We start from the raw sequence: 63,807 nt of genomic DNA, 5'->3' as shown, positions 1-63,807 counted from the left end.
AGCGATAACATCCCTTATGCCTTTTAAAGACTATAGCGGTGTTTGCACTTTACCAAGGACAATCTTTATTTCGAGCAATGTATTTTTATTTTATTAAAACATAAGCAACAACAAAACAGAAAGAAAATCACCATAATAAGTAAGATAACTGAAATTAATCTTGGTTAAAGATTACTTTTAGCAAAGATTGCTTTCTAGAGTGTCATAAACTTTTTCTTTCTTTCCCATTTCTTTTCCTATATCATTGTCATTGTTTAGCACATTCTCAAAATGTTCTCCCCATCTCTCTTAAATTATTTTCTTATCACTATTTAGGGCCCCGTTCCTATATTTAAATATGTAAAAAGCTTTTTCAACTGAAAGTAAGAAGAAGGGTTAAAACTAAAATCGGAGAGAAATTATTCTGGATATAAAAGAGCCCCCTCCCCCACTTTAATACTCCACTCTTTACGCTAAAGTTTTTCAGTACTTTTAGAAAAGCTTCTCATTCTAGTTAAACGGCCCTTGTGTTTCATGAGTCGCTCTTAAAAAATTGGGACAAAAGGTCCAACTTTAGCATTCAGAGCAAGTTGTTGAAGAAGGGACATCCCCTTTTATATCTGGAATATATTGTGTTCGTTTTAAGTTTTAACGTTGCTCCTTACTTTCAAGTGAAAATAACACGTTTTTTCTAATTTAATTTTTGAGTGTTTTTCAAATAATACCAGGAAATCTGCCTCCCTCTACACGGAAAATCCTCTCCCCGAAAGAAAAATCTTTCGAAAGTCCTCATTCCCAGGAAGTTACTCCTGGACAATTCCATCCGCGCCAAAAATTCCCCTGGGAAAACTTTTTCCCGGGAATATTTTTCAATACGATTCCGCCTGAAAAATTCTCCTTCGCATCCTTACCTTTCAAAGATATAAGTTTTTATTTTATTTCTGAATGTTTTTTTTCAAGTAATTCCAGTGCTCCCCACCCTTATGTACAACGTTTTCCTGGAAATCCTCCCCCCCCTTCCCAATGGGAAGTTTCTCCCGCAAAAATTTTTCCAATTCCCTGGTGATAACTCCTCAATGGAAAATTTATGTCGCAGAATACCCCCCCACAACAAGTCCCCAAGAAAATTAAAATCCTGCTATAAATTTCCCCGGGTAATTCCCCCAGAACCATGTAATCTTAAGATCCCCTGAACCCTGTAATCATGTAATCTTCCACATGTAATATTAAGTCACCGAAGAGAAAATAAAACAAATAAAGCGAATCTTGTATATCAATTCAAGGAAATCACCCGAGTCTGAATTTTCTCATTGAAAGTCCACCCCCGGAAACTATCCCCCCAACGATTAATTCTTCCTGTAGGAAGTTGCACCGATGTAATCTATATATATATATATATATATATATATATATATATATATATATATATATATATATATATATATATATATATATATATATATATATATATATATATATATATATATATATATATATATATGTATTCTATTGTATTTTATCTATATATAGTATATGTATTATATAAACAAATAGGCTACTATTTATAAACAATCGGGCGATTTTCCTAACTTGCAGCCTCTTTTTTGGGCTGTGAGGGGTTTTGTTATCCCCAAAGGCATAGTTATTGGACCTTTCAAGTGTGTTGAAATAAAATGGATATTTCAAAGTTTTGATCAGACAACTTTAGGGGATAAAGAGGCGTAAGAGGGTGGCTAGTTTCCCTCCTATCTTATTGGTCATTTAAAAAGGGCAATATAATTTTTAACTTCCGTTCAAATGAGCTCTCTTCCGATCTTCTAGGGCAATTGGTTTGATAATTTTTTGAAAATCAAGCAATTTTTCTCAGGCTTGTAGTTTTGAAGGGTAACAATAAACTTACTACTACTACTACTAATAACAACTCACCATAGCCTCATGCCCCTGAGGCCAACACAGCCACGCGTGTTCCTCCTCCATCCCAATCTATTCAAAAACTCCCTCTTTACTCCCTCCCAGGATATTCCCATTTCCTTTAAATATTTCTTTATAGTATGCTCCCATCCCAACTGCAGATGACCTGATTTCCATTTAGCCCAAGGCGGTTGGCCGAAATGGACAATCTTCGCCAATATGTCTTTCTTCATCCACAAAACGTGCCCTAGCCATTTCAACCTTTCTCTCATTATAGCCCTAAAAAGCGGGATAGAACCACACTTCTTGTGCAGCCTACTGTTTGAAATAGGGTCAGTCAGCCAGGTCCCCAGAACAATCCATAAGTAATTTTTCTGGAAAACATCTAGCAAATCTTCATCCGCTTTTCAGAGCGCCCATGCTACAGAGCCATGTTTGTCCACTGCCATCAACAAAGCTTCAATATTCTTGGTTTGCATAATTAGCTTCTAATCTTCCACACTTTTTACTGCGAAAAAACTTTCTGAGCCTTGGCTATTCTAGTTTCAGCGTCTTCACTGCTCCCACCGTCTTTATTAATAACACTACCAAGAAAAGTGAAGCTGTCCACCTAATTAATCTTTTTGTTACCCAAAGTCACCTTTTCATCTTCAATTATTCCTAGCTTTAGCAACTTATTCTTCTTAATATTGATTTTCCAACCTATTCTAGCACCCAGAACTTGCAAAACCTCCAAAAATTTATTCATTGTGTTGCGGAGCAACACTACTGCTTTCGTAGTTTGTTTTTTTTTTCACCGTGATCAGCGGCCTGTAGCTCCGAAGTGGTAAGAGTTAAAAATTTGAGATTTTTCAGAGGGAAGGGAAACGTGAAACAGAGTAAAAAAGTTCCAGATAAGTTCCTAAAATTTCTAACAGTTTTCCATAAAAAAAATAAAACCGTTTTTTTCTTAGAAACTCTGCGTTCGATGTTTGGCGTCAAGTTAAGACGACCCTAGCTTCGGAAATAAACTTGTTAGAAATACAGTTATACTGAACTCATGTAGAACTTTCATTTGTCTCTTCGAGAACCGGAGCACAAAATTCCGTAGCTCTTACAGATTTCCCGGAAATAATTCCGGAAAAGTCCATCTCGTTCCGATTTTTTTTGGAATTTTCTCAAATTTTCGATTTTGATGTTTCTTATATTTTTATCGAGTAGTGCTATGAAAAGTATGCAAGAAGAAGTGAAGTGTTCTATATACCAAGTTGCTTCGTTCTCTAAGAAATAATTTCCGAAGTTTCGACGTTCTAGAAGTAACTTTTGTTCTGGACCAGCTAGAATTTTTTTTCCAACGCGGTTCGACAGGTCTCGATCTCCTAACAACTGGAGCTTACAATAATTTCTCCGAAATAAAATTCCTTCTTTGGGTTTTTCTATTTGGAAGTTTTGTCATGCCCTCGGGGCAATTTAAATTTTTGGTGAATTCGGTTTGTTTTATATTTTCCTAGTTTAGACCATCAAAAGTTAAGCCGAAAACTATAAGACGTTATTTCCGTATCTTTTTCAGATTTCCCGGAAATAATTCCCGAAATGTGCGTCTCGAAACATAATACTTCGAATTGGTGTCAAGTTAAGACGGCCCTAGTTTCGGAAGTAAACGTTTTAGAGATAAAATAATTATGAACTCATATAGAACTTTTATTGATGTTTCCGAGAACTGAAGCACGAAATTCCGTAGCTCTTACAGATTTCCTGGAAATAATTCCGGAAAAGTCAATCTCGTTCCGATTTTTTGAAATTTTCTTAAATTTTCGATTTTGATGTCTATTTTATTTTTATCGAGTAGTGCTATGAAAGTTATGCAAGAAGAAGGGAAGTGTTCTTTATACCAAGTTGCTTCGTTCTCTTAGAAATAATTTCCGAAGTTTCGACGTTCTAGAGGTAACTTCGGTTCTGGGCCAGCTAGAATTTTTTTTCCAACGCGGTTCGACAGATCTCGATCCCATAAGACTGGAACTTGCAATAGTTTTCCGGATATAAAATTCCTTCTGTAGGTTTTCTATTTAGAAGTGTTGTCATGTCCTCGGAGCAATTTAAAAATTTGAAATTTTTCTGAGAGACGGGAGACGTGAAATGGATTAAAAAGTTCCGCAGAAAGTGTGTAAAAATTCCTAATAGTTTTCCAGATAAAAAATAAAAACCTTTTTTTTTTCGCATATCATTTCCAATGCACTCCAGAAGTACCAGTACGAGTTGTCGGATCTCAATCAAACTTCACAGAAAGTAAGTCTGACGGGCCTAGTTATCCTTTTGGAGTCCAAACTTGACCTTATCTCTGTGGGCGGAGGGGGGTCCAGTTATATGATATCGACATTAGTTGAACCGCGGTATTTTAGTTGTTACCGTTATAACTCTAATGAATTAAGTGTGATTTTTGATGTCATGGCCATATATGAAGCTTTTAGCCAGTAAATCGAGGTTCGGTGAAAACGGCAGAATAAACTTCTTATTGGAAAGACTCAAAAATAGTAAGCTGTTACTGAAATATTAGGAGTCCTTTTTACTACATACTCCTTCATTATGAATTTTTCACAGAAAAATATCTTCTGATGTTTGTTGCCAAGTAGTTTGCAATTATGCTATGCGTAGATAGTTATACCGACAGATAAATTGGCGCTTGGCAACATGCAAGGTGCCTTGTTATTTTAGAATTCGAAATACGGTGACAAATGTACTGCGTCATTCTGAGTCACAGGAACCAATCAGCTTCTTCCTTTCGCAGGGATTTTCCAAATCACAAAATTGGTTCAAACAAGTTTGAAACGAAGCAATCTTAGTTAATCAACTAAGACAACTAGACTAAGACAACAGCTAGACAACTAGAAACGTTTAGATTATCTTTTGCAAAAACTGTGAAAACCTATCATCATAGAAAAGATGGGGCGCGTACGCCGGGATCATATAAAGAAAAAAGATGATATGTAGTGCAAACTGTGGTTTAATTTGTATCGTATTATTCTGTTGTACAGGACAAATTCTAAAAGTTAAATTTGATTTCTAGTTTCAATTATTTAAAGAAATTCTGGTTTATCTTGAAATTGTAATTATCCATCCTATAAATATTCAGAATTGTCAACTGTGTTATTGTGTTATTCTCGTTTATTTCTGGACCAGCTAAACATTTTACCAAACTCAGTTTAGTAGGAGCTCGAAATAAAACCATATCAAAGATGCTTCAAGATAACAATCGAAGCCGCATTAGAAAAATGTCGTCTGAAGGACATAATGGAGACTGTTGCTCCGCAACTGTGTCCCATAGGGCACAGTTGCACGTGTTGCTCCACAACTGTGCCCTAAGGAACAGGGCACAGTTGCTGCAACACTTCCCGTTGCACAGGCAACGGAGGTCTAGTTTTGCTCTAATTTTCATTTAGGATGCTTAAACCGCACCGTTCTTCTCCCGTAAAGTTGACTACAGTATCTCTCGGTCTAAAAAGTATCACATTTACTACCTACAGAGGCCTTGATGCCTCGATAATTACTAAACTCACTCTTATCACCTTTGTTATAGAGTGTTTTAATAATGGTTTTCCTAAAATAGCTAGGTACTTCCCCTTTTTCAAAAATTATATTCGTTTTCTTCAGTAGCTTATTTTTAACCTCAGAGCCACCATATTTGAGAAACTTATTTATCACACCATCAGCACCTAGAACCTTTTTTTATCCTTCTAGTACTAACACTGATTCTTCCTCACAAAACAAATATCCCTTCACATCCAAGGTACAACAAACTTTTCTTCACTTTCCTCTATATCTTTTCCTGCAACTCTGTTGTTTTCACCCATTCTCAAAAGGTTCTACCCATTTCTCTTTAACTCTTTCCCTATCACTAATTTTGGTCCCGTTCCTATCTTTAACTGGGATATGTCCGGATTGACTACTCCCTTTCAATTTATTAAATAAAAAATAAGTTTTTTTTACTGCAAGTAAGGAGCGACACTAAAACTTAAAGAGAACAGAAATTATTCCGCATATGAAAGGGGTTGTCCCCTCCTCAACATTTCGCTCTTTACGCTAAAGTTTGACACTTTCCCACAACTCTACTTTTCAAAACAATAAAAAAAACTTTAGCGCAAAGAGCGAGGTGTTGAGGAGGCGACAATCCCTTTTATATGTGGGATAATTTCTGTTCGTTTTAAGTTTTAGTATCGCTCCTTACTTGCTGTTAAAAAAACTTGTTTTTTTTTAATTTCTGAACGTTTTGAATTAATACATTTTTTTTTTGGCTCATCGCGCATGAATATTTAAAACGAGATTTGCATATTAATATATATATTTTTTTTTTTGGCTGAATGGCTTTCTTATAGTTTCGATCGGACGATTTTGAAAAAAAGGGGTAGGAGAGGAGGCCTAGTTGCCCTCCAATTTTTGGTTACTTAAAAGTACAACTAGTACTTTTTATTTTTTTTAAGAACATTTTCATTACTAATAAATATACGTAACTTACGAATTAACTAACGCAACGAACTTCTATATTTGTATATTTTTATTGTGTATATGAGGAGGTCCCCCCCCCCGTCAATACCTCGCTCTTTACACTAAAGCGTGAATTTCATGCCAATTTTGTAAGAATGACCCCTGAATCACAAAGGCCGTAGAATAAATAGTTGAAATTGCTAAAAATACTTTGGCATAAAGAGCAAGGTATTGTGGAGGAGACGAACCCCCTTATATATGTAAACAATGGTCAAAGTTTGTAACTTGCAGCACCTCCCCCAGGGCCTGTGGATGATTAAGTCTCCCCAAAGACATAGTAATTAGGTTTGTCGACTATGTTGAACAGAATGGCTATTTCAAAATGTTGATCCGGTGATTTTGGGAAAAATTGAGCGTTGGAGGGGGTCTAGGTGCCCTCCGATTTTTGGTCACTTAAAAAGGGCACTAGAACTTATAATTTCCGTTAGAATGAGCCCTCTCGCGACATTCTAGGACCACTGGGTCGATACGATCACCCCTGGAAAAAAAAAACAAATAAACAAGCATCCGTGATCTGTCTTCTGGCAAAAAACACGAAATTCCACATTTTTGTAGATAGGAGCTTGAAACTTCTACACAAGAGTTATCGAATACGCTGAATCTGATGGTGTGATTTTTGTTAGTATTCTCTTACTCTTAGGGGTGGTCCCCTTATTTTCTAAAATGAGGAAAATTTTCTCAGGCTCTTAACTTTTGATGAGTAAGACTAAACTTGATGAAACTTGTATGTTTTAAATCAACATTAAAATTCGATTCTTTTGATGTAACTATTAGTATCAAAATTCCGATGTTTAGTGTTTCGGTTACTATTGGGCCGGGTCGCTCCTTAGTTTGTTACCACGAACTGTTTGATTAGCATACAAGTACAATATTTTACGATTATGCCGTCTAACTGTATCTTCTAGATCCTCAGCAAATTTTATTCATGGCCTCAAATTCACACTTTCTTAGTTCATATTTTAATGTTTTATCCACTTTTTTTACGTTCTTTCTGTTTTCATAAGATCTATCACTCAGGTAATTTTTGTACAAGCCCCTTCTCTTCTCTATTAAAATAAATCTTTATTATTAATATTCCTAGCTGCGCACCTATTTTTCTTCTTTGATGCAGCATCAGCAACTTCACAAATTGTTTTCTTAAAATTATTCCATCCATCTTCCAAACCACATAATTTTTATCTCTCGAGTTAAGAATTCAACTGGTCCAGAAAATTTCTCTCAAATTCTCATCCTGGAGTCAATCAACATCATAACTTCCCAGGAGGTGGTTACCTATCCGAAAATTTCAGCTTTGAATAGCCCTAGACACTACTAGATGGTGATTTTTTACTTTATACATCAATAACAGCACTCCTATATATCCTAGTATCTTGTATTGATCCTGTCAATCTTCGGTTTACTATGACATGAACAAAAAGGTTTGTTGTCTTACCATCATCTGAATACCATGTTAACTTAAAGGCTATTTTATGACCAAACACCGTATTCACTTTAACTAGATTGTTATACCTACAAAACCGCACTAGTCTGTTGCCATTACTGTTTTCTCTGAGGTTAGGATTCCATCTATTCCTGTTTCTACCGACCCGGGCATTAAAATTTCTTCATAAAAAATACCATATTTCTACTTGGGACCCTGTCTATTTGCTCCTGTAACTGTATACAAAATTCGTCTGAGTCACCAGGATCTCCGTCAGTCAGTGCTCCTGGGGCATATACTACTATAACTGATACTCTGAACTCTCTGTTAATAAAATGAGCAATTAGCATTTTATTATTAATATAATAAAGCCTATACCTGGCAAATTTTTTGCCAGGGGTAATCGTATCAACCAAGTGGTCCTAGAATATCGCAAAATGGCTCATTCTAACGGAAATGAAAAGTTCAAGTTTGACTCTTTGCCACAATTCTGCTTTTTAAAACAATTAGAAGCTTTAGCGTAAAGAGCGGGGGATTGCGGAGGGGACAACCCATTTCATATACGGAGTAATTTCTGTTCGTTTTAAGTTTTAATGTCACTCCTTACTTTCAGTTAAAAAAAACTAGTTTTTTTATGTAATCCTACAAGGAAGTATGCAAAGGCAAGACGTCCACATATTGGACTGGGAAGAGATTAGAAGAACAGATTGAAATTCTAGGTGGGTGGAAAAATCAGAAGCTTAAAACAGAGCGGTGGGAATATGTTAGAAAACTCGAGACTGAGACTTACCTCTCTTCAAGATCAGATAAACTGGTTTCATGTTTATCTTTCAGCTCTGCCAAATGTTTTGATTCGGCTACTAAAGACTCCATATCAGTCTGCATGCGAACCAGTCTATCTTGAACCTCTGAACGTGCACCCTCAGATTCTTGAAGGCGACTGGTGAGCTCTGACACCTAAAGAAGATATATTGAATTAATTTAGGGCCCTGTAAGGGAGGGAGGGTGCCCAAATTTATATGTATTATCACGACAAACTCAGTCCAAATCTCTACAAAAAAAAAGAAAAAACAAACGCATCTAGCACTGCATTTGCAATTATAAAATATAAAATTATTAAACCAAGTTTTTATTGACTTAAACTACATACTAACATGAAAATTTTTTCCCCGATTCTAAAGCAACAAATCTTTTGTACTAGTTTACACGATAATTTTGGAGCTTACCCACCGATCATTAGTTCCATTTTCAGGTTGCTTTACAGTAAAATATAGGTATATGTACATCCTTCTAGCATTGTAAAAGGGTGTGGAGATCCCACATTAGGCAGAGTTAATATCAGACTATGAACCAGGTCGGCTTTCTACACATTCATACAAATCCATATATAAAAAAAAACATTTAAAACTTATTAATGGAAAAGCAGATGGAGCACAAAAAAAGTACAAGACACTGATTCATAATTAATTGGCCTGTCAAATAAAAATGAGTACAATGGATAAAATTAATAAAAATGAGTACATAAGTACAGAGTCACAAGTACATAAGTAAAATGTAAGTAACACAAGTAAAAGTAAAAAGTAAGTAACATAAGTAGCATAAGTAAAATGAATAAAAATGATTACATAAGTAAATTATAAAAACATACAGCGATGAACCCAACTAGCCTGTCAAATAAAAATGAAACAAAATATACATTAGCAATACACATGACACATTAACATGATACACTGTAATTTCAATTTATTTATGATTTCAACGAACGCTGGCATATAGCTTTTTTTGTAGCGCTCAGTTCTTGCATTAATAGGATTTAGAACGAGGATTTTTTGTGCTTTTGATCGGGGTAAATACAAATTTGGAGGCAATAAGGAGCTAGGCGTACACATTGAAAGCTGGGGTTACAACGCAGATTATTTCCGAAATTAGAAACATTTTTTTACTCAACAAATTGACTCCTATTTGACAAAAAAGATGCAACAATATTAACTATGAAATGAGGTACATTAAAGTCATTCAGTAAATTTTCAACTAAAACATTGTGACTAACCAGATCAAAAGCCTTTTGGAGGTCAATAAAAAAGAGACCGAGCCATGTATCTGGATCGTCCAATAATTTATACAGAGTATCGAGGAGACTGACCAGATAATGTGTCGGTGATAAACCTTTCATGTTTCCGAATTGTTGTTTATCAATAAGTTCAAGGATCGTTTTTTGAGAACATCTGCTGTGAATTTCTCATAGAGTTAGAGAATATTGGTGTTAAGGTAATTGTTGGGACTCCATAAAAATCCAAACTAACACCTTTCTCCTGTATGGGTGCATTGTATCTTTTTTCCAACATTTAGGAATTAAACCACTTCTAGTTATTATATTAAAAATATTTGACAAAGGTTTTGATAACTTATCAGGAAACGCTTTTAATAAAAAAAAAATTGGAATATCAAGGTGACACATTGAAGTTCTCTTTAATTTAAGTATTTTCACCTCAACATCAACAGGGATATCCTGGTCTGGTGCTGGGGGCAGGAAATATTCCACGATAGAGGAGAGAGGGTTTTTACAACAGCGGCAATGTGTTAATTTAATGAATTAGCTATGGTTTCAGGGGAATATCATTATTAAAGTCAACATTTTTGATTGTTTTACCACTGATTTTCTTGACTGTAATAAAGCACTACTTTGACTGTGCTTTAAAGAGTTAATTTACTCAATTACAGTAGTGTTGGGCTGAAGCAGGGCCGGGTAAAGGGCGATTGGAACTATATATATATATATATATATATATATATATATATATATATATATATATATATATATATATATATATATATATATATATATATATATATATATATATATATCTATATATATAAAAATAAGTTGTCTGTGGATCTGTGGATCGTGGATCAGGTGACGTCACCTGAAAAAACTGGATCAGGTGACGTCAAAACTGAAAAAACTAAAAAAAGGCAAAAACTACAAAAAAAAACTAAAAACTAATAAAAAAAATAAAAAAGCTAAAAAACTAAAAAAACTAAAAAAAAGGCAAAAACTACAAAAAAAACTAAAAACTAATAAAAATGCTAAAAAACTAAAAAAACTAAAAAAAGGCAAAAACTACAAAAAAAACTAAAAACTAATAAAAAAAAATAAAAAAGCTAAAAAACTAAAAAAACTAAAAAAACTAAAAAAAAGGTAAAAAAAACTAAAAAAACTAACTACAAAAAAAACTAAAAACTAATAAAAAAAATAAAAAAGCTAAAAAAATAAAAAAAACTAAAAAAAGGCAAAAACTACCAAAAAAACTAAAAACTAATAAAAAAGCTAAAAAACTAAAAAAACTAAAAAAAGGCAAAAACTACAAAAAAAACTAAAAAACTAATTAAAAAAATAAAAAAGCTAAAAAACTAAAAAAACTAAAAAAACTAAAAAAAGGTAAAAAACTAAAAAAACTAAAAACTAAAAAAAAACTAAAAAAAAGGAAAAAACTGAAAAATAAGCTAAAATAAAGGTAAAAACCAATAAAAAACTAAAAAAAAAACTGAAAAAACTAAAAAAAGGCAAAAACTACAAAAAAAACTAAAAACTAATAAAAAAAAGTAAAAAAGCTAAAAAACTAAAAAAAGGTAAAAAACTAAAAAAAATAAAAAATAAAAAAAAACTAAAAAAAAGGAAAAAACTGAAAAATAAGCTAAAATAAAGGTAAAAACCAATAAAAAACTAAAAAGAAAAAAAGGAAAAAACTAAAAAAAATTTTCATCTAAAAAACTAAAAAAAAACTAAAAAAGGTAAAAACTAAAAGAACTAAAAAAGAAAAAAATAAATGACGACACTCAAAGAGAAAGCGACCAGGACAAAAGGAATGTTCGATTAGCAATCAACAAAGCACCGGGACACAGGGAGTATAAATGACGACCTGGACATAAGTAAAAAAAAAACTAACAAAACTAAAAAGAAGGTAAAAACTACAAAAAAACTAAAAAGAAAAAAAACTAAAAACTAATAAAAAAACTAAAAAATCTAAAAATCTAAATAAACTAAAAAAGAAAAAAAAAGGAAAAAAGGCAAAAACTACAAAAAAAACTAAAAACTAATAAAAAAAGTAAAAAAGCTAAAAAACTAAAAAAACTAAAAAAAACTAAAAAAGGTAAAAAAATAAAAAAAATAAAAAATAAAAAAAAACTAAAAAAAAGGAAAAAACTGAAAAATAAGCTAAAATAAAGGTAAAAACCAATAAAAAACTAAAAAGAAAAAAAGGAAAAAACTAAAAAAAATTTTCATCTAAAAAACTAAAAAAAACTAAAAAAGGTAAAAACTAAAAGAACTAAAAAAGAAAAAAATAAATGACGACACTCAAAGAGAAAGCGACCAGGACAAAAGGAATGTTCGATTAGCAATCAACAAAGCACCGGGACACAGGGAGTATAAATGACGACCAGGACATAAGTAAAAAAAAAAACTAACAAAACTAAAAAGAAGGTAAAAACTACAAAAAAACTAAAAAGAAAAAAAAACTAAAAACTAATAAAAAAAACTAAAAAATCTAAAAATCTAAATAAACTAAAAAAGAAAAAAAAAGGAAAAAAATAAAGGAGAAAAACAAAACTAAAAAACGAATGTATATACAGACCGGGACACCGGGATACAAATGACGACCGGGACACAGGGAATATAAATGACGACCGGGACACAGGGACACAACTACAACGGGGACACCGGGGGAAACAGGGGGATATAAATGACGACCGGGACACCGGGGCAGGGAATGGTCGATTAGCAATCACCATCAACAAAGCTCAAGGGCAATCATTAGAATCATGAGGTATAGATCTGAATACAGATTGTTTTCCCATGGACCATTATATGTTGCATGTTCAAGAGTCGGTAAACCTGACAATCTATTTATATGCAAAGACAATGGGACAGCAAAGAATGTTGTATATTCGCAAGTTTTACGTAGTTAAAACCATATATATATATATATATATATATATATATATATATATATATATATATATATATATATATATATATATATATCTATATTCACAGGTGGGACATAGGGACACAACTACAATGGCGCGTAACTATTATGGTGCGTAACGACTTACGCGCGCGGGGGGGCTTGGGGGGGGGGGGGCGAAGCGCCCCCACCAACTAGGTGTTGGGGTGGCGCGAAGCGCCACCCCAACAGCTAGTATTTATATATATATATATACTAAATTTGAATTTTACTTAAAAATTTAATATATAGAGAGAGCCCCGCAAAAAAATTCCAATAAGTCCCCACACCTACTCGATCAGGCCCTGGGCTAAAGCTTTCCGAGTCAGCTTTCCTTTTTGATTACATCTTCCAAATCTTCACGAGATCTATTTATGACCTTCATTTTGCACCTCTTTAATTGACAATTTAATTGTTTTCTCCACTTTCCTTAGATTACTTTCATTTTCATACAAATCAATCAGTTAAACAGTTCTTTAAACAAGCTTAGTTGCTAATTTCTTCATTGAGGAATGAATAGAGGTCAAATCGTTTCAACTGTCTTTTGCCCAACAAAAGTCTTTGTCTTTGCCAATTGTTAGTAAGCACCAAAATCAGTGTTTCTTACCATATTTTATTAAATGAAAATATCCGTAAGATCCAACCTGTCCTTATCCAAAAAACATTTCGACACCATTCTTGACTTTCAGAAGACTACAACGGGGTGTCTGGAGTCTCTTCCAAAACAAATTGTTCCAGCAATAGTTCTAGTCTTGGACTTAACGGTATTATAAACACAGAAGTATATTGCTAATCAAGGACATTACTTAACAAGAGATTAAAACAGTTTTCATTTGCTCTTATTTCTTTCTTTCTAATATTTTTTTTATTATAACTCGCATGCACTTAATGAAAACAAGCTTTTTTTGATTATGACTGGCATGTATTTACCAATGTAGCATACATCAGAGCAAAGCATTGTTTAGGTTAGGTTTAAAAGTTATATCTGTTATCTTTATTACTCGATGCTGCTTATAAATTGAGTTTATATGAATGTTTCCTACTTTTGATATCATCATATTATTTGGGTTAAGTATCTTTATTGAATTGGCACCACCTCTGAGGAAATTTTAGCCATAAGCGCCATTTTGTATATGCCCAAAGCTAGGAGATACGCGCACAAATGGAGCTTTTTGGCCGAAAAAGTAACGATTTTTGTAAAGAATACGAGGCAGCGTCGAACTTGCTATATTTATGGAAGAATCTATTCAATTTTAGAATCACATTGTTCAAAATGGATAGCATAAGTCAAAATAAGAATGCTGCCAAAGACTTTTTGTCCATCCGCACAGTTGGAGGAACCCAAAAAGAAAAAGAAACGATGTCAAAAATGCTGAAAGATGTTCGAGAAAAGCTTCAGAAGGTAAGCTAATCAAATTCCATGAAGGGTAGCAAGTGATGAAGATATTGCTGACTCCCACAAATCTGTTTACATAATCTTAAAGGTTTAGAGTAGTGGCCCTTCAGAAGGAAATATACCAATACAAAGAAGAACACCCTAAATTAGGCTACTTGTTTTATCTTCATTTTAAGGTTTGGTTTTGTTTTTGACTGTTTATCCCCCCCCCCCCCTATTGGTCTCATATGTTCCTAGGCTATGTAAAAAACCGACATAACAATTAATGAAAATTGATTAAAAAATAACAAAAGAAAGGAAAAATGATTTGCTGATACTTGCCAGCCCAGCCTACATACTATAAAGTAGGAATTCCATCTTTTTTGTCAGTACTTTTTTTATAGTATAGGTCTAAAAAAGACCATTGGAGGGGTTAAAGGATAAATTGTCAAAATGTAAATAAAACCATACAATGAACATAAAGTTATCAATTTAAAATGTCTCCCTTTTGTTCTAACATGATTTCTTGTAGAGAGTGACTATTCTTATACCTTTACCTCCATAATCATGTAGACATTTGTTTAGTGGCTTTAAAGTAAATTATAATAAAGTAACTTGAGTGACAATCTTAGGGTGAAAAGTGACAATCTTAAAAAATACCCAGAGTTGTCATCATTCTGGAAGTTCAATGATCACAAGATGCTTGTGTACTAAATGCCTAGTTTCTTTCTGTTAACTAGGAACAGGAACTGATTGGTAAATTTATAGTAAACAGTATTACTAGCTTTTGTATAAAGTGAATATACCACTTGATGCCTTTTTTATGCTCTTTACAAATATAATAATTGCTTCTACCAGAAATTCAGATTTAAGCACTTTTTGACCTCTTAAAAATGACCTAAATATGGGGTATAAAAGAGGCTTAAAACATTGGTCTCAAACTTTATAACATTGGACTCAAACTTACCATTTCATTATAAATCTATTTTTTCAATGTTATATTATCCACAAGCACTGATTTTCCATGATTAAATTGGATAAATAAATTTTACCAATGTTATGGCTTTTTCTTCTTCCTTGTTGCCAAAATTTCAATTAAAGCATGTGTTTTCCATCTTTTTTTTTACAAAATAATAGGATATTTGAAATTGCAAATCTGTAATAGTTTAGAAACAAATTTGGGCTATATATTTGTACATCAGGGGGGTGGGGGTAAAGCATAGCATATATTAAATAGGTAAACTAACCATTGCTGTATTTAATATAGTTAAATTTATAGCAAACAGTATAACTGGCATTTGTAATAGCCGGCTTTCATATTTTTGATCAAAAACACATGCTTTTGTTTAAAATTTGATGTCAAGGAAGAAGAAAAAGCCATAACATCAGAAAAATTAATTTATCAAAATTAATATTGGAAAATCAGTGCTTGTGGATTATATAACATTAAAAAAATGAATTTATAATAGACAGTAAGTTTGAGATCAATGTTATAAGGTATTTGAGGTTTGAGACCAATTTTCTTAGCCTTTTTTATACCCCATATTTAGGTCATTTTTAAGAGGTCAAAAAGTGCTTAATTCTGAATTTCTGGTAGAAGCAATTATTATATTTTGTAAAGAGCATAAAAAAAAGGCATTGAGTGGTATATTCACTTTATACAAATGCCAGTAATACTGTTTGCTATAAATTAACCAACTGATTTGGTAAAATTCTAGGCTAATTGAGTGACTTCTTGCTATCTCAGAAAGGTGTTAGGTTAGGAAAATAAAACTTTCAGGAATGAGTCTACAGGCTAAAGCATATCCTGGTAAGGTATTTTAAAGTATCAACCTCCACTCCTTCTCCCTCTAGAGAGCCCTAAGATTTGCCTACATGACAGGTCTATACCTATTGAAATTTTGAAAAAACAACATTTAACCTTAATTTTCAGTTACCAGTTGCTTTTTCTCTGCCTTTAGTTCTGAAAATGTAATTTCTATTATTTGAGTAGAATTCAGAGCCATATCAATGTTCTTCTTCAAAATTTAGGAAATGCATTTGTATATCTTCAAACCTTATAAATTGGGATTGAGCAAACTTGTGAAGCTGAAAACAATTTTGTTGGCATTCAAGCAGAAGATTTATATTGCATGGTTTCACTTTTATAGCTCACATATTTTTGAAGGTCATCAAAGGTCAGGGCCCTCTAGAGGGAGAAGGAGTAGAGGTAGGTACTTCAAAATACCTTCCCAGGACATACTTTAGCCTGTAGACCCATCCCTGAAAGTTTCCTTTTCCTAACCTAACCCATTTCTGAGATAGCAAGAAGTCACTCAACTAAAATTTTACCACTGATTTTTGTTATTTTACAAACAGGTTTGTTATTCATTATCTTTTAAATTGACATCTCTGTCTGCTTTATTTGGTTAACAGTCAATGTGAACAAGGGTAAACTTTCAGCTTTTTGGAGAGGGAGGGTCTGTTTTTTATGTTTTTCTTTTTTTGCTACCATATTTAGATTTTCCATATATTTTCATGCATGAGACATAAAATTTGCAAATATTAATCAGCCTTTTGCTGTCTTTGAAGCAAAATTAGCACAGAGAATCTATACCAACCAACATGCAAGCAATCAAACAAACCCTGCCAAACCTTTCACTCAAAGTACATCAAATTTGCCCTTCCTCAAAGCTACAAGCACCCCTTGGAGGATACCATACTCAAAGAAACTTATCCCACAGTTGCACATCAGAGAGCCCTTATGCATTATCAATAAACCTCTTCCTCATAGTTAGAGACATTTACTTTCCTACAACACAAAAGTAGGTCAGCATTTTTACCAAGAATTGATACAACAAAGAAGGCATGTCTGACCACCACTTGAATGAATTGATACCTAATGCATGCCTTTTTATCATATGTTCCTGCACTCTAGACAATGCATATCCAATATCTGCCTAAAATAACAACCATTTATGAAATGGCCAATACCCAAACTAAGCAGGATCTTGCCCTATTTCTAGCAAACTCAACAATCAACATCTGATCTAATAAACACTGAAGCTACTCATCTATGAAATGCTCTATAATAGAGCACCTGGTCAGTTTATGAATACAAATTAAAGGAGATCTTTCATAATGTTAAATAAACTTTAGATAAATAAAACTATTTTCATCTGGAAGTAAGGGGTTATATTAAAACTAAAAATGAACAGAAATTATTCTGTGTAATGGGGGGGAGGCTGCCCTCTCCTGGATATCTTACTCTTCATACTAAAATTGTTTAGTGCTTAAAAAATGTTTCTTATTCTAATTACATTTAGAATAAGTTGCTCTTAAAAGAATTGGGACTAAAAGTCATATTTTAGTATAAAGAGTGAGGTATTGAGAAAGGAGTAGCCCCCTCATATACAGAATAATTTCTTTTTTTTTGGTTCTAATATTAATCCCCGCTTTCAGGTGCAGAAATCTGTTTTTCTTAATTTAATTTCTGATCATTTTGCAAATAATGCTGAGAAATTTGCCTTTATGGAATAATAGAGGGAAATCATCCCTCTATTGAAAGATCCTCCTGCTTAAAATCCTCCCCCCCCCCAGAAAAAAATCTTGGATAATTCCATCCTTGCTGAAAATTCCCCTTGGAAAATTCTCCTTAGCCTAACTTCATTTGTAAAAATGACTGTTCTCTGCAGAAAACTTCCCCCCCCCCCCCCGAAAAAAAGGGAAAGTTTTCCTTCCAAAACCCCTCTGTAGAGAATTTATCCTGCAGAAATCCTCTCCCCTCCCAAAGAAAAATCCCACAGACAATTCTAAACCTACAAAAAAAATTCCCCTCAAACATCTCCATATGAAAAATTGAGGTCCCAAAGCAAAAGAAAGACAAATAAAACATTTTTTGTATAAGAATTATGGCAAATTCCCCTATGTAAGGTTTTCCCAGGAAAGTCCAACCCTAGAAACTCCATCCACATAAAAAATTTTCACATGGAAAAACCTGCCTCAGATCCACCCCCCCCCCCCAAAAAAAAAATGCTTGTAAGTTTTGCAATAAGAAATACTATGTGTCAGCAGTGGGCAAATTCCATAACTTACAGCCCTTTTCCAGGGGCTGTGGGGGGTCATAACATCCCCAGAGGCATAGTTATTGAATCTTTCAACCAGTGCTGTCACTTACTTGAAGTACTTTTACTTGAAGTACTACTTAAGTAAAATTTTCCATTACTTGTACTTAAGTAAAAACTCTAGGCTGTACTTATTACTTAATACTTAAGTAAGATTACAAAATACTTATTACTTAAGATACTTTTAATGTACTTGTTTTTCAAATACTTTACCTTTGACACAAAAATTTTGTGTGTGTGTGCTTTGGCAATCTGCAAGTAAACATCACCTTTAGATTTAGAGTAAACTCAGATACAGCTCCATGCCCTATTTTTGGATATGAAATAAGGTATTTGTTTTTGACAAAAACAAAATTATAGTATGATTAACACTTGGTTTAATTTTTGTTTAAAAGTTATATAACAAAGAAAATTGAAATTATTTCACAGTTCACTGGTCAACAGTGAGCTAAAATCCCTTGTTTTTTGCTAAATGTTGCATACTGTAGTCCATTTGGGCTTATATTTCTGACATTAGTGTTTAAGTTTTGTCACCTCGTCAACTGGACCAGATTTCTACCGTTTCATCATCTTCAGAACCATATTATTGGTAAAACTACTGAAGCTATGAATCTTTGCCCATCTAAATGTTGTCTGCAATAAACAAGTCTAGGGAATTCTAGCTGGATCCAATGCAGTGGTATTTTGACAAATTCGTTCCAGCAAATTCAGGTATTCAGACGAATCTGACTTCAGATTTGTCCCTCCATTCATAAGTTATAGGCCCTACTAAATTAAAGGAAAACTCAACTTTCTTAAGACTTGAAACTCTCTCCCCCTTGCCCTATTTGAGATGGGATTTGTGATACCAGAACTTGATATGAGCCCTGATCTTAGGCATCTTTGGCCTAGTTTTCATTTGGATCTGTTACTCCATTTGCAAGTTATACTAAATTAAACAGAAAACTTAAATTTTTCAGGAATTAAAACCCACTCCTCCTTGTTAAATTTGAGCTAGGGTCTTTATCTCAAAACTTGATATGCGTCATGGTCTTAGGCCTCTTTGGCTCAATTTTCATTCAGATCCATCACTCCAGTTGCAAGTTACTCTGAATTAAACAAAAATTTTTTTTTAGCAGGTAAAGCCCTCTCCCCCTTGTTTTATTTGAGCTAGGGTCTTCATCTTTCAACTTGATGTGTGTCATGATCCTTGGCACCAAATCTGGCCATCAAAGTTTTCATCCAAATCCAACCAGCGTTTCTCCGCCTATACATGATTACACAGACGGATGGATAGACAGACAGACAGACGGATTTTGCAACTTCTTAGGTAGCCATATTGGCTAATTGGATCCAAAAAAAGGAAAACAATGGCATATCAGCATCCAGGTAATCACCTATTTGGATAGTGGAAAAATATCCATCAAGATAGGTTTTTGAGATCTGTCTGTCTGTCCGCCTGTCTGTGCAATCAAGTATAGCGGGAGAACCGCCAGTCAGATTTGTATTGAAATTGAACTATTTGGATTAAAATTGAGCTTAATTAGGGCAATGGGGCTTTAAATGTTAAAACAAATTCGAGTTTTTCATTTAATTCACTGTAACTTGCATATGGAGATGAATTTTTATGAAAATTGAATAAAGATGCCTAAGAGTATGATATGCATTGAGTTCTGGGATGGAGACCCAAGCCTAATTAAAAGTTGAATTTTTCATTTAATTCAGTGTAGCTTGCGAGAGATTGATGGATCTCTTGTCCTTCTTCAGCAGACAGGGCTTTTCAGTAGATACTATTCAGCCCTTTTCCTTTTGACTCACTCTGTGAGATTGACAGAGCTATGGAGCTGATTTGTCTTATATAATTTGTATCTGCTCAGATTTCTTGTAGTATATCTTTTGATGCTAGCAGTTGAATTATAAGACAAAATATATTGAGCTCTGTGTGCAAGTATGGTCAGAGAGACTCTTGGCTGTTAGTAGAATTTTGTGGTGTTTGGAGTATTCTAATATTTTACATTGCAGGGTATACTGTGTAGACGTCAGCATATTACATTCAAATAGGCAATGATCTATTGTTTCATTTTTAAGATTACATGACCTGCAAAGGGGGGACGAGGGAACTTCGCCACTTGAATTAGGGATCTAATATGAAAATGCCTGAAAATTTAGCCCATTTGAACCTGACCGAATTCTATGATAAATCTTAGAAAGGTGCTTACTGGGGAAAGGTGATAGGGTTGGATTCTTATTATTTATCAGTACCTCTGTAAGTCTCCAGCGGTAAATATCTCTAATGGGGATTGGTCTCCCACTTGGCTGGTCAATTTTTAAAGCATTTTTTGAAACACGCAAATCTTATTTGTCAATTCAATTTTATAGTGAATAGCCGTATTGCTTCTAGTATGCTTAAATGTGTGCTTGCATCGTTCCTGCATCCCCTTAAAAGTTCTGTTTCTTACGGTAATATTGGTTTGTCTTCTGTTGCATATGCAGACGAAGTTCTTCTTGTTGCCAGGACTCGCCGTGGATTGCTTTCCAATTTTACTATATTAACCAATGAACTATCTAAGATTGGACTGTCAGTTAATGCGTCTAAATGCGAATTCATTTGTTTTAATAGCCCTTAGCGGTCGCTCCATTCGTTGCTGGGACTGTAATTCTGCCAAGTTCTTCTTTAGTTAGTTGGCTTGGTCTGTGTTTTGGTCAAATACTTTCCACTACCTTTTCATTTCTAGTGTATCAAGCCGTGAAAAACCTACGCGTCGCTTACGGAAAAATATCCCCAAACAAAAGCCGTTACAACCGCAACGGTTTGTGCATGATTTATAACGCTTGTTGCGCTTCTGTGCTTTTTTTTCACCAGGCATGGCTCATCTGTTTCGTAAAAAAAAATCCCCATACTCTACATGCAGCTTATTTCAGATATTGCAAATTCCTCCTCCGGCTTCCTAGATGGCACCAAAACAGAAAAATAATTGCTCGATTTGGTTTAATAGATATGCCTTCTTGGATTCGGTCTTCCAGTGATGATTTATGTAAAAAGACTATCTACTTTATTCACGTTTACAACCCTCTGCAGCCTTTTTTCCATATTGATACTGGTTAATTAGTCCATGTTGTCTTTTGTTAGTTTGAATTGGTTTTCTTGCTGTTTATCGTTTTTGTTTATTAATACTCCGTACTTTGTGTTGTTTTATACTTTTACATATAATAAAGTTCATTCATTGATTCTGCAGTTTGACCAGCCGTATGGAATGCGTCTGAATCAGCGGGCTTGCTGCAGGCCCGTGATCTTATAATATATGTTTGTAGGGAGTTTTACCGACCTTCTGAATTGATTACACAGTATGCGGTTTGCTTGAGTGAAAACCAGCCAAAGGATATAGATGCCATATATTTTCATAGCGTGTCTGGAATTTAACTTGAAAACTTGAGGCAGTTTCCTTGTAAAGGTGGCGAGGGCGAGACATGTCATCAATTGATTTTTGATTATTGAGCTTTGGTTTCTCTTATTAAAAAAGTCTGCAACTGACTCACTTGGTTCCTTACTTTTAAATTTGAGTTTTTTTGTTGCCAAAGTTTTTACTTATTGAATCAGAGAATGAACTACTTTATTACCTTTTGTCTGTTTTAAAGCGAATCCAAAGTTTATTTTTCTATTTTCAATATTCACCATTCCGACATGTTTCAGAATAACCCTGTATTTTTTCAAACCTGCCAGTTTTGACTGAACACTAATCGCCAGAAGTTCAACTATGTGTGCACTGTATTAATCCTGTCATGTGATCTGTCTGATCCAATCAGAAGTTTTTTGACTGCACTTAATTGTTTTGATAGTTTTTTTCTTTCAAGCCGTTGTGTTGAAAATTGGTTCAGATTATTTTTTGGACTTCGTTGGGTGTCTACAAGCCAAACACAATGGCTTCAGGGAAAAATTGGGTGTGGGAGGGGGGCTATTTGCTCTTCAGCCTTTTTTCCTTATCTTAAAAGGACATCTGAACTTTTAATTTCTTTTTGAATGAGTCTTCTCCCAATCTTCTAGGACCACTAGTTCAATGCGATCACCCCTTGGGAAAACAAGCAAAAACAAATGAACATGCATCCTTGATCTTTCACATTTTTACAAATTTGAGCTTGAAACCTCTATAGTAGGGTCCTCTGATATGCTGATGATCATCAAAAAGTACAGTTCATATGAGAGAAAATGTTATAGGGTTGCAATCCTTATTAATAATGTTGTCAAATTCTGTGGCATTGATTTTTCATGTTTTCATAATGAAGTTATATTGGAGTAAAAATTTACTGAATAAAACACAAATGTATATAATTAATTTTTATAATCCTAGCTGCTAAGCTTCTGAGGATTCTTCTTTTTTCAGTTGCAATCATGATTCTTATGTACTACCAAAAATTATTGGAAAGTTTATTAAGGAAATGATGAAATGGCAATTGCCCCTCCCTCCCCCCTTCTTCCTAACTTGGGAGACTTAATGTAACCCTAAAAGTAGGTGGTTGAATAGGATCTATATAAATAAATTTATAGCCTTGTTACCAACCACTTTGCAAATTGTATCAACTATAAGTGAATCTTTTGCAGCACAGCCACATATCCCCTGTTATCAAATTCTTAAGTCAGTTGTTGAGGATAAACTTAGGGATGAAAATTCCCCAAGTTTATCACCCATAATGGTCAGAATCAGCTATGTTAACTTATACAGTACATAATGCCACCCCCTTTACTAAAGTAACAAACATAAGTCCACAGCATGTCCCTAATGCAGGGTGATCAAAGGAATCCCAACAAAAATGGAGAGTAAAAAAAAGCAAACAGAGTATTTAAAAATAAACCCTCCCCATGAGCATCTAATTATACTTATAAGAGAACTGTAACAAGCACTAAACAATACTTCTGGGATAATGTTGTAAGTAATCTAACTTGTGAAACACCAAAACCTGTGTTTTGCAAGCTAATAACTCACATATGAGGAAATAAAACAACTTCTTAGCCACTACAGTATGAAATTACCCTTAATAACATAACCAAAAAAGGGATGGAGGCATCTCTTCTGCTAATGGTAAGGTAAACATGAATTTTTTACTCCATTCTCCCTCAAAAGTTACCGACACCCACAGTGTGTCCCCAGAGCAACCACTGAAATTATTTGTCAACAGGATCAGAGTAGCCTATATAGCAGCCTCTAACTTTTAGAATGAGTGGACTTAATAATGGAATAAATTTATCAAGCCAAATCTGCAATCAGTTATGATAATATTCATTCAACGTAGATTATAAACTTTACACAATGCATAAATAGACGCTTATAACTTTTCTCAATATTACATGAGATACACAAAACATGGGACCAGATCATGAGTCTTTATCCTACAGTTTTTCTCATCATAATACCTCAAGTATTAGGACAGGTCATGGGGAAAATGATCTGTAATTAACTAAAACTGTTTATGGAGAGAAATAACATAATGCCTCACACACAGTTTGGTTGTGGGAATACCATTCATCAACAGATGCTTTTGTCTCTAATGATATCTTTGCCAGGAATGGTATTCTAATCATTGCTATTTGAAATTTGAGGGTACAAACATATGATTATATGGACCACCAGAATAGTAATTGCAGATCTTACAAAAACTTGGACCATACTTAAAGCTACTTCTCTACAGTTTCTTCCCTAAAAACTCCAATAACCAATGGTGTTCTGCATGGTGCAGTCCTTAGTTGTCTTTTGTTCTCACTTTTCCTTGGGTACATAAACTTCCCTCATTCAAATTTATATGCTGATGACTTAGTGGTATGGACAACAGAATATACCTTTGAGATTGCTCAGTCAAAGCTACAAAATTCACTTCTGTTTGAAACATTTTCTTCCTTTATTTTGGTGCTCATTCAAAACTAACACTAAGTGGTTTTGCAATTGGCTTGTCTTAGAATCTGGGCTATCAATTAAAACCCAAAAAAGAAATGTCCTACTAATCAAATATTTCCAAAAAGTTGAAGCTAATAGCACATAGCCAATATGTAAGTTCCTGTTTGGTCCATTTCCCCCAAACCCCCATTGAACTAGATACTACCCCTAATATGGCTAGCATAAGACAGCAAAGCAGCTTACAGAAATGCCATTTGAGAGAAAAAAGGATAAGCCAGGTCATTATGAAAATATGTTAAAGCCCAAATAAATTAAGAAAACTCACCAAACAGCTGTACCACAATTTCAAGAGAAGACATACCAACCAAACTAAGTTGAACCCTAAGAAATCTGGAACTATGTATCTAGCAGAGGCCATGACCAGAGATCCATAAAACCCTTAATAACAGGTGACAGGAATGAAGTCACTGGTACACAAAGTATAGCTGGGTTCCTGATGAGCAATTTGCATCAGTCTTCATTAATGAACCTGATAATGTTCCCACTCCCAACCCAAAGTACAACATCCAGGAACAATTAATTTGTATTACAGTCACTACATGTATGGTTGAAAAATTACTCAAAAGCCTTGATACCAACAAGACTGCTGGTCCTGACAACATTTATCCCCATCTGCAAACAAAAGCTGCTTGTGAAATTGCCCCTACACTGGCTACAATTTTTCAACATTCTTTTGGTCATAAGAAAGTCCCCTCCAATGGAAACTAGCCCATCTTTAAATAGTGTGGTGGATCCAAAAGAGAAAATTAAAGGCATATCAGCCTCATGTCTGCTGTTGCAAAAGTCCTTGAAATTATTGTTAAGGATGTGCTTATTCAACAGCTTGTTAATAGTAAAATTATCTCTAACATGCAGCATGGCATTCTCCGAGGAGAATCTGCTGAAAATAACCTTCTAGGTACTTATGAATAGGTTACCTAGTTAGAGAGAGAGAGAAAAGTTTATTATTAAATGCAAGACAATACAAAATACAATACAAAATCGAATTACAATACACTTATTACAATACGCTTAATTCCCCCTGAAAGGCTTCATGGTCAGGGATACAAGGGGGATAAAAAAAATACAAGCAACAACTACAATATAAGCAATATATATAAGGTGGATACAATATAAGTTACAACTAGAGAAAAAAAAAACAAAAAAAGAACATAAAGAACATACCTGAGGCCTGGGAGTCAAGTGCAAAGAAGACAACCACACACCACAAACAGAACACAAGGGACATCAACTCCTCAGAGGAAAAAAAGAATATTATTCTATTTTATTCTTTATTAAATGATCCTTAAAAAGCCTTTTAAAAGTCTCAAACGAGTGGTATCCCTGTACTGAAGAAGGTAGTGAATTCCAGACCTGTTGACAAGCAACGAGGGGATTGAAATCTGATCGAATAGTAGGGGTAGGGGTTACTGGGCAAATGCCTTCCTTTTGATTTAATTGTTTTAGACCTAGCTAAATTAACTGCTAATTTTTTATTGACAGTATGCATCTTAAGGAGCGAATATGCCACTGTGCAGCATTACTGCCTCAGAGACTAGGAAGCATAACAACAATTTTGATAATTTTAAATCGCTTTGCTGTCTCTGAAATTTCAATTGATAGCCTTTTCTCCTTCTTTGGGGCAGAATTGTTGTTTTCTGCTTCAGAATGGCAGAAAACACCACTTTGCTGCAGCTTAACCATTTTGTTACTTTAAAACAGCACTAGAACTTTTAATTTTGCTTGAAGTTGCTCCTTACTGACAGCTTTTTACCAAAAACTGTTTAATTAAGATGTTTCTTTTGTATCCAAAATGTTGTATTTTCTTTATATCATTCACATGCATAGTTGATAAACTGACCTTTTGATATAAAAAGTCGTTTTTTTGTGTGTCTGGGGTGCCTTAACAACAATGTGCAAATAAATGCTCCTCAAAAAGGGATAAAGAACCAAGCATATTTTTCTAGTGTTAATATTCTCCTGTAAAATCTATGTAAAGGGTGAGCATGCAGTAACTCAAGCTGTACTGGCTGCCAGAGAAATATTTACCTAGTTTTTAGGCCCTTTTTTCCTCCACCTCTGCAAAAAAGATAATTTTTCAGAATTGTTTTTCAAAATTTTCACTTAGTTAGTTTCTAATGGCTATAAGATTTATTTAAATATTCTAATCCTCTTTGGTCACTGTTTTAGCTGATTCTCTTTAGCTTTGTATTTTCATTTCACCTAGATTTCTTATATAAGAACCTTACCAATATGAACACAATCAAGAGAAGCAGAAGTCTATGGGAAAGGAAACATTCATATACTAGTCCCCACCCTTTCAGGTGGATCAAAGGGCTATTCTTAGAGAGGAGGAGAGAAACTTTCTCTTAGAATTTTTTTTTCTTACTTTTGAAGCCCATTAAGGAATAATTTTATCCCTCTATGTTGATTTAAGTATATCTACTAAGTATTTCAGTTAATCCGGTTATAATGAATTTCATATATTTTATCTATTTTCTTTTGTAGAAAGGCAGAGGTTTGAAGAAAAGACAAACTTACAAAGGAGCTATTTACTTAGGTCACATTCCACATGGTTTTTATGAAGAGGAAATGCACAAGTTCTTTTCTCAGTTTGGAAATATTGAAAAGATCCGACTTGCCCGAAGTGAAAGGGTAATTGTATTCATTTGTTTCTTTCATTTTTGTGTACTTTGTTCGTAAGTGTAGCAGCTTAAGCTAAGTGTACCAAGCCCACAAATTGTAAGGTAAACGATTCACAAAGCAGGAAGTAAAAAATGGAAGAATTTTTTTTCAGATTTGTTAGACTAAATCAGAGGCAACACTAAGGCATTGCCTATAGTAAAGGCCATGCTGCTCTGATGTTTTATTATTATTTTTTTCCTGAGTCACTTCATACAGAAGGGGTTGTTGCATAAACATTGGAAGGGGCTCATTCGATTGGAAATCTGAAGTTCTAGTGCCCTTTTTTAAGAATCAAAAGTGATCAGAGGGCAACTAGCCCCCCCATGCCTTTTTTCCCAAATAAATCTGATAAAAATTTTTAGCTAGCCATTGTGTTAAAAATGGTTCAAAGATCATATGAAAAACGGTCCAGTGTTGACACCCCCCCCAGGGCCAAGGGGCAGGCATTGTAAGTTATGCCCTGGGGTATATATGTTTCTTATGGAAAGGATGCTTGTATAAACTTCAGAAAAGGCTCATTTGATTGAAAATTGAAATTTGTAGTTCACTTTTTAAGAGGCAAAAGTTAACAGAGGGGAACTAGCCCCCCCCCCCCTCTACGCCTTTGTTTCCTCAAGCCCATCAGATAAGCACTTTGAGATAGCCATTTTCTTAAAAATAGTTCAAAGATCATATAACAGAAACTCTGGGGGGTGTTGACACAACCCCCCAGGGCCTGGGGACAGGTGTTGTAAGTTATGCCCTTAGGTATATATGGTTCTTATGGAAAGGATGCTCATATAAACTTCAGAAAGGGCTCATTTGATTGGAAACTGAAAGTTATAGTTCACTTTTTACTAGTCAAAAAGAGAATGGAGGGGAACTAGCTACCACCCACTGGTAGCTACCAACCCACCAGGTCCTTGGGGCTGGCGGTTTAATGCTCTAGGGGCATGTAAGTACTAGTTAAATTTTTGAGAGTCAAAAGAGATTGGAGGCCAACTAGTCCTCCCCTCCCCATGCCTCCTTTTCTCCAAATACATCTGAAAAAAACTTTGAGATAGTCATTTTTTTAAATTAGTTCAAAGGTCAGGAAACAAAAACTCTGGGGTTGACACAATCCCTCAGAGCCCAGGGCAGGTGTTTTAAGCTATGCCCTGGGGTATAGAGGTTTTTATGGAAGGGATGCTCGTATAAACTTCAAAGAGGACTTTTGATTGGAAATTGAAATTTCTAGTTCAGTTTTTAACATAACCCCCCAGGGCTCGAGGACAGGCGTTGTAAGTTATGCCCTGGGGGCATATATGGCTCTTATGGAAAGGAAGCTTGTATAAACTTAAGAGAGGGCTCATTTGACTGAAACTTGAAAGTTCTAGTTCACTTGTTAAGAGTCAAAAGAGATCCAATGGCAACTAGCCCCCCCATGCCCTTTTTTCCCCAAACCTGTCCAATAAAAATTTTGAGGTAGTTATTTTGTTAAAAATGGTTTAAAGATCATATAACGAAAACTCCTGGGTCAACACAACCACCCATGGCCCGGGATGCTGTAAGCTATGCCCTGGGTGCATATATGGTTCTTATGGGAGGGATGCTCATATAAACTTTAGAGAGGGTTCATTTGAATAGAAATTGAAAGTTCTAGTTCACTTTTTAAAAGTCAAAAGAGATTGGAGGGCAACTAGTCCTCCATGCCTTTTTTTCCCTAACCCATTCAATACAAATTTTGATTTGTATTTCTACTTGAAATTTCTAGTTCAGTTTTTAACATAACCCCCCAGGGCTCGAAGGCAAGCATTTTAAATTATGCCCTGGGGACATATATGGTTCTTATGGAAATGAAGCTTGTATAAACTTCAGAGAGGGCTCATTTGACTGAAACTTGAAAGTTCTAGTTCACTTGTTAAGTGTCAAAAGAGATCCAATGGCAACTAGCCCCCCCCCCTCCCCAGGCCCTTTTTTCCCCAAACCTGTCCAATAAAAATTTTGAGATAGGTATTTTGTTAAAAATGGTTCAAAGATCATATAACGAAAACTCCAGGGTCGACACAACCACCCATGGTCCTGGGCGCTATAAGTTATGCCCTGGGTGCATATGTGGTTCTTATGGAAGGGATGCTCATATAAACTTTAAAGAGGATTCATTTGAATAGAAATTGGAAGTTTTAGTTCACTTTTTAAAAGTCAAAAGAGATCAGAGGGCAACTAGTCCTCCATGCCTTTTTTTCCCTAACCCATCCAATACAAATTTTGAGATAGCCATTTTTTAAATAGTTCAAAGGTCAGATAACAATAACTGTGGTATCAACACAACTGCCCAGGGCCCGGAAACAGGTGTTGTAAGTTATGTCTGTGGGGCATATATGGTTCTTATGAAAAAGATACTCGTATAAGCTTCAGAGAGGCCTTGTTTAATTGGAAAATGAATTCTATAGTTCACTTTTTAGAGTCAAAAGATTTCCAAGGGTAACTAGCCCCTCTATGCTATTTTTCCCAAAACCCATTCGATTAAAATTTTGAGATAGCCGTTTTGTTAAAAATAGTTTTTGTTAAAAAATGTTTTAATTTATGCCCCAGAGGCATACAATGTTTTATGTAAAGGGTGGTCGTATAAACTTCAAAGGTGGCTCATTCGATTGGAAATTGAAAGCTCTAGTTACCTTCTTATGTCTCAAAAACTAACGGAGGGAATCTACCTCCTGTTCCCCCCTCTGACTCAAACACCTTATTTTCCCCAAATGCATCAAATGAAAATTTCGAAATACCAATTTGTTTGGAATAGTCCAACGATAAGATAACAAAAACTTCGTTGTCAACATACCCCCCCCCTCCCAAACAAGGGGAAAGGTTGTCACTTCTGCTGCGGGGGCATATAAGGTTTTTATGGAAGAGGTGGTCATATAAAATTTGGAGGGGATTCAAATAATTAGAAATTGAAGGTTCTAATTCACCTCTTAAGAGTCAAAAGTAATCGATGGCGAATAGCCAAGTAACACAAGTGTTACAGGGGTAACATTTTACAACACTTGCCCCTGGATTCAGCACTGTAAAGAGCACTGGATTCCGCGTAAAGATGACTGGTACTGTTTCTGCTACTGATTGTTGTAAAGTTTTCTTCTCGAAGTTGTATGTTAGTATCATATCGCTATACATGCCTCTGGAGATGGAGGTAGCTCAAGTAGTTTGAGGTCGTCCTCATATAAAGTTCATTTTAAGTTAATGCATATAAGACCAAACTGGCTATACATGGCATATGACAAAGAAGACAAAAATGGGGAAAAAATACTATAATTAAATAACCAAAAAACAACAAGTGTGATCAGCCATCAGACAGAAAAGAAACAAAAAGGACAAAAGCAGGTATTTGCCAAGTCATCTTCAATTCAAAAAAACAACTATATTGAGTTTTGTGTTGTCAGTATATTGCTAGATTTTCATAATTTGACAGATATGAGGAAATATCATTGGTCAGTTTATTTGAGCTTGTTTTGTAGATATGTGTTCCATAAACTGCGAAGTGGTAATTTTTGTTTTGTTTTAAATATCAACTTTGCTGTTAATTACATCAGACTTTTTTGAAATTAATATTTGACAGAAGATTTTTCAAACATTTTAGATGGTTAGTATTATTGCAAAGTGATCAGCAAGAAGATTATTTAATTTTTGACACATATTTTATCATTCACATTTGTAATCCATCCTGGAGAAATTATTATGTTTAGGACTGGAATATGTTCTTAACTTAGGAGTTGCAATTTTAATTTCGTTGTTTTTGTCTTTTGTCTCAATTTGAGACATTTTTTGCATTGGATAAGACTTAGTTTCTGTTGTTTCTGTGTCTTTCTTTTTCCAAATAGGAACAAATGTTATCATGAAGTCAATATTTTGGTTAACAGTAAACAAGCAGGATTTCCTAGTTATTTTGTCATTTTTGTCAAAGTTTACCTAGTTGTTGGACGTCAGACTCAGGTGGGATTTCCACATCCTTCAGAAAGATTATAAATTAGCTTAGGCTTTGGGATCGCCTAGGGGATATAGCAGGTAACATTTATAATTTCTGAAGGAGGTGTCGGTTATGTGTAAATGATTTGTATTGTCATCAGCGTATCCGTTTTTGTATATTTGGCAATGTTCGTAACCTGAACAGCTAGGAGAATGGAACCTTCACAGTTGGTTTGCTGGAAAAAATCATTGTTTTCATCATTTGAAAAATCGTTGCTATGAACTATAATTGCTCGAAATCTAAATCAAAATAAACTTTGTATTCATATTGCCAAAAGACCCCAGGAAAAACTCAGGGTACGTTGAAATTTCTGGGTAGTTTTGGGAGTGTAAAACTAAATCAAAAGACATTATGTACATCCAGTCTTATCTAAAAGGGTATTTATGATATCTCTGGAACAGCTAAGGGTATTCAGTTAAAACTCATAGGGGATGTTGGGTCGGAGTTTGATATAAATTGAAAGACACTGTGTCTTTTTGAAATCAGCGATGGTTGTCAAAAGGGCGGATGTGTGATGTCTCATGAAAGGTTAAGGGAATCAAGTTGAAACTTTCACGGTGTATGCACAGGGATGGTTGATTAATATTTGTTTATAATCAAGGTTATGAAATGAGGGAATAAGAATTCTTTTAGCCCTATAGAAGCCGAAAAATTATTCAGATTTATAATCCATTTATTTGAACGTTTTTCCCATGATCATCCATCAAAAGCCTTATAATACAATAAGTATTTACAATCGTTGCAAAATTTTGTCCAACATATAGTCAGCCAAAATCTTAATTTCTAAATAGAGAAACTGAAATGATTCAAAATATTCTTTTCTTAATCAATGAAAACACTGTGTCAATTACAAACCAAAAGATAGGAATTAAAAAAAAATCCATAGAAGTAGTTTTCCAAAGAAAATTAAAGTGCTACTTAAACCAAAGATGAGCAAAAATAAAGTCAAATAATTTCTAAAGCTTAAAAACGACCATAAATTAGTATCAATAAATAAATGAAACCCATACCGAGCAGAAATTACAATAAATAACAAAGTCAAACTCAGAACGAGTAGAACTACCTCAAAGAAGAGTAGGACTAACTCCCCCTGTGTCTTCTAACGACCAGAACGTAATTTGCACTTCACAGAGAGCAAAACACATTTTAAATGTTTTCTCCTTTACTACTTTAATATATAAAAAATTGTTGACACTTTCACAAATGAGCAATGAATATTAGTATATGTTAATCTGTCAATCCACACTGACTTCGCCTTTTCACTAATCTTTGTTATGATGGTGATTTTTTTTTTTTTTTTTTTTTTTTTTTTTTTTTTTTTTTTTTTTTTTTTTTTTTTTTTTTTTTGATTCTATGAAAAATAAATCGCATGGCTTGAAATAAAAATCACTTTCAATAAAGTGTAAGCTATGTTCTGATTTTTAGAAGTCACAAGGAGCATTAGTCATACTCCTCCTTATTATAGTTTCTGCTTGTAAAGGATTTGACTTGGATATTTTCTGCCTCTTTTTGGCTTGTATTTATTTATTGACAGCGATTTATGGTTGTTCTACACTTAAAAAATTACTTGACTTTATTTTTGCTTATCTTTTGTTTAAAGTAGCTCTTTACTTTTTTTGAAAGCTTCTTTTGTGGAAAAAGTTTTTAAAATTAATTTATTTATAAGACGTCATGTGATTTATAACTAACAAAGTGAATAAGATTTTTAAAATGATGTGAACTGTGCGCACTATCTTTTCTCCTTAATATTTTCCAAAAATTAGCAACTTAAAATCGGTAGTACCTCCCTAACTGTACACGTGTAATAGGTTAGAATCAAAAGCCTTTCATGAAGTGGTTCGATCTGTTTATATGGCTGCTGATAGAAGGAATCCCTTGGGATGTATTGCCTTGTACGAGGTTTCTGGGAATTTTACCCTTCTCCTCCCTTGTGCACAGTTGCAATAACGATAGCAATATTGTCTAATTTGCCTTATTGTTACCTTTATTTGTAACGAAAATAGGGCGTGGTTCTTGCTATTTACTAGATGTAATATGTCCTATTTACTATTTCCTTGGTTACTATGTATTTGTAATGCATTCCCGTTTTTTCTTTCAGACTGGAAAAAGCAAAGGTTATGCGTTTGTTCAATTTAAAGACGATAGAGTTGCAAAAATTGCTGCTGAAGCTATGAATAACTACCTAATGTTCCATAAAATTTTAAAGTGTAAGTTCTTTTCTGGTATTGCCTTAGAGAAGAGTTTTCAGACACAATTTTGTAATGCCAATTTTTTGATGAGATGTGGAGACGTCCATTTACAATGAGGCTATACTAATTCTTAGATTGGGGTAATGCTAATTTTTTAAATCAGTTGAAAAGAAAATCATCTACAATTGAGATTTACGTTGCATCCATAGGTAGATGTAGCCAAAACCGAAGCTCAATTTATCAGAAATTAGTTAAAGTTGGCCAATCAGAAAATTTTAATTAGCTAGAATCATTGAAATTATGAAAATTATGATGGAACATGATCAGTCCATTAGCTGGCTTTAAAATTTTATCAAACAAGCGAAATTCAGTCACAAGTCTTAGTTAATTTTGGGTTTTGCAACGTATGTTTTTATATGGAAATTGGAACTTCATCAGAGGGAGTTAAGACTGAAACTTTTTTGCTGATTGTGTTTGAGGAGCGTTAGCAGATTAGTTAACAAGAGTTTGCTTGGTCCTGTGGTGAGATGCCAGTGGTCTTTCATGGGCTGAAAATGTTTATTTCTTTCATCGGAAATTTTATTTGCATCATATTTTTCTTTCGTAAATTCTAATTTGTCTTTGTGTTTGGCGGCTCTTCTTTCAGTTTTAAAATTAGAGAATGAAGCTACTAAATTTGTTTACTTGTAAACCAAATCATCTTCCAGTTTTCTAAATCAGAATAAGATATTTACCTATACTGGCCACTGTTAGAATCCATCTTGGAAAAATATTAATCATGAGTTTTAGATCATGTATTAAAACACAATATCAGCCTCTTAGATTAGTCCACAGTGTAGCAGTTGATTCTGCCCGTCAGGCATAAAACTACGTTACATTTTTCACCCTGGTCGTAGGGTGAAAAATGGGAATACGGCAAACGGCCTTATCAGTGAGTCACAAAATGGTTCTCAAGTTGAGTTTGACACACATCAGCCAGAATGTGTGCTAAGTTAGCTCTTCCCATATGTTGGTTGCATTTGTAAACAATTGCTGTCCTTTAAACCTTAGCCCACAATTGTTGGTGTAATTTCAGCACATTAAGTGTCATTTGGTATAATTTCTGAGTATGTTGAGACTAAGTATGTAGTAGTATTATTTAGCCATTTGGCAAACGTAATCCTGGAATCAATATTGGTTCAGTGATCGATTGACACTCTTTCCCCTTTCTACATTGCACCTTCTGAGAGCAACGCTTTTTATTGAATCTTCGACGATATCCAGAAAGATTGGAAACCTTTCAGTTTAAGCAAGCTTATTATCGTCAGAGTCAAGAAATAGTTTAAAAAATATATATCTTGTAATTCGTTCCCTCCGATAAGGAGCTTAGAAGTGGTAGAACTATGTTTCCTGTAATTCTAAGATCTAGCTCTTTGTTATCGTCTGGAAGAGTACCCTTTCCTTCATAAACTTCAAATCTGTGTACGAAGCCTGAAACACCAGCTTTGGTGAACACCTTTGTTCTGAATTTGAATCTTTGGCTGCTGCGGGGTGCTTCTCTCCTTGAAGAGAATCATTTGCTCATCTAACGAGTTGGTAATCTTTAGGAGCACCTTCGAGAAATTTTGAGCAAACGGGATCCTTGATTGGTCGGATTTTATGCAGCTTATTTAACCCTTGCTCGATAGGTTTTTGGCTTTATTATTGTCACTGAAATGCAGCAATCATTTAATTCAAATAAGGAACTTTAATCACGCCCAACATTAGAACAGTGTTCAAAAAAGCCCTTTGCTCCCCAAGAGCATGACAAAATTCAATCTTCAGGTGGACGTCCAAAGATGTTGCATTGTTTGACAATGAGTGAAACAAGTTCATCGTCGAAAAACTTTCGGAAATTCCCCAAGGAGTTTCTTTTAATATATCTTGAACTGGACGACGCACTCCTTTTTCAAGCGATATCTCTTTTCTGTATCTCAGCCTTTCTCTGGCTATAGTATTTTCAAATTTTGATTTTTTTTTTTTTTTTTTTTTTTTGATTTTTTTTTTTTTTATAATAGGCGCCAATTGCTCTTGCTCACAGAAGCAAAATGTTTTGTCAGGATCATTGCTTATGGATCATATTATACTCCCTTCCACGCTATTCTGCTTTAAAAGAAAGGGACCGTTGTTTATTACATGGGCCAATTCACTGCCATTCCTTCGAAGCTGAAAAGTCTGGATTGTAATTGTTGTCTCCGGTATCACAAAATAGGTCAGACAACATCTATTCTGTAACTCCAAAAATACGCATAGCGGCTTCAGGAGCATCAATTCTTGTATTTCACACCCTCTTTTTTAGTCTATGATTTAACTGTCCTATTTAATAAAAAAGCGAAAAATGATTCAATGTTCATATTCTTTTACTCTTTCTTGCTCCCTTTTCTCTCTCTATCTCTCTTTCCCTTTCTCCTCTCTCTCCTCCTATTGTCGTATTTTTACAACAGGCACAAACTTATTATTTTATACTTTTGAAGTCTAGAAATCTTCTGAAATTTGTTCTTGTAGGATGATAAAACACTACCATGACATGAATTAAAAAAAAAAATTCTTTACTTTAAATATTCGGCAACTTCGTATGATTCCAATTGCTTTCTTTAGCGGTTTTTTTTTTTTTTTTTTTTTCATAATAAGTTGTCTAAGTAGTTTAAAATTTTATTGCTTATCCTCTTACTATGATTGTCTTGTATGGCTTAAGCTAACTGTCGATGTCTGTAAAGTCTCATTGTCAGTGTCCCATAAGCTTTTCAAAATTCAGCTAAATATAAGTTTGATGTTATTACTAGCTGCAGAACCTATTGGATGACAATAATTGGAAAGAAGGAAAAAGAAAATGACGTTTATTCTTTTGAAAGGACCAGAAAAAGTATACCCCCTCCCCACGAACACGAAACTCAACAGGTTTAGTCTCTGGTAATAAATTAACAGACAAAAGTATTTTCAAATGTAAATGTTTATTTTTTAGCATTTCAAAAATGATTTTTTTTTTATTTTCTCATTTTGTTTCTTATTTTCCTATGGACTTGGTTGCTTGAATGTCGCTTTTGTGAGCTTGGCTTTAGGCTTCATTTAAGTGTACCCTATGTAACAATGAATAAAAATAGGAATAGGAAAAATAACCATCAATTGATATTAGACAATTTCACTGTCAAAACGAGGAACACTGCTAATGAAGAAAGAATAGTACAGAATTCTGAAAATATCAGTGCTCTCCGATCTGTGGGTATGAATTCTACTATATTCTTTCGGGAAGAAGTGGACGAATTAAAGGCGAATAATTTGGTCTGCATTCTGCATCTCTACAGCGTGTCATGCCAAACTAGTTTCAGTGGATACCACTCCTTCCAGCAAAAAACAAAAAAAAACTATTATTTTCATGTTGAATATGAAACTGATTATTTTTTTACCCGGGTAAACGACAAATGTGTGTACTTACTTTGCAATGCAAGTTTATCATTTGGGAAGAAAGGAAATATTGAGCGTTATTACTCACTGCAGAATTGAAAAGGATTTACGTCAGAATTCTTCCTTAAGAAAGAGAAGGCAGTACAATAAAATCCCAATCTAACGCCGAACAATCTCATTTTTGTAAAAACTTGAAAGCAAGTGAGGTATATTTTCGGGTTTCAAAGGTTATTGCTGAAAAAAAAATACAAAGATGGTGAATCAGTCAAAGCTGTATTTTTAGAAGCTGCATATATATATATATATAAATATATATATATATATATATATATATATATATATATATATATATATATATATATATATATATATATATATTGAACAATTTGAATATATATGTATATATTATTGAAGAATTTGAAAAACAACGGTGTGATAGTGTCTGGTATTCAATCATTGCAACTGTCTGCAAATGCAGTTATGAGAAGAGCTGAATCAATCAATGAATTTTTATCTAGCTTCACAGCTTTGAACTGACTTATATCGCTAACTACGAAACAAGAGCTGATAAAACTTGTACCACTTCACGGACATACTACGGGACGGGACATATACTCTGCTTTAAAAAGTTTATCCAGTTTGAAAACATTCTGGCAAAAGTCAGTGAGCTTTGTAACGGCCGTAACCTCTTTTTCGGTTGGCGAGAAAGGATTCATTGCCTTATGTCGTAAAGATAGCTTCCAAAGTTTCTGTCTCGCCGTTGCATCGCACACCAGCAGTCATGTATTTTCTTTTGTTTGAGTAATGTCGTGAAAACTGTCGTTAAAATCATTAATGAAATTTAGATTCCTGTTCAGGACTCTGACTGAAGAGTTGACAATGCAAGCATGGTGATTGTCACCAGCTTTTCTTGTAGACAAATTCGAAAATCTGCCTCAAGGCAGACAAAGGTTTTTGTGGAACCATTTCAGATATGGTCTCATTTTAAAAAATGCTGTGGCTGTGGGAAAAATGTTTCCCAGGATGAAAACAAACGCTTTACTTGTGTGAAGCAGACTCTTGACAAGGAAGGCACAGCATACTTGTAGTATAAAAGGACATATTACAATTCTTTCAGACTAGAAAAATCTATACAGTCGTTTTAAGACCACAAAAACATTTTGATTGTTGCATAGTTCGTCAGATCTCCTTTTTTGTAGAGAATTGATGCTGAAGAATTCTTTACTTGCGTCATGCAGCATTTTGAAGATGACAACGCTGCAGTAGAGACGAAATTGGTTTGTTTTTCAAAGCGACTTTTATTAGAATCACTTGCTTCAAGCAATGAAAATATTTGGCCTTTTTGCAAAGCATAAATATACAATTTTAGCTCGGATTTGTTTCCGACTGAAGGCAATACCCAGCTCGGCATATCTGTGGAAGATTCCATTTCCCAGTGTGAAATTCATTAAAAACAAAAACAAGAATTGGTTGACAAACGGACTTTTGGACAAATGCATTCGAATGACCGCTGCAACGTATTAATGACAAAGAAAAGTGCTACCCCTCTCGATGAAGTATGTTTTTTTTATTCAATGTTTTGTTAGTTTGTTAACATGAATTAGAAATGTATATTTAAAGTTAACAAATATCTGCGGGATTTAAACAAAAACATATTATTTTCCTACTTTGGGTAACTCACACTAAGGTCTATGAACTGTAAAATTGCTCAGTCGCTTAAAACCTTGGCAACCTCTGTTCTAGAGTTTCTAACATATTTGTGCATAATTCATTGTTGTTTTTATATTATTAATACTAAAAATACAATATTCTTATTAAAGGTATGGTAAATATACACCGAAGTTTTATAATATAGGGGGCTGTATAAGTAAACAAAAAGAGAAAAAAGCATATGTTTGAATTAAAATGAGTTTTAGCCATAGTACAAAAAGAGATACTTTTTTAAATCTTGCGCTATTTCATACTTTCTTGACATGAGGGGAGTGACATATGGACAAACTATAATTATGAGCAGCATAGTGGTAGTCTCTAAAATACTTAACCAATATAACTTGTCATTTAGTTTAATGATCCTCGTATGAAACGACTTTACTTTTTTTCAAATTCTTGGTCTATTCCTTGCAGTGTAAGATCTCACGCCTTTTATGCCCAAATAATTTAAATGGATGTTACAATTTTTTTAATACGCTGCATAATTCAGATATTCACGCTTTCGTCTCGTTTTGTGGTTTTTTTAGTTTTCTATTTTGTCAGCTACAATCGATTTTGCTAAATTCTGTATGTAAGGGTGCTCCAAAAGAGAGAATAGGAGGATGATACCCTTCCCCCTCCCCATAAAAATAAAACTGTTCGAAAATAGGACAGTTTTTTGACTCGAAAATCTTTTAGTGGCACCCCCCTCCCTCTCGCATATAAATTTTTAATAACGCATTTGACAGTATTTGTAAATAAACCTAACTAATTCTTGATTTCAAGGTTCATATATTGCACCCAAGAAAGAGAACGAAAACCTCTTCAAAAGAGCTTTTACTAAAGAAACAGATTGCAGAATTGCCAAGAAGAGACAGACTATGTTTAAAAAGTTAAATAAAGAAATGACTCCTAAACAGCAGAAAAATTTCAAGGCTCGAACACTTCGGAAGATCAAACAAACTTTGGCAGCTCTGTCATCAATGGGAATCACATATTCGCCAGTGGTGAGTACTCAATTTGAAAAGCAGATGCAGCAATAATAATAGATCCGTAGTCAGATCCATTACTTGAATGTCTTGTAGTATTCATTGTTACATTATAGTTTTATTTAAATTCTTTCTTTGTGTTTCAGGAGGGTTGAGTTATCATAGCTTGGGAAAATAAAGTTTAGCATAGGGGCTGTGGAGATGATATCAAACCGAAGGCAAACTTATTAGACATTTCGAAGTTTTTGAACAAAACTGATATCATACAATTTAGCTTGATATCATAGGGGTTAAAGGAAGGCCAGATAGCAGAAAAGCAACCGTCAGGGATGCTGATTGTCTTCCAGTAGTTTCTGGTCTTTAAAAAGGAAGTCAGTTAAATGATTCCCCTCCCAAGTTTCAAAAATAGCCCCTTCCATTCGAAGGGGTTGGGAAAGAAGTTTATATACTTATCTGGCCCTTTTTGGGGGCTGCATTTGGGAAGGGGGACAACTTTTTTTTCTGCGTTGGGGTCTCCTTAGCCCAAATTTTCATATTAATTTTCTCATGAAAAACATGATTGGTAGATGGTCAGTGAGCAGCAGAAGGTTTGACAACTGAATATGGAGTAACCGACAGCGCTGATTATGGACATGGGCGTTATATACTCGGCTGAGGGGTGCCAGTATTGAAAAATTCGGGAAAAAAAATCTCTTTTTGTTGCTAAGTAATATATTTGATATCCAAATTATGTAAAACAACATAAAATAATAACACCACTTGCCTGGCAGTGAGGGTACTATTATGCAGGGGGGAAATACTATAAAAACAAAGATTCTTAACATCCATCAAAGGTTTCATGATCCCTTATATAAATCCCATAATAAAAGATCATTGACAGAATTTCAGAAAAACTGGACAAAGCGAACAGCTGGACCGCTGCCAAGCCAGAAGAAAATGTAAAATAACCTGAGATACAGTTGAATCAACATTTTTACGAATCAAATAAAATGAAGTTACTACTTTTTTTGAACAAAGGAAGGGAAAGACAAGTATCTACTTTATCATCTGCAGAAATATAACTTAAAAAGACAATTACATAAACTAAACCTAGATTGCTCACATCTGATCAGAGGCAGACACGGATTAGAACCAGAGCGAGTAGGGTATTCATAGACAGAATATGGTCCATAGAAAGCAAATATAGTTAATACATAATTGAAGGCAGACAATGATACAATGTATACTTGTGACAATGACACTTGTATTTATGATACAAGAAATCAACAAAACAATAAAAAAACTGAAGCAATAGAGAACGATAAAATTTTTAAGGAATTCATAGGCACTCTAAATAGGAGATATACCTTGCCTGGACCACAGAGATGGTGAATATTTCTTTAAACACGGAATGTCATTTTCTGCAGTCTCTGAAGAGGAGTTAAAGGACTAAGCGTTTTCAAATAAACAAGGGGTCCAAAATACATTTTGCTAAAACTTTCACAAATAATCAGGGAGTCTCTGGGAATTGATACTGTTGATTATGAGTACAATTGGTTAACAACTGGGCTTATTAATGATGATTTTGAAACTTTTTTAATTGTATTTCTTTTGCTCTCAAACTGGAAAAATACCACTGTATTGCCGTTAATACATATATGAACTCATAAATGGATGTAAGCAATCTCGAAGATAAACACCTTTACATACCTAAGTGAAATTACTAATGATATGAACCAAAAAAAAAAATTGGTATGCTCTTCTAATAACAACTGCTAAGTGCTTGATGTTGTTTACTAATTGATAAAACATATTTCCTCAAAATAAAAAATTCCTATATCTGAGTCGGAAAAATACATAAGAGAAATTATTAAAAATTATAGAAATAGACGAATTAATTATAGAGCATAGAAGAAGCATTCAAACACTTCCCATCACAGTCACAAAGTAAACCACACGGTTCGTTTGCCACAAATAGACTTTTTGTGTAGAGCTTGCACGAGCAGCACTCAGAAGCCACACCGTCTGAGAATACCTTAATATTGGACACACAATTGGCCTAACCATCCTGGAAAGTTCTGCAAAACTGGAGGGGATCTAGAAACTGCGGCTTTAGTTGTTTTGCTTGTCAAAAAAAAGTCCAACTTGAGATAAACGCGCTTAGCATGGCATTCAAAGGCAGCGTCAGGTGGCGGCAAATATTTGAGCTCCCATATCCGAAGGTATAAATGTACTCGCAAGTCATCAAGAGAGGTAAAGAGCCGTGGATCTTTTCCATGCAGTGACAATGACTTTCTTGCAAATAAAAAGAAATACTTCTTGCATAGAAGGATCGAGCTGTGACCTCTCTATCTCTTTCATAAGCAAAGCAATCTGTTACTACAATACCCATTTCTCGAAGCCTAAGCCACCATTCTTTTTCCTTTAGAAAACAGAAAAGCAACTCTGTCACAGCCCGAAAGCGTAGGAAGAAGGCAGATGAAAAAAAAAAATAGATTGTCTGGTAAATTCCTGCAAAGTTGATGTATAGGTACTGAATATTCGCCGAGTCGGACAAAAAAATCGTTTTTCACGATTTTAGTGGTATACAAGGAATAGTTTATAAGGATACAGCTAAGGACAACAGTATCTATGTCATTTACGTCGTCATATACAATACCGACATACCTCTTCCAGTAGTCCAACGTGTGTAACACAACTCTAATATCTGCCTCGTCGTGGGTACAACTCGAACGGTGTTAAAAGCCTGTATCAATGCTTCCACTTCTGCTGAGCATCACTATTTTCATCCGATCTTGAAAGCCTTCAGAGAGGTAGACATTTAAGCGTACTCAAATTACATCGACCAAGTTTTCAAATTCGTCAAATAAAAGTTTAATTTGCTTCGAGTGTTTACTCAGAGATTAGTCAGGAAGATCTACCGGTGCAGCCTCATTCGCGCTGGATATATGCCTGTGGTTATCCAAGTTGAAAAGTCGGTCAACCTACGTCGTCGCTAATAGTTCAAAAGCGACAAGGGTTAGAGAATTTCTAGATCACTCAATTTGTACAACAATAAATTTTCTACCAAGTCAATTGATAAAAAATACACTTATGTCGGTAAACTCTCAAGATGGATAAAGGCTATTCTCAAGACGCTATGAATTATGTTATCTTTTTAAAGATTACAACTGAACAGCAAAAGATAAAACAAGTTTGGAAAAAGAATATTGAGGGTTTTCAATTTCCTTTAATTTAACCAATAATTGAGCATTTTTGGATCAGTTTAGACTTTTTATTGATGTTTAGGAATTTTTTGTCAGTTGAGGTTGATTTTTAAGGAATTTGAAGAAATGGGGATGTTGAACCCACTTGTCGACCATATAAAGTTGATTTTCGTATTCATAATGATCAATTACATCAAATTGCATTTCCAAATCTTCTGCTTCTTGCTGAGTATTTAAAATGTCAAATATTCAACGTTTCTCTCGTGTGACTCCCTGACTATTCAGGCTAATCCGGAAAATTCGGGGCTTTTTTTTAGCCCCCTTTATTAGAGAAGTGACCAATTTTAAAAGGACCAATCTTTCAATATTTTTTTGTACATTATTCCCCCTTGGCCCTAGGACTTACGGTTGTATCAACTCCCTCCTCTCCTTTTTTATCCTAGACAGATTTGTGAGCCAAGATTCATTTTAAGATTTTTCTTTTTTATCAAAATAAACTAGTACAAATTTCAGTGAAGACTATATCCAAACCAAGATTGAAAATTGCCTCCCTGATTTACAAAAAAAAAATAATTGCAGTCTCAGTTTTTAGGAATGGCCATGGATTGCCCCTTGAACCACCCGAAACCACTCGAGAAGTTAATGGTGCCCATAACTCGAAAGATTTTCAATAATTACTAATTATCTATTTTATTTTATGTAAAAATAGTTTGAATTACTTCACTTTGAAAGGGTATATCTAATATATTATCGTCTTTCTATCTACTCTGCCTTTTGGTTTTGTGTAAATGCTACTTTTCATAACTGGCCACTTCTTCTTCGATTTTTAGGTTAGATACCATTTTCTTTTTAGATATATGATCCTGATATATCAGCCGAAAAAGATCATCAAATTCAAGATAATGATGTTTCAACCGAAGAAAAGCATGACATAGAAGACAAGATTCCCAATTCAGAAAATCAAGAATTGAATAACGTACAAAATCTGACAACAAGCTCTTCTCTGGCTGAAAAGAAATTAGGTAAATCTGCCCAGAAGAAGAAACGAAACCTAGACGTCACTAAAAAGTCTGGTAGCCAAACACCTGGACGGAATTTTGAACAAAAAAAATCCAAATCATTAAGAAAATCTGGAAAAATAAGGAAGAGTTTGTAATGTTTTAATTCATTTTGAAATCAAATTAAAATATTAGTTTTCTCGAAGTTGTTTATGCTACCACTGGTTTTTGTTTTGTTGCTGTTAGTTTCAGCCCCCTTATTACCAGTAAGTAATTTGTGTTAAAAGTCAAATTTTCTGCAGGTCTTTAATTCTTGTAAACGTATGAAAACCTTTTATTGAGGGGGGGGGGCAGATTTTCTGAAGACTATTGGATGATACTTAAAAACACAGTTAGTTGTATAGCCCACGTGTCAAAGATTTTACTGAATTTACTCAGTATTTTGGAGAAGGTGTCTTTTTGGTAGTAAGATTATTACTTTCTTAAGATCAGATCTGGGTTGAGCACGTCTGTAAAAGTTTTTCTTTCGGGGGGAGGATGCACTTTGGATGACCCAAATATGAAACATGAACAATAAGAGAGTCACTTGGATCCTCCTGTGCCACCAGAGGCGCTTGCAGCATCCGAGGAGAGTCGCCAGTCATTTCTCATCGCTGCGGCTACCCATACCTACTCCCATTTGAGTTGGATTGAGGCATTGAGATTTGTGAGGTCAGCCCGGTATCTGCGTTGTAGGGTGGTTTGGAGTGTTCTTTCATTTTAGTATATCGTGGCTGCCATTGAGGGATACTCCTATGCCACAATACGGGATATTGGATGGTTAATTGTAAAAATAAGGTTCTGTGACATTGGTCCGACTTTTTTTTTCTTTTTTTTACGTTTTCAGGGCTTCTTTATTTTGATTCCTTAGAACTAATCTGCAGATTCTATTCGAAAAAAGCATGTGAAAACTTAACACAAAGTGAGAAACTTGATAGAAAAATAGGAAAGTAATTAATAGGAACTGTAGGAATTACAGATGGAAAGAATAGATGTCTTTCCTTTTGAATAATTATTAGCCTCAGGCACCCTAAAAAAACGTCTTTGGCAGAATGAAGAAAAAATGGGGCGATTTTGTCTTTAAATATAGTGGCAGTCTACTTAATAAATTACCGGTTTGCTGAACGGAAAATTTTCGGCTACAGATTGAATCCTTAATATTTAGCAGACATATGTGCATTACATACAGAGGGGAATTAAGGTCTTCATAAGTTAATGAAAATGTTGGACCGACCTCCCTTAGATATATTACGTTTCGCTAAAATATCAGCGAAAGCAAATATGTAGGAGGGAGGGGTTTGACTTCTCCAACGTGTCAATATTTGCTGTAAAGTTTCTTATATTTATATTCTGTTCACTTGATTCTTGGCTTTTTCCCAATCCATTAACCACCATTTGAAAAGGATTGATGCAAACGTGGCTCTGTACAAGCGTTTCCAAGTCAAGACCCCCTTATATTTAGTAATGGCTCGCAAATAAAAGGGCAGAAATGGGGCTTTTTTATTTAAATTGTTTTCTTGTTTGGATTGAATATCTTATTTAAGTTAAACGGTATACTAGGTTAGGTTTTTATGAAGCATCTTACTAATTTCAACACTGCTCTAGAATTTTTGCACCATAGTGAATATGTTAAGGGTTCATAGGGTTTTGTTTTCAAAATTTAAGATCAATATTGTACCGGATAAGCGAAACGATCTTTAGGCGTAATCAAATTGGAATTTCGGAAACTAGTTTGTATTTAATAAGTAGAGTTTTTCATGTAATTATTCTTGTGAATGTGCATAGTTTAAAAGCTCGTGAAGGGGTTGACTCTAAAATATAAAGCTTGTTTAGCTAGTATAAGTATAACTTTAGCTGTATAACTTTAATTTAGCTGTATAACTAGTCAAACAGTTCGTGGTAACGAACTGTAGTAAGGAGCGATCCGGCTCAATAGTAACCAAAACTCTAAAAAATTGAATTTTGATATCAATAGCTACATCAAAAGAATCGCATTTTAATGCTGATTTTAAATATATAAGTTTCATCAAGTTTAGTCTTACCCATCAAAAGTTACGAGCCTGGGAAAATTTGCCTTATTTAGGAAAATAGGGGGAAACACCCCCTAAAAGTCGTAGGATCTTAACGAAAATGACACCATCAGATTCAGCGTATCAGAGAACCCTACTGTAGAAGTTTCAAGCTCCTATCTACAAAAATGTGGAATTTTGCATTTTTTGCCAGAAGACAAATCACGGGTGCGTGTTTATTTGTTTGTTTTTTTTTTTTTTTTTTTTTTTTTTTTTCCCAGGGGTCATCGTATCGACCAAGTGGTCCTAGAATGTCGCAAGAGGGCTCATTCTAACGGAAATGAAAAGTTCTAGTGCCCTTTTTAAGTGACCAAAAAAATTGGAGGGCATCTAGGCCCCCTCCCACGCTCATTTTTTTCCCAAAGTCAACGGATCAAAATTTTGAGATAGCCATTTTGTTCAGCATAGTCGAAAATCATAATAACTATGTATTTGGGGGTGACTTACTCCCCCACAGTTCCTGGGGGAGGGGCTGCAAGTTACAAACTTCAACCAGTTTTTACATATAATAATGGTTATTGGGAAGTGTACAGACGTTTTCAGGGGGATTTTTATGGTTTTGGAGGTAGGGTTGAGGGAGGGGGCTATGTGGGAGGATCTTTCCTTGGAGAAATATGCCATGGGGGAAAAAATTCAATGAAAAGGGCGCAGGACGAATCTGGTCACGTTAGAAAAAAACGTCAAATTCGGAGCTTAATATACAATGTTGGGTGTTCGGAGCCTCTCTATTATGGAGTATAATTTGAAAATAACACAACTATACGAGCGATAAAACATATATACCACAACCATAACTCAACTAACGAAAGAACTGCTAAGAGATAACACAACTATAAAGCGAAAACAGGTGAAAACTAACGGGAAAATAAACGAACTAAGAGGTGGAATGGGCCCAGAGAAAAAATATAATCATTTTTCAATTTTGAGCCTAACTTCCGCAAAGGAGTAATAGTGTCAGAAGCCCCAAAATACCGAATTATTTTCTTTTCAAACAGTTCGTGGTAAAGAACTGTAGTAAGGGGCGACCCGGCTCAATAGTAAACGGAACTCTAAAAAACGGAATTTTGATGCTAAAAGATACATCAAAAGAATTGAATTTTCACGCTGATTCTAAATATATAAGTTCCAATTAATTTAGTCTTTGTCATCAAAAGTTACGAGCCTGAGAAAATTTGCCCTATTTTGGAAAAAAGGGGGAAACATCCCCTAAAAGTCATAGAATCTTAACGAAAATCACACTATCGCATTCGGCATATCAGAGAACTCTATAGCAAAAATTTCAAGCTCCTATCTAAAAAAATGTGGAATTTCATATTTTTTGCCAGAAGACAAATCACGGGTGCGTGTTTATTTGTTTGTTTGTTGTTGTTTTTTTCTTTTCCCCAGGGGTCATCGTATCGACCAGGTGGTCTTAGAGTGTCGCAAGAGGGCTCATTCTTACGGAAATGAAAAGTTCTAGTGCCCTTTTAAGTGATAAAAAAATTGGAGGGCAAATAGGCCCCCTCCCACGCTAATTTTTTTCCAAAAGTCAACAGATTAAAATTTTAAGATAGCCATTTTGTTCCGCATAGTCGAAAACCATAATAACTATGTCTTTGGGAATGACTTACTCCCCCACAATTCCTGGGGGAGGGGCTGCAAGTTACAAACTTTGACCAGTGTTTACATATAGTAATGGTTATTGGGAAGTGTACAGACGTTTTAGCCAAAAAAAAATTAATATACTAATTTCATTTCAATAATTTATGTGCGGAGAGCCAAAATCAAACATGCATTAATTCAAAAACGTTCAGAAATTAAATAAAAAAAACTAGTTTTTTTAACTGAAAGTAAGGAGCGACATTAAAACTTAAAACGAACAGAAATTACTCCGTATATGAAATGGGTTGTCCCCTCCGCAGTCCCTCGCTCTTTACGCTAAAGTTTGACTCTTTGCCACAATTCTACTTTTTAAAACAATTAAAAACTTTAGCGTAAAGAGCGAGGGACTGCGGAGGGGACAACCCATTTCATATACGGAGTAATTTCTGTTCGTTTTAAGTTTTAATGTCGCTCCTTACTTTCAGTTAAAAAAACTAGTTTTTTTTATTTAATCATTTACATATGTTGGTGCTGTTTCTCAAATTTTGTTTTTGAGAACCTGGAATACTCCTGATCAAATTATGTATAAGATCCTAATTTCAACATTTGTGTATCAAGACTAGTCTTCTTGGAAATCTGGGTTATTTATATTTAAAATAAACAATTGACCATAACTTCAGGCCATTGTTCTGTAGGCTTCATAGATCACACTACCTTAGGAGACATATTTTTGTTATATTTTAACGTTGTTTTATTGAAATGTCTACCTCTGAATTTCGTTACAACGCCATTTGTGGTCACGATGTGACTCAAGGCCGAAAAAGGGTACGTGGGAGCTGATTCCTCTTTCATTATTTTTGGCCCTTGAAAGGAGCACTAGAACTCATGAATTTCCTTTGAATGACACCCCTCATGAAATTCTTCTACCGCTAGTTTAATATGACTACTCCCAGAAAAAATAAGCTCGCACCCTTGCTGCAAAAAACATGGAATGTCGCATCTTCGTTGCTAGGAGTTGGATTATATATTACACGTTTTACAAAGAAGTAATATTAAAAAATTAAAAGTTAAAGCGGTACATATAGAACACCTTGTTCTTGTAGAACATTTTATAGTAGCAGAACACAATAAAACTTTGAAAGAAGCTTCAACAGCAAAGTGTTTCTCCTTAGTGTAAGAAAAGACGAAAATCTTTGATTCAGCAGTTGCGGAAAGTCTGTTTGGTCTTTCGCACCATAATGTAATATTATTACTAACAACTCACAGCAGCTTCAAGCCGGCTACGCACGCTCCTCCTCCATCCTAATTTATCTGAAGCCTCCCTCCTTACACCCTCCAGGAAGTTCCCTTTTCCCTTGAATCTTTCTTTATGACATTCTCCAACCCCAACCACGGATGACCTGGCGACCTGCTTTGCATTACCCCCGCTTTTCTTCAAAAAATTGTTTGCTTAATAAGCAAATTTTCGTGCAACTAATTATGAAATAGGTTTTTGGTATCAAAGTTAAAAAGCAAAATTGCTTTAAAAAAGGTAAATTCTGATGAAATGGTGAGACTTTCTTGGAAGAAATACGGTATCTAAATCCTAAAATTCTTAAGTAATGCCAAGTTTACACGCATAGGATTTTGGGAAAATCCTTTAAGGATTTGGTCATAATGGCCAAATACTTAAGCCGTTTCCTTAAAGGACGAAAGGATTTTTATCTTGAAATTATTTCAAGATCTGAGCAAAATCCTTATAAGTAATAAGCTAAAGCTTTAATGTTTTGTCTAATGCATACGCTTTTTTAAGAAGAAATAGTTTTAAATCACCTTTGGGTAGGTTAGTTGTAATCTTCAGTAACTCTAAAAAGGTAAGTTTTGTTGGGTGCTTCACTTTTTTCTGCCTGGGCATTGTTTTAGAGTTTGGACATATTCCTTTACAAGCCATGGGGAAAAATTTCAGTGTAGGGACTTCTTTGTGCCTAGGAAATTAGCTAGTTGAGTTTGCTGAATCCAATTATCAGAAACAAATTGAGTTTCTATAATGCATATAATGCTTATATTTAGTTTCGTAAATGCAATATTGAATTTTATTCCAAGGCTAGGCTACTATGTATACCCTTTTCTTATTTTCAGGGCTTAAAGATTGTATTAATGATAGAATTGTACTTAGGCCTATCTTAGGTTAATCCTGACCAAATATTTTTTCTTAATTTTGAGTTTCTGTTCATGTTCACATTTGCTTTGATTCTCAAAATGCAATTTCTACAGATCAATGTATATGGAGAACATACACACACACACACATATATATTCATATATAAATATATATATATATATATATATATTATATATATATATATATATATATATATATATATATATATATATATATATATATATATATATATATATATTCTCAAGAGGTTCTATGCTCAACCTTTATCCATTTTCATATTAAACCATAAACCTATATGAAAATTTATGAGTGTTTTGTCTAATCATTCAGAAGTCTAGTTTAAGAACAAATGCTGTATAATATTGGTTAATAGCCTAGCTTTATTTTACATTTGAATCTGGCATAAAATTGACTGAAGTTATGGCACAACAAGGAAAGAGGCTCATTGCTCTTACCTAGTAAGAGATTCAGTGTGTTTCAAACAAATAAAATTGCATTCATTATCCTGCTTTGACTTATTATAAATATCCTGTTTTTGCATCAGATTCAGAGTATTTATTTCACAGCTACCAGTGTTATTTTAAATCCCGACCAGATCTGGTGACATTAGGGGGGATATGGGAGGGGGGAACCTAAAATCTTGGAAAATACTTAGAGTGGAGGGATTGGGATGAAACTTGGTGGGAAAAATAAGCACAAGTCCTAGATACATGATTGAAATAATCAGAACGGATCCTCTCTCTTTGGGGTGGCTGGGGGGGGGGGGGTAATTCTGAAAAATTAAAAAAATGAGGTATTTTTAACTTACAAATGGGCAATTGGATCTCAATGAAATATGATATTTAGAAGGATATGGTGTCTTAGAGCTCTTATTTTAAATCCCAACCAGATTTGGTGACATTGGGGGGGGGGGGTTGGGAGAGGGAAACCTAAAACTTGGAAAAAACTTTGAGTGGAGGGATCAGGATGAAACTTGGTGAGAATATGAAGCACGAGTCCTAGATACGTGATTGACATACTGGAACGCATCTGCTCATTTTGGGGAAGTTGGGGGGGGTAATTCTGAAAGATTAGAAAAAATGAGGTATTTTTAACTTACAAACAGGTGATTGGATCTCAATGAAATTTGATATTTAGAAGGATATCATGTCTCAAAGCTCTTATTTTAAACCTTTTTTTTAGTCTTGCTGATTCATGGACATCCCAGTATTATTTTGACTACTTGGTCTATGCATTAAATTCCCCTATAGTTTGTTGCAAAATTATCAGAAGAGCTGTTCCATAATCTTATCAAGTATGTTTTTTGATGTTCCCTTGTTACCAAATTATTTGTCATATCATAACAAAATTAATTTGTTTTTCATTTTGTTTGTTATGTTTCAATAAGAAAAATTTAGCTTGAAATTATTTCAAGTTCTGAGCAAAATCCTTACAAGTAATAAGCTAAAGCCTTAAAGTTTTTTCTAATGCATACGCTTTTTTAAGAAGAAATAGTTTTAAATCGCCTTTGGATAGGTTGGTTGTAATCCTCAGTAACTCTAAAAAGGTTAGCTTAGTTGGGTGCTTCACTTTTTTTCTGCTAGGGCATTGTTTTAGAGTTTGGACATATTCCTTTACGAGCCCTGGGGTAAAATTTCAGTGTAAGGACTTCTTTGTGCCTAGGAAAGTAGCTAGTTAAGTTTGCTGAATCCAATTATCAGAAACAAATTTAGTTTCTAAAATGCAATCTTGAATTTTATTCCCAAACTAGGCTACTATGTATACCCTTTTCTTATTTTCAGGGCTTGAAGATTGCATTAATGATAGAACTGTACTTAGGTCTATCTTAGGTTAATTTTGACCATTCAAGAAGTTTAGGAACTTCTTTGTACCTTTGAACATAGCCTAATTGAGTTTTGTGAATCCAATTATCAGAAATAAATCCTGTTTCTAAAATGTAATCTTGAATATTTTTCCCCCTACTGTTTATATCTTTTCTTATCAGGCTACTGTTTATATCCTTTTCTTATTCCCAGGGCTTGAAGGTTGCATTAATGAGGTTTATTATTCCTATATCAAACTAAAAAAAGAAAAACATCATGCAAGATTTATATTACCATATCAAACAGGCTTGGCATCTAAACCACACTATATTTTCAGTTGGAGAAAATTCTACTTTAGCTGCTTTTGATTATCTTGGAAAGAGGTTAGATTAGGAAAATGAAACTTTCAGGGATATGTCTACAGGCTAAAGTATGTCACAGAAAGGTATTGCAAAGTACCTATCTCCACTCCATCTCACTATAGAGGGTCCTAAAATTTGCCTACATGACATGTCTATATCTTTTGAAACTTTGAAAAAACAACATATTACCATAATTTTCAGTTTTTTTTTTCTCTGGCCTTAGTTCTTAAATTACAATTCCTGTTATTGATTAGAACTTTAAGTTGTAACACTGGGTTTTTCTAACTTGAGAAACAATATTTTATGCCACCTTCTATAAGATAAATATATAGCTGATATTCTTTAATCTCAGTTAATTTTGTTTTGATTAATTTCATTAATGTCACTTGCTTTCTGTTAAAGATATATCTATTTTTTTAATCAAGCTTCTTCTTTTGTAAAAATTGGGAAGGAATGCCTCGCCCTTTAATTCATAGATTTGGTCAAAACTCTCTGAAGTATCTTATATCAAAATACATTAAAGTTTTGCATTTGCTTTGCTAAAAAATTGTCTTAAACAGTACCAAGTTTAGAGAGTTATGGTAACATTCTTTTTTCTCATCAGTATATTTTGTTTTTAAAGTTCCATCTATTTTAAAGCATTTAGAGAGATTTTAAGCCAACCATAAGCATATTGCTATCACAAATGAGCTGGTAGAAAAGAAATAGAACATAGAACATATAATTCTTCTTTTTTTATTATTTCAAGACTAGAATATCACAAAGCTAAGCATTAATATTGCTGGTTGTATCTTGAGTAAATACAATCCCTGATGGAGTTTTGTTGATACCTGTCTTAAAATTAATTTGTCTAAATAAAATATATATTGTTTATAGGAGAGTAGAGAAAATGGCAGCAAGGCATCCTGGCAACTATGACTTGATTTTTTTAAATATTTTCTTTTTTCAAGTAATTGTTGTTTTCTGGTCATATTTGTGTTCATTGCTAAGTGGTTGGCAATTTGGGTTGAGAATCTATTGTCTAAGGAGCACAGGTTTAATTACTGGCATTGCCAGTTTATTTGGTTTAGGAAAGGGGTCAGTGATGTGACTCTCTAAGCTAAGCAAGAATTGGCCAAAATTTAAATGAGTACCTAGAGCAATCTGGGGACAGTAAGCAGGAAGGACATGCAAAAGCATAGGATGCCTGGGCCCTAGGTTCCAATTGCACTTCCTTTCCAGTCCTTCCTTTTCCCTGAATTGTTGATGTATAGATAAGAGTGGGGGTCATGAATGATGGCTGGTGAATGTAATGGGGGTGAATATTTTGCAAGGTTTAAAAATGTAGGACAATTGTTCAGGTTGGCAACAGAGCAGAGAAGTAAAATTTTGTGATTTGTTTTTCTTTGTGACTGTTATAATTATGTGATGTCAAGTATTTTAAAGTTAATCTTCATTGTTTTGTTTTAATTGCCATGACCCTAGGGCTTTAGTGTAATAAAACCTACTTATGTCTATCCATTTTCTTTAAACAGACAGTATTTCTATGTGTCCTAGCTTCAACAAATTTATATGAAATTTTGAGACCAGGGATTACAAAGTAGGTCAAAAACTCATAAATAGAACTCTGGTATGACTAATTAATTTGTAAGAAATGCATATCAATTTAAAGATTAAAAAACAATCTTGTAGAAAACAGACAAGACAAATGAATAAATAAAAGTATCCCTTTACAAACATTTAATGAAGTGTCACCAACATAGGTTACCTTTAAGATTGAAATGAACAAAGCTTCAATTATGAATTTGTTTTCTTTAAACAGACTGAAGGGGCAAACCTCCAAGCTTTGACAATTCAATCTCAATTTTGGGCTCTTTTCTTTTCAATAGGAACTTTCTATGTTTTTTTTTTTCTATCCAACTAATAACAGTAGAAACACAATCAGGTACAAGGGACCATCCACTTAGTCTATGTACCCAGGGGAAAAATCATGCAGCTCTATACTATAAATTGGTAAATTTTTTGTTGTTCATATTTTGTACTTACAAATAAAGTGAACATTCCACTTGATGCTTTTTTATGTTCTTTATGAATATAATAATTGCTTCTATTGCAAATTTAAGCAGTGTTTAGCTTTTGAAAATGACCAAATATTTTAGTTTTTGGGCATAAAAAGAATTAACACATTGGTCTCAAACTTTAAAACATTGGGTTCAAACTTACTGTTTCATCATAAATCCATTTTTTTAAATGTCATATAATCCAAAAGCACTGATTATCCACAATTAAGTTGATAAATAAATTTTACAATATTATACTGTTTTCTTCTTTCTTGGTGTTGAATTTTCAACTAAAGTATGCATATTTGCTTGTTTTTGACAAAATAATTTACTATGTTTTGTCAGTTCCAAAATTATTTAGGTTAGGTTAAAAAGTATTTAAATTTGAATTTACAATAGAAGCAATTATTATATTTGGAAAGAGCATAAAAAGGTGTTGGTGGTGTGTTCACTTTAGTTGTATGTGAAAAATATGAAGAAGAAAAAATTACCCCCAACCTGTCTAATGTGCAAATATATCGCCCAAATTACATATTTCCAGGGTACTGTGCCACCTGTTACTTTTTTTCCAGTTCTTGTTTTTTCACAGTTGCTTCAATTGACAGGAACTAGGGTCAAGGGATTGATTGGAAGAATCAATGGAAAATATGTAATTTCAGCAATATATTTCTATATTAGGAAGGTTGAGTGTAAAGTAAAGTAGGGCTACATGTAGAATGTATTAGCTATAATTATTATGTAAATTATAAAGAATCCTTTTTTTTACAATAATTTCTTCAATAGGCCTACAGGTCCTTCTTTTGGCTTAGAACACATCAAACATTGTATACTTAGAAATTCTAGTTAATTGCAACAAGCTATATATACTTAAGCACAAGATATTTAACAATGACTTCTCTAGTGCTTAGCTATGACCCCTCAGTAATATGGATAAGAAATGAGTAACAGACAAAATGAAATTTAAATGGCAATCAGGAACTGGAAACAGGCTAAAGGAGGCAAAAAAGATAGATGGTGATTTTTTACTGGAATAAACACTTCCCTGGGTAAAATTCTAGTCAATTGACTTCTTGCTATCTCAGAAAGGGTTTAGGTTAGGAAAATGAAACTTTCAGGGATAAATCTACAGGCTAAAGTATGTCCCGGGAAGGTATTTTAAAGTACCCACCTCCACTCCTTCTCCCTCTAGAGGGCCCTGAAATTTGCCTAAATGACAGGTCTATGCCTATTGAAATTTTGGCAAAACAACATTTTACCTTAATTTTTCAGTTACCAGTTGCTTTTTCTCTGCCTTTAGTTCTGAAAATGCAATTCCTGTTATCTGAGTAGAATTTTGAGCCATACCAATGTTTTTTTTTCAAAATTTAGGAAATATATTTGCATATCTTTAAAACCTTATAAAACAAAATTGAGCAAAGTTATGATGCTGAAAACAATTTTGTTGTGCTTCAATTAAGCAGAAGATCTATTTTGCAACCGTTTCACTTTTATAAAACACATATTTTCAAAGGTCATCAAAGGTCAAGGCCCTCTAGAGGGAGAAGGAGCAGAGGTAGTTGCTTCAAAATACCTTCCTGGGACATACTTTAGTCTGTAAATTTATCCCTGAAAGTTTCATTTTCCTTACCTAAACCCTTTCTGAGATAGCAAGAAGTCAAATAACTAGAATTTTACCCTTCCCCGGCTAGTTTAAGACTTTTAACTGATTAGCCTACTGAAATTTTCTTATCCTATGTAATTAAAATATTTTTCCTCTTTCAGCAGAGCATTACAACAATCTGTCACAATGAAAAACATCCAGGGTAACCTGAATGGAATGACTATAAAAAGACAAATGGAAACCACAATATAGAATCTTGAAATTATACATCTGGCCACACAAATTGAATCAGGCTACCCAATCGCCAATTCTTCCAGATTTGAATACGGATCCATGTTTGAACTTTTCAAATATTTCACCCTCAAAAATATTTTCGGCACTAATTACGTGCTTACCCTATGCATATAGACGCTTCTTTACGTGTGAACACTTTTCTTTGGAACCTTTAAGGATTTCGCTATAGGATTTTTATAAAATCCTATGCGTGTAAACTTGGCATAAACTAGAAATCTTGACATGAAAAAAGTATTTTACTATTGAAAGTAAAAAAAGGAGAAAAAACTATTGAAAGAGAAAAAAAATTACTTTCCGAAATGTGGTTTCTAAATCCCGAAATTTTCAAAATACCAAGATCCTGAAATTAAACGGTTTTTTTTTGCAACTGAAATTTGAAAAAAGTCAGAATTGTCAAGAAATGAAAAATTCGATGAAGTAGGAAGGGTTTAACTGAAGAAATAGGAATTTTAAATGCTCAAATTATTAAGAAAACTGGAATTCTTGATATAAAACGACTTTTGACCATAGAAGTTTTGTTAGTTATTTTTTTAAGTCCACATTGTAAAAAAAAAAGAAAAATTATACGAAGTACAAAGACTACTTGAACAAATTGAATATTTAAATGCTTAAACTTTTTAGAAGACTATAAATCTTTACATGACAAAAATTTTTGCTGTGAAAATTCAAAAAAAGTAGTGAAATTAGATAAAAATTGACAAAGGATTCATAAGTATAAAGACTTTACTTGAAGAAATACGATGTCTAAGTTAACTGAGATTATTAAGAAAACTAGAGTTCTTGACATGAAATAGTTTTGCTATCAAAATTCAAAAAAGAAATGAAAATAGATCTATCGGGCGTGTTGCTAGTAGTCGTATTTATTACTATGTAAATAAAAATCTGACTTGAAAAAAATTTAAGAAAAATAGAGTTGAAACATAATATAAAATATCTTATTTAGTGAATAAAAATATGCAGAGAGGATTTTTGTGGAAGATTAGAATAATTTTCATATTAATATTATTGAAACATAAAATAGAGCTTTTTTCAATTGCCAGGGTGCCATCGGAACGTGTCATGTTTTTACTAGGTCAGAATGAAACAAGCTTAGAGAACATTGATGCTGATTTAAAAACTCGCCGTACTCTCGCTAGATTAGTTAATTAAAAAGTCCATTAAATACTTCAACCCTAATATTACTAAGATTACTTTGATCTCTTCTGATTTTAATTTTTTGTTGTTGGTGTAATTGAATGGAGCTTTCAGAATTTCTTCTCTATGCTCCAGGATCCTTTTTCTGTTTTTTCTTCAACCGAGAAAAACCATCTAGAAGTGGGTCAACTCTGGCTGAGCTTACAGAGTCACACATTGACCCCCAGTCCTAATCAAATAACCATCGACACAAGGACTCGAAACACTTGTTCATATTATGCATCAATATTCATTTCAGTAAACAAAGCTTTCGACAACGTATCAGTCGGGTGCCATATCCATGTCCAATTGAAACACATTTTCGTCACCCTGTTCTGTTTGGGACACATGTCAATAGGGGATTCATTAGGCTAGGATTATGACCGAGTAATAGGTGCATCATTATGGAGTAATCCTCTTTGCTTTTCGTGCAAATTTTCAACTTCGTCAGAAAAAAAAACCTTATTTCGGGTTTAAAAGACTTAAAAAAGAACTTATAAGAAATCAATGCAAACATCCTGAAGAAACTTTTTTCACCTGTACTGAGTATTATATTTTCAGAAAGCTCTAAAGCTTTCAAGTTTTTCTCTCAAAAGGGCATCTGGAAAACCACAGATGAATAAGGTCCATTGCGCGTCATACCTGGGATACTGAAAATGGTTTTCATTGACTACAACGACAAGTATCACGAAAACACAGACTGAAGCGAACAATAACTTTTAATAAAAACTAAATATTAAAAAGTCTGGAAAAGGCTCTTTGTCTTAGAGATTATTGAGTGTTGCTTCCAAGGCCGTATCCATGAGGAGGGGAAATAGTAAAGCGTTTTAACCTCCCCCTTCCGAAATTTTGTTTGACTTGAAAAACATAACAAAAATGTATATTAACAAATTTTGGATGCGTTCTTAATTTATTTTTGTTGGGCAAGATCTTGAATTAATCACAGATGATAGTGGTTTAATATGGAACTTCAATACACGGCAAGTTAGGGGGATCAAAAGTTTATTTTTCAAAATATAGGGGGAGGGATGCAAGTTACGTTGTTTGTCTGTTTTATGTAATGTAAACACAAAAACACATTTTCCAATGAAAATCTCCAAAAATAGAGGGGGAAAATACCTCCCCCACCCCAAATATCCTAGATTTTACCTTTCCCCATCGACACAACTGTGCATAATGTTATATTTCTCGTCTTTGTGGGTTTGCTGTCAGCAGCCTTGGACTCCAGCAATGGAAGAAAAGGAAAAGATGGAAAAACATTTTTCATCGCATTCATCACCGAAAGTAAACACCTATGGATGAGTTAAAAACTTTAAATTGAGGAGTTAATGATTTTGGAGGCAAGTTTTCTCTTAAAGAATGGAAATGTCACGATATAAAACATAGTGAAATTCTAGTTCAGCAACTTTAGCTATCTGGGCAAGGGGTTAAGTTATAAAAATGAATCTTTCAGGGATGGGTCTACCGACTAAAGTATGTCCTGATAAGATATTTTGAAGTCCTACCTCCACTCCTGCTTCCTCTAGAGGGTAGTGACCTTTGCTAACTTTTAGAAATATTAATGTTAAGAAACTGAAACTGTTTAAGACAGGTCTTCTGCTCAATGAATTGCAAAAAAAAACTATTTTCAGCTTTACAACTTTGCTCAATCCCAGCTTGTTATGTTTCAAAAATCTGCAGTTACATTTCCTAAATTTAGAAAAAAGATACATATGACTTATAATATAACTCAAATAACAGGTTTTGCATTTTCAGATCTAAAACTGAAAAAAAGAAACTGATCACTGAAAACTAAGGTAAAATATATTTTGCCAAAATTTTAATAGCCTAGGTAAGCTATAGACATGTAAAGTAGGCAAATTTTTAAGACATAAATCTGAACAGGGTTAAAATGGAATCTTGCCAATACTTTCCCTGGCCCTGGATTCATTACTACAAGTTTCATTTTCCTAACCTAACCCCTTTCAAAGATAGCAAAAACTTGCTAAACTAGAATTTTACCTCTTCAGTGACTGATTCACAATGCAAAATAAAGTAAAGAAAAAGTAATAGGCTAATCAGGAAACCTATAGACTAGACTATAAGGTTATTTATTTATAGAATAAAAAATAAGTGGGGGGGGGGGCTTAGGCTGGCCTAGTGTCAAAATAGTAAAAATGATAGAAATAACATACCTAATAACAAAACAGAAACTTCATAATCAAAAAGGTTGTAGAGACAGTCTATAAGTAAAGAGGAACTTGGCTGATTATAATGAAAGCTCTAAAAAACTGAATTCTGATAACAGTAGATACATCAAAAGAATTTTTTTTATTAACCTGGTTCCAAATATGCAAAATCTATTAAGTTTAATGTTACTTATTATAAGGTACAAGGTTGGGAAAATTTGCAGAATTTTTGAACAAGAGGAGAAACACCCTAATAAGTCTAGGAATCAGAAAGAAAATAACACCACCAGAATTAGCATATCAGAAAGCCCTTCTAATAAGGTTTCAAGCTCATCTACAAAAATGTAGAATTTTCTATTTTTTTTGCCGAAAGAGAGATCACAAAGGCAAGTTAATAGGTTTGTATTTTGTTTCCTATTCTTTCCAGAATTTTCCCAACAATGGATATAATGCTAATAGGGCAGTAATTTAATGAGTCTAATTGGCTGCCATGTTTATGGATAGGGGTGATATAAGCATTCTACCAGTCCTGAGGCACTGTCTTTGTATCCAGGGATTTTTGGAAAAGTGCTGCAGGAGGCATGGCCAATTCTACATGAACTTCCTTTAATGTCCAAGGCTGTATTCTGTTAGGCCCTACAAATTTATTCTGGTTTACATTTTTTGGCCTAGCCTCAATGTCATCTTTACAGACAATAATTGGTGACATTGGTTTATCAACTATATACTTAGGTTGATTTCTATCTGGAATGGATCTCTATCTGGGGCAGTAAAGGCTATTTGGAACTGATTGTTCAGTGTCTCAGCTATTTCTTTAGTGCTGGTAATAGATGGTTCATCAACAGAAAGCTCAGTTACAGAGTGTCTTCTAGGTTTCTGCAGGGAAGCAGACCTCCAAAATTTCTTGCAATTTCATTTGGAAGCTTATGCAATTGGACCTTCATACTCTCTTGTAAGTTTTCATGAAAGGAGTTGAGCCTTATTATAGAGTTGCTTAAATCTAACATTATTTGTTTGTGTTGGCATATCTTTATATTTCTTCCACTGCCTTTTCTTTTTTGGATTGCCAGTTTAATATCACAGGTGAGAAAAGGAAGAGTTCTTGGCTTACAGATCCATGTTGTATGCTTGTCACAAGATGACAAGAATATCTTTCACTTTACTCCATGATTCAGGGGCATCTAAATTCTCAATGAATGGCCAATCATCTCTTGATAATTCTTGCTGAACTTGGTTGTAGTTCATATACACATGTCTCACATACTGATTTTTATTTAAGAAACAAACTAAGCCAGCAAGCAGTTGTAATATTTCTTAGGAAACAAATTAAGCCACTCATGGCCCTAATGCTATTGGTAGATTTGAAGTTATGTGCAGCTATGTGGATTGTATAACCAACAAGATAGACAAAATTAAGGCAGTAATTGTGCTAAGACCTGAAGTGGACACATTTACCTTTGCCAACAAAAATGTAATCATAACAGGAGACTTTAATCTACACCAGGTACAATGGACTGAGGATTATGCAATGGACCAAGGGTTCATACTCACTGTTTATATCAAAGGTGCCTACCTGGAGGGATACTCTTGAATAAATGATAGGCTACTTGCCTCATTGGAAAGCATGATTTTTTTTTTTTTTTTTTTTTGATTTTTTTGTTTTTTTTTATTTACCAAATGGGGCTTAATCATATTTTTAAGGGTTTGGAAAGATATGAGATTTTATACTTACATATTCCAGCCTGCCTATTTTGAAAAATTCAAAAAGCTCAAAATGAATACTATATTAATTATACAGCTTTGGGAGTTTTGTGTTGTTCTATCTTGATGATTGACTACCTTATCAAAGTAGGATAGCCTATGTATAATTTATGATGTATGTGCATTTAATAGACTGTACTTTTTTTAATAACTAGTATGTGATTATGTTTTCTTTATTCTAAATTAGCCTCTAGTTAGCTTTTTGAACTGTTGACATATATGAGATTACTCTCAATTGCTTACCAAGGTTGTTTTGCTAGTTCCTTGTTATGCTGGGAAAATTTATTGATGGGCCCCATGTCTTTGAGACAGTCATCCAATTCTGAGACTTGCAAAATAATTTTTATAGTATTGAATCAAACAGTTTGTGGTAATGAACTGTAGTAAGGAGCAACCCAGCTCAATAGTAACAAAAACTCTAAAAAATGAAACTTTGATACTAATAGCTGCATCAAAAGAATTGCATTTTTATGCTATTTTTAAATATATAGATTTCATCAAGTTTAGTCTTACTTATCAAAAGTTAAAAGCCTGAGAAAACTTGCCTTATTTCAAATAATGGGGGAAACACCCCCTAAATGTCAAAGAATTTTAACAAATATCAAATCATCAGAGAACCCTACTTTAGAAGTTTCAAGCTCCTATCTACAAAAATGTGGAATTTTGTATTTTTTGCCAGAAGACAGATCATGGATATGTGTTTATTTTTTTTCCAGGGGTGATAGTGTTGACTCAGTGGTCCTAGAATGTTGCAAGAGGGCTTATTTTAACAGAAATTAAAAGTTCTAGTCCCCTTTTAAGTGACCAAAAGGGGACTAGGCCCCATTCCATGCTCATTTTTTTCTCAAGTCACTGGATCAAAATTCTAAGATAGCCATTTCGTTCAGCATAGTTGAAAAACTTAATAAATATGTCTTTCAGGACTACTTAATCCCCCAGAGCCCCAGGGAGGGGCTGCAAGTTACAAACTTTGACCATTGTTTACATATAGTAAGGGTTACTGGGAAGTGTAGAGACGTGTTTAGGGGGACTTTTTTGTATTGAGGGGAGGTGGAGTTGGTCGGGGGAGGGGTCTTTTTGAGAGGATCTTTCCATGGGGGAGTTTACAGAAGGAAGATAATTTCCATAAAGGGACCTTAGGATTTTCTAGCACCATTTAAAAAAAAACAATGAGAAAATAAATGAAAAAAGTTTTTTCAGCTGGAAGTAAGGAGCAGCATTAAAACCTAAAATGAACAGAAATTATTACATTTACAAGAGGGTTGATTTCCTCCATAATACCTCATTCTTTATGTTGAAGTATTTTTAGCAATTTCAACTATTTACTCCATGACCATTGTGATTTAGGGATCATTCTTAAAGAATTGGGACAAAATTCAAGCTTTAGTGTGAAGAGCAAAGTATTGACATGGGGGGCAAACCCCCTCATGTATGTAATAAAAACATACAAATATAGAAGTTTGTTGCATAAGTTAATTCATAAGTTGTGTATTTTATTACTAATAAAAACGTTCATAAAAAAAAATAAAAAGCTCTTGTTGCCTTTGTAAGTAACCAAAAATTGAAGGCCAACTAGGCCTCTTCTCCCACCCTTTTTTTTTATCAGAATCATCTAATTAAAACTATGAGAAAGCCATTTAGCCAAAAAAAAAAATTAATACACAAATTTCGTTTTAATTGTTCATGTGCAGTGAGCCAAAGTCAAAACATGCATTACTTCAAAGATGTTCAGAAATTAAATAAAAAAAACAAATTTTTTTTTTAACTGCATTTAAGGAGCAACATTAAAACTTAAAATGAACAGAAACTATTCCATATATGAAAGAGGTTACCTCCTCCTCAACACCTCACTCTTTACGCTAAAGTGTTTTATTGTTTCAAAAAGTAGAGTTTCACCAAAATCATTTTCTGTCCTGCAGAAAACATCAAATATTCTGTTGCTCCTTAAAAATTCTTTTTTGTCTTATTTATAGAGAGTTGGCTCCCAAAATATAGGTCATCTTTGGCTACTTGAAATCTATCAGCCCCTCCCCCCCTTAGTTATAATTCCATTTTTGCTTATGTAAGCTCTGGGTACAAGCTGGAACTGTGTTTGATTTGCTCTTGGTGCAATGAGTATCTCGACCCTGCAACTAAATTCGATCAGTATTTGAACAAATTGTTATCAAAATTCGAACTTTTATCTGGTTTCTCAGTTGGATTCTATCTAAGCATATTGGACACAAAATTTTGAAAAGGAAGAAAATCAGTTAGTACTCTGCTTTATGCAGGGATGCAATAATATAAAATCATGTAAATCTTTCAGTGAGTATGTGGGAAGTGGTCAAATAAGATAATTCTATTGACTCCAAAACATATTGATTCAATTAACTTAGTAGCTACCAATTCAAATGATCAGTTTTAGAATATGTCTTTGAAATCAAGAACCCAAAAATAAGTATGTCTTCTGTAAACCTGCTTTAAGCTGGAAACTAAATTAATAGAACACTTATATTGGGATGAGGGTCAAAATATAACTATTTTTCTTAAGTAAGAAAAACAAAAATTTCAAATTGAAAAAAGTGATAGTTTGAAATTTCAGACCACTACATTCAAATCCTCTCCTAAATGTCACCTTTAGACCTGACCTTTTCTTCATGCTGGACCAAAAGCAACAGTAAAATCTGGGAGGTTAATAGTTTTTCCCTTTTAAAATTCTTGTTTACGAGTCTGAACTGCTGTAAAAGGGTTTTCAAAATTCCAGCAGTCCCCTTCACCTGCCATCTTGAAATTGGATCTGTGATCTACTTTAGGCTCGAGATTTCTAATTTTCCCTCGGGTCTCTGCCCTTACGTTTCTGAGAATAAGATCTTTTCATATTCTAATACCAGAAAATGATAACATCTAATGCTGTTCTGAAATCATGATCTAAGAGTGTAAAACATCAAAGAGTGATCTTTACAGTAGATGCTTTAAAATTGGTGACTAGTGTTGAGCTGAGTGTTTCAGATCCCCATATGCAGCAAACATTCAAAAAACTTGCTTATTTATATTGTTTACTTGCAAAACATTTGATCCTCAATGGAAATGACTGCTTACAATTTTTTTTTGTCTTTTATAATTTTTTTTTTATATATAAGAGATAGTTTCTTTTATGCTTTCAACTTATCTTTTGACTGTTGTAAGGTCACCCCTTTCGACAGCAAGAACATATTTCTTTTCATCTAAAGAAAGAGGTTTTGGCAACACTGGGAGCTTGATATCCCTCGTGCTTTCTGAGCAAGGGCAACTGTCTTCAGCACATTTTTCTTCTTTGTTCATATTGCTATTAGCAAAGAGACAATTGTGTCTACAATTAGTTTCTTTTATGCTTTCAACTTACCTTTTGAATGTTGTAAGGTCACCCCTTTCGACAGCAAGAAGATATTTC

At 34.0% G+C, this 63,807-nt stretch overlaps 2 protein-coding genes across 2 annotated transcripts in view; both read left to right on the top strand.

The window, feature by feature from the left end:
• Positions 1 to 14,057: 14,057 nt before the first annotated feature.
• On the top strand, positions 14,058 to 43,554 carry LOC136041018 (MKI67 FHA domain-interacting nucleolar phosphoprotein-like). Its single transcript, XM_065725525.1, has 5 exons — positions 14,058 to 14,236; positions 26,724 to 26,870; positions 32,978 to 33,086; positions 38,964 to 39,184; positions 43,205 to 43,554. Exons 1-5 carry the CDS (start codon positions 14,108 to 14,110, stop codon positions 43,505 to 43,507), a joined length of 909 nt encoding a protein of 302 aa, XP_065581597.1. The 5' UTR covers positions 14,058 to 14,107; the 3' UTR covers positions 43,508 to 43,554.
• Positions 43,555 to 57,726: 14,172 nt separating this feature from the next.
• Positions 57,727 to 63,807, top strand: part of LOC136040865 (titin-like) — a 76,325-nt gene continuing 70,244 nt past the window's right edge. The window contains exon 1 of the mRNA XM_065725250.1: positions 57,727 to 57,809. The gene's annotated coding sequence lies outside the window, so the exon portion shown is untranslated. The remainder of the gene's footprint in view (positions 57,810 to 63,807) is intronic.

Source organism: Artemia franciscana, chromosome 21 (genome assembly GCF_032884065.1).
Source record: "Artemia franciscana chromosome 21, ASM3288406v1, whole genome shotgun sequence".
Taxonomy (NCBI): domain Eukaryota; kingdom Metazoa; phylum Arthropoda; class Branchiopoda; order Anostraca; family Artemiidae; genus Artemia; species Artemia franciscana.
Note: the sequence above shows the minus strand (reverse complement) of the source record. Positions and strands in the feature narration are given on the sequence as shown.

What these genes read in the sequence shown, in the direction of transcription:
- LOC136041018 (XM_065725525.1), top strand. Translation starts at nt 14,108, where the DNA reads ATGGATAGCATAAGTCAAAATAAGAATGCTGCCAAAGACTTTTTGTCC. An exon ending in GACTTGCCCGAAGTGAAAGG is followed by an intron (nt 26,871 to 32,977) that starts GTAATTGTATTC and finishes TTTTTCTTTCAG; the next exon opens with ACTGGAAAAAGCAAAGGTTA. An exon ending in GAATCACATATTCGCCAGTG is followed by an intron (nt 39,185 to 43,204) that starts GTGAGTACTCAA and finishes TTTTCTTTTTAG; the next exon opens with ATATATGATCCTGATATATC.